This window comes from Passer montanus, unplaced genomic scaffold (genome assembly GCF_014805655.1).
Source record: "Passer montanus isolate IOZ18808 unplaced genomic scaffold, ASM1480565v1 scaffold3, whole genome shotgun sequence".
In the NCBI taxonomy this organism is placed as follows: domain Eukaryota; kingdom Metazoa; phylum Chordata; class Aves; order Passeriformes; family Passeridae; genus Passer; species Passer montanus.
The window spans coordinates 19,754,546-19,826,634 of NW_024367707.1; the positions used below are offsets into that span (position 1 = coordinate 19,754,546).

Sequence of the window (72,089 nt, forward strand, 5' to 3'; positions counted from 1 at the left end):
TATCCTTTTTTTTCCTGAAATATCTCAACAAAAAAACTAGGTAAAACAAGAATAATTTTGGAGGCTATGAGAGAAAATAGTTTTTCATAGCAAGACTTCTGCAGGATGCTAAGGCTTACCTGTTCATTGCAGAACACTCACCCAGCATATTACACTGTCCCTGGAATTTCTCAATCACCCAGAGGCTCAATTTCTTACATATACCTCTATACCACTACTATTGATCTCGTGGGGAACTTGGGGTTTCTAGGACCCCCAAAGATATTCCACCTATTTCCTTAGCAGTGGGCTTGGCACTGTCTCAGCAACCACATGAAAGCCTGCCCTTGGTGTCTATAGCAAGCTTTGCATGACTGCAGCAATTATTTCCCCTTGATGTCTCACTCTGTCATTATTGTAGGTTTTTTAGCACTCCAGATCATGGTGCTTTTTAAATCTTAGCTCACCATCCATAGAAATCAGTATAGCTAGTCTGAAGTCAACAGTTACAGCTAGTATTGAGAGAGAATCCAGACAGTAAATCCAACTTGGTGAAATTAAGAAAGTTCCCTTTCAATATATCTGTATCACTTTTTCTGCAGGACCCCTATGTGCTCTAAGGCCGTGCTTTAACACTGGAATATCCAACATCTCAGGGGAAAGATCAAAGCTACCAAACTGGCTGTATTTCTGTGACAGATAGGGGGATAAATGCAGTCAGCATGGATTTGTATGGCTTTTGTGACAGGAGTGCATTGCCACCAAGGGCAGTTTAGTCAGTGAGTTCAACAGTTGGAGCACACAATCAATTCACTGTATGCCAGCAAAAGAATGTCACTGATAATGGGGAAAACTTGCTTCCAAATGGTCATACCCTATGGTCATTTTGGATATTTTGCTGTTAAGGCTGTAGTACTGATTAAGAGACAGAGAAGAAGAAAATGTGAGACTGGGTGCATTAATGCAGATGTATATGTGAAGCTTATCATGAAAGCATTTGATTCTAGCCCCTACACAGAAGTTACCATACATACAGTCACTTATCACTAATACTAGGTTTCATCAGGCATATCTAAATCAGGAAATAATATGGTAATTTTCACAGTCACCAAGTGGAAAATATTCATGGTGCAGTAGTTTAATATATCTGTATTTTATATTTCTAAGATTGTACCTGATGACATAATAAGAGTTTGAGTTTAAATAACAGCTGAATGACTTCAGAAAGAAAAAAATTGCACTGGTAGAAAGCTTATTCCTTTATAAAAAATCTTTTCCACGTTCATCAGGATTGCCAGCCTGGGGCAAACTTAATTAAAGTCAATGGAGAAAAAAATTGAATACTTAAAAGTGCTATTTGGGGTTCATAGAGCTTGAATGACTCAAAATATGAAATATTCAATTACTAATAATTGTGGGGTTTTGTTTGGTGAGCATTTTGTCACTCACTCCACACTTCACATCCTCCTCCCTTCATTCTCTTCTAGACAGAAGGGTTAAAAGAGAAGAAAATTAGCAGCTCAAGTTCCAGTTCCCAGAGTGAAGAGGTACCCAGATTACACCAACCCATTGCTCTTCATCATCCTGGTCTCTCCCTTTGATTCAGACCCTGTGCTTGCTGCTTTCTTGCTGGCTCCTTTCCTCTCTCCCTGAAACATGTTCTCTTTCCTCTCAGTCTTTTTTTCACATTTTCTGGGTGTGATCACGATTCATGAAGTGATGATCTGACTTTGAACATGTCCTTACATTTAGCAGCTCCCTAGCTTAGGTGCCAGGGAGGGTTTGAATTCCTTACTGACTTGAACACTCCATTTAATAAACTCAAATGCTTTAAATGGAGATTTGAAGGAAATAATACCAGGAGATATTTTTCAGCAGATGCTCAACAGGGCTTGTAAAGTGAAATCTGTTGGGCAAAGGCAATGAAACTTGAAATGGTTTTGTTTACTGGACTGCAGTATTAGAGGAGGTGAGCTCAAATTTAAATATATCCTCTGCCCAAAGTGGCTTCTGATTCCAGGTATTTAGTTTTATATCATGGTGGACAGAGTTCATTGGGATTGATGCTTCAGTAAAAGACAAAATGCTGTGCAAGAGGTCAAGCACTTTCCTCACCTTTGAAATTAAAACCAAATAAAATCAATATTTAGACATATGTGTTAAAATAGGACGTGAAAGAACTGAAGTCAGCCTCACAGACCAATGTTAATTGTTTCCTAATTTCAAATATTCTCCAAGAACTGCAACAAGAAGGACAGCTTGGGCTCAGTTATGAGATATTCAATAATTCCAGATTTACTGGAAGAAACAGGAGTAAAGTTCATTACTGACTCAAAGTGACTGATGAGGACAGGCTATTTGAGTGAATTTTTAAAAAATATTTTACTGTCTCACAATAAAAGAAAATTCTAACCTGGAGAAATGGCAAATTAATTAACATATTCTCCAGTACTTAGTGACACCTCAGTAGAAGGAAACTCTTAAAATGTGAAACCCTTGACATTGCCAGAATAGAAAAATAAAGTACATGTCTCTCAGTGGGTAGCATGGACCTATATTATGTCCTACTGTTGGTTACAGAATTTTCAATATTTTCTTATCCTTTTTCACTCATATGAACTGCAGCTTATAGCAGTGGTAATCATTTCCTGTGTTTGAAAAAGAGATGAAAGCATTCATGGATGAAAGCAAGTTGGATTTAATCTCCTTCTCTCTCATCCAGTGCACTGTACTGATCATTTTCCAAAAAAACAAGACTTAAGCTCATTTTTGTCATGACAAAACTAGTTTCATAATAATCAGATGGCAATTCCTAGTGTACACAATTCTAATATAATTACCAGGAGGAAATGTAGAGGGAGTTGCAGGTTTGAGATAAAGAAAAGCCTGTGAATTTTGTATTAATGTCTCAGACTCTCTTATTTGTGCAAGTAATCAATCTTTCGGGGAGTAGAATAGTAATTCTTTGTGAAAAAATGACAAGAGTCTGAGGAAGAAAGAAGATAATCTGAGTTTCATTCTGTACACAGCAGGTCAGCTGTGATTGACAAAGCTCATCACAAAACTATAGCTCCCGGAATAATCCCAATAGCAGAGTTTCATTTGCAGCCAAAGCAGTGTTAATGACATGTTTAACAGCTGCTTGTTGAAGTTTGGAATCTGCATTAACCTGCAGAGCAGTGAACAGAGAAATGAGGGGAAGTATTGAAATCAAGCCCTCATTATGCCAACAGCCCAGGGTAAGGGGTAGCGAGGGGCTGGTGGAGCAGGCGGGTGGAGAGGCTGGTTCGGAGAGCACGGCTGCAGACAGGGATACTGGAGGAAAGGGCAGCATCCAGTCAATGAACACAAAGGGCTGCACAAGGGAACTGACAGGCTGAGGAAGGGGAGATTTGACAACTGGAATGAACAAAAAGGGAGAGGTGGAAAACAGAGGACTGGCAGAGCAGCTTGTGAAGAGGAGAACCAACGGCACTGTTCCTTGCAGGTTATCACACCCCTCAGCCAGCCCGTTCTCCAGTCTGTAGCTGTTCTCTTTTAACCTGGGGCCTTTGTCTACTCTATAAATGGGACTAATTTCACAGCATTCGGTCTCCTCCTGGTATTGCTTTTAAGATCAGATGATATTCCCTAATGAAGAAACAAAGACAAGACACTGAATGCCTTTCCATGCCACACTGATATCCAGCAATCAGAAATTTAATACTCATCTGACACCAGTCCTCCTACAACAATGTACACCAATGCACATGTTAAGAGCCTGAGTGCACTTGAGCTGCCCATAGACTGCACTGTTCTACACCAACTCTCCCTTTATACTGCTGATACTAACATCAGTTTCACAAAAGCCAAGGGTAAAGGCCTGGAAGTGTCTGATTTCTATGTGCATGCTTCAAAATGTTGGCAGTGCCAGCAGGCATCTTTTGATGGAGATGACAATTAATACAGACATATATACAGTACCTTCATAGGTTAAACAAAATGGCTCACTGTTATTCCTAGTACTGGGTCAGCTATGGGGTTCCATTAAAAGTCATTTGAAGGCCTTCCCTCACACCAATTTTACTGACTTTTCTTGAATGAGGGGCTTCTTAGTCAGTGTTTTTCGCTGGACTGGGTTCCTCTCTGTTGCTTCCTGATGTGAGTGGAACGCATTTAATCCTTTTAAAAATCATTTGATTTAGTCCATAAATTGTAGGTACAAGGCGTTGAACTTTCACCTCCGTCCCAGATTGTCCTAAGCTTCCAAGCATGTAAATTCAAGCACATTACAGCTTGAACGGAAGAGTTTCTTAAGCACCTAGCTTAATGTCTTCCCAAAGGCAGGCACTTGAAAAGATAGGTACATTTTTGGTAAAGTCTAGCTAGGCTACACTCAGCAGACCCCTCAAAGTACCTCTGATCAGCAGGGGCCCTTACCACTAACCCAAGTGACCAATCATGGGGAACTGTAAAAGATTTTTGTCTTTAAGAATATTTGGAGTTCAAAGCCAAGACATCCCAAGGAGAAACAATGGCCATGAAAAAACCAAAAGCAAAATTTAGAAGTGTGCAAGTCTGACACAAGTTTAGAGGTCACACTCGTGGTAAGGTCTATCATTCAAACCACCCACAATTTTCTTACTGTGCCTGCATCTCCAGTGTTTTGTTTTCTATCTCTTTTTTATTTTTATTTCAAATGTCTTTGTCTCAGTGAGGGTCAAAATCTCTGCTCTGGAACAACATTGTCTGGGAAGCAAGCCAAAACACAGTTGATGCTCTCTGAAAAAAAACCAGGAGAAAGCAGAATGACATTGAACTGGCATGGTCCAGAGGCTAAAGCAGGAGTCAGGGACCTGTGTTATATAAATACCTTCACAGTGATTTACCATAGCACCAATGACAATATTTCTTGACATTCTTAGTCAAAAGAGGTTTTGTTTACAAAAAAAAAATTTAAAAAAATTTTAAAAAATTAGGCTTCTGTGGTCATTTTCTCTTGCCTGCTTGGTTTTGTGTGGTGAACATATTTGAAACCATTTTCGTTGGGAGTTTTCTCACAAAAATTTTTGCAACCTTCTAAAATCTTAAGGCACATAGCAACACAAAAGCTGCATTAGAGCAAAACTGAAGGTAGATACATATGTAAGGTAGAAGTAATATATGTCATGTCTGCCACCTAAAATCTTCTACAACCTCAGAAAATGCATGTGGTTTGCCATTCTAGCCTCTTGACCAGAAAAATCTTCATATCCTGTGAAAAATTTCACTTACTCTCTTAGCTGTTCTATGGACTCAGGCATTAAAAATCAGACAAACTTTGGTAGCATTTTCTTATGTTTAAACAACCCTTTTCTGACTCTGAATAATGTCAGATACTTCTTGTGGTTTTTTCCTTATGCATACCTGCTAGCTATTGCATTATCAAAGACTTAGATAGTATTGTTAATTTGTCCCCTAAAACATATGCAATGGATTTACACAGATCCTGATGGTTTTGACAGTAAAATCTACTCCTGGGACAGTCTTCTTAAACCGTGTTCCCAAACAAACCTCAGGGCAAAGACTGAATGATAGTAAGCTGTTGAACATGAAAATACATAACAAACAAAAGGAAATGAGATATATCTGTGGAACAATTTGACAATGTGTTTAAACACTTCTGTTGTGATTTTCAGAGCTACTTTTTAAATAAAATTACTCTGTTAGAGAGATAATTTTTTTCTGAAAGGGCTTAGGAAGCCTTATTATTTTCAGCTCAGCCTTTAATTTTGCAGTGGCCGAGAAGTTTATTACAAAGAATATAAGAAGAGAAGAAAGGTTAGTCTTTGAATATAAATACACAAAATTCAGTTACTAGAACTAACCACTGTTGTCACTTCATTCTCCTTCACAATATCAGAGCTCTGTAACTTCTGTTGAATTTTAGCATAATTTATTAATTTTAATATTTTCCCATAAGATAATCATAATCATTGGGGGGTGTTCCTAGCATTGTGTACTGCTTGTACTCTCCATATCTTACTTTGTCAAGTGCTTTATCTTCTCCCATTTGGCTTCTCTGCAATTACTACATTCTAGTATTACACCGCTAACTGTAAAATAATGAAACTTGTGACTCTCTCCACAGTCCCAACACAGCTTGGCACTGATTGGCCATTGAGTCAAAACAACTCACACCAGAAACCAATGAAACAATCACCTGTTGGTAAAGTCTCCAAACACATTCCAAAGGAGGAAAACACAGGAGAAGCAAATGAGATAAGAATTGTTTTCCTTTTTCTCTGAGGCTTCTCAGCTTCCAGGAGAAAAATCCTGGGCGGAGAGATTTTTCAGAGAATGTGAATGCCACAGACTAAGATACATAGGATAAATACATGTTTTTGTTGGTTTTACTGACCAACGAGCACCCTTACCAAAAACACTTTTGACACTAAAGATGTTAATCTGTGATTGCATTTAGGCTTCATCATGAAGAAGTGTCTCCACAGGCAGTAGGATCGACACCTTGCACAAGAGGGAATTGTCAAAACAGGGATTTCCCTGTAGGAAAATGGGAGTATGCACAAATAGAGAATACACTGATTTTTATTCTGTTTTAGGGTAAAAATATTACAATCATCCTGTGGCTTTTCTAAAGTTGTTTAAGCTGCTTAATTTCAGACCAAGGAAAATAAAAAAAAATAAAATAAAATAAAATAAAATAAAATAAAATAAAATAAAATAAAATAAAATAAAATAAAATAAAATAATATTTAAAAAAAAACCATGAAAAAACAGAAAAGAAACTCAACTTTTGCCTAAATACATGTACATTACACACACATAGACACACACACACACACACTAATTTGGTGTAAGGAAGCGAGAAGATTTTGACACCTTTTATTGGGAGCATATGCTATATTTGCCGTTAGCATTTCAGGACCTTTTTTTATAGCTGGATAAGAATGGGCTGGCAGAAACATAAATGAGAATCCAACTCCATACCTGTCTGAACAAATTTCTTGCACTAATGGGTTGAATTACAGGAGATGATCTTGTTGCCATATGTGCGTTTTGCTGCTCTTAACCATATGGCTTTACTGCTAAGCAAAATATTTCTAGATTTCTATTTTTTTCATACTCAAGCTGGGACAAATGTCAGCTTTTTGAAATTTTTCCCACATTGAGAATCAGGGAAAAATTATATTAAAGCAGTTAAAATATTTCCTTTATGTCTCAGACTTTCAAAAAAGTTTACAGTAAATTTCTCTAGCTTACTAAGCAATCAGTTATTTCATGCTGGAAATAGTGATAGTTTTTATACAGCTAAGTTCAGAACAGACTGATAATTTATCAGGTTTTTTGAAAAGTTTGAGTTTGAATGAATCAATATATTTAGCAAATAAGTGCCATTTCAGTTGAAAACTTTTTTGAGTCATGTCAAATAAACATAATGCATGTTTTATGATTAGAAGGGAAGCCAAAAAGCTTTTCCTTAGTGCAGGAAGTGACTTAGGGAAATGTGAAAGTAGGAGAGGGAAGGTAGCCAGAGGTATATTTTGTATAGGATCAGAGGATTCAAATCAGGCATGGATCAGGACAAAACGAAAAAGCAAATAAAATAAGCTAACAAATTTAGGAATGTCAAAGCAGAAAACACAAAAGAAAAGGAGCTCTGGTAAGGACTGTGACTTTACCTGTGGCTAAGAGAGAAAATATGAAGTCTGTACTTTGTCACTAAGCTACCTATGACTTAAGCAAATTGCTGCCCTTATTTTGGATTTCAGTCATAAAACCATATGGTCATAAGAGAGCATTGAAATGGGCCACATGGGTGGTAATGGCAACTAACTGCATGCCTTGTGTGTCTCTTAGTTTAGTTTCAACCAAAAGGGTCAGCTTCACAGATCCTTAATCTAGCCCATGATTTGAGCCAAACTGGTATAAAGAGCCAGGGACAGATCTGTTTCAGCAGCACACTTATGAGCTGGGAGTGAAATGCTGAAGCACCACATCCTTGTGATAGAGGCAGTCAGAGCATCTCCCCTTTGAAATTACTTCCTAAATGGAGGGAGAAACAACAGAGACCTAGATAGAAGAGTGGCAGCTTTCTTTTAGCATTTTCCCACCAATGTTTATCTCTCAACACAATAAAATATAAGTGATTCTTCATCTTTCCTTTGATCATAGACAAAAAAAAGAGATCAAGACCACTGATTACCTGAAGGGGATGGTGAAAAAATGCAGAAATTATGTCCACCACATTGCAAGGCAGAAATACTGTTTCTCTACCACATTTTGGGGCAGAATGCAGCAAGAACTCCTCCTCTCCAGCAACCATGGCTAGGAAGCATGTTCTCCAGCTATATGACCAAACACTGTGAACAATTTTCCTGGTTCTTTCTATTCCACGTTAAGAAAGAAAACACCTGGGATGCTCATCTTGCCAGAGCTAAAGGGGCAGAGAGAGCCTACTCTCTGTTTTTTTAGGAAGTCTTCCTGATAAGCCCTTAGTCAACTCATAAAGAGAGATCTTATTCTGCTTAAAAATGCAACATGGATCTAAAAGCAGATTAATTCTCTGTATTAGTAAGAGAGAAGATATGGGCAATTATTGCTTATTTCATAAGCATTTTAGGTTTTAAGAAATCAATTAATGCCAAGCTAATGCACGTCTTCCCTGATGTTTTTAAAGGTCACCCACCCTTTTCTTTCAAAGATCAAAAGCATGAACTAATATCATAGTAAATGTTCAAGCCTGCAAAGTGTCCCTCCTCCGTGACATGACTTAGGTGTTTGTTCCTTTCTGTGCTTTGATCTTTTCCCAGTAGCATGCAGGCACTGTAACCTTTAAGTCTGAATTGAACTTGCAAACTCCTAATGACTGAGCAGGTTCAAAACTGAACAGAAGTAGTCTTTTCCATTCATTGCTAGTAGGAATAGAGGAGTCTTTCAGAGTTACATTGTCAGCATGAAAGAAGTTGCCTATGAGTATTTACCTTCAAATTAAAGAGAATTTTCTACAGCTTCTGCTAAAGATGAATTTTACCCAGTTTCATGATGAGGCTGCTCTCACAGAAAGCACAGTTTTAGTCAGCATCGGTCAGGAAAGAGAAATATTAGATGAATCCTTCAATGGCAACAGGAATTTACCCCCTTTTTTGCCTAGCATGACAGTAAATATGCTCATGAAGCATGTTTTAGAAAAAGACCATTGTTGCCCAAAACCATAAGCTAAGAATTTAGGGAAGAATTTAAAAGGAGGCTAGGAGCTGATGCAATTTGGCCATTACTACCTCTGTCAGATTTTGGAGCATTATAATCTCTAGTGAGGCTCTTGTGTCAGTCTGCTGCAATAGCAACAATCTTGTCTCCTTCTACATCAATCGACTCATACTGACCATTTGCTCACTACATTTCCAAATCAAAATTTGTGTTAGATGGAAAAAAACCAAAACATTAATATTAGATGGTTTTTGTAAACAGTTGTATTTTTGTGCAGGTGTGGACTAAGATGTTTTATTCTTCCTTGGGATGAAAAATTACTGAATGATGACAACTCAAATGTCAGTCTGCTCAAGTCATACTTTTAGTATGTGCAAAAGCTTGTTACAAACAGACCAGTGTTTTCTCCTAGAATTTAGAAGTATGATTTTACTTATGATTCCGTGCAAAGACAGTGACTCAATTCCTAGGGGTCTTTTTATTATGTGGGTAGAAGGCTAGGTACTAAATATCCCCCTTTATTATAACATTACAGATTTAGTTATTTAAGAGCAAAACAGTGAGCCACTAAAAAACAGATTTCTCAGAGACTAGAATGAGCAGTAAATCCCTGTTAAATTTAGCTTTATTTTTCACAATTCTACCCATTATTAAAATCTCTTTTCAAGTCTGTGAATTGATTTGAAGCAGAACTCTGTGGATATCCGATATACCCTCTCCAGGGGAATTCAGAGATTGCAGCACATTCTGAAAGAGCAATGAACTTACTGGCCTTTTCCACGATGTCAAAAGAAATTCCTGTCCTAGACAGATAGCAGCCATATCTCAGTAAGAGAAGAGATTGAGAACTGCTGTTTTGTTCTGGGATGGTTAATTTGGGTTTCTTATTCAATTTCCTTTTTAGTGGGGATGAACTGTGCTTCTAGTCAAATTTTACAGACAAAAATTGAAAAAAAGCTTTTTATTCACTGCGTGTATATTTGTGTACTTGAAATCCCCTTCCCATTAAATTTGTATATGCAATGTCAGACAAAAAGGACACTTAGAGTGCAAGAAATTATTTTATCTTGGCACATGATCACATGAGTATGCAGGAAGTGTTTTTAGCATACTTCTTTTTCTTCTTGCTTTGTTTCAATCTACCTTTTTTTTTTTTTTGCATTTTTACTATTAATTTACCTCCAATTTAAGAAATAGTAATTTTTTTTAAATAGTACTCTGCAAAGGGCACCAACATATGCAGAATTTGCCCAGAAACCATTTTACCCAAAGTGGCTGATAACCACAAATTGTTTTTCTGACTTTGAAGTATTATGGAAAAAATAACAGTCCTCTTGTTGCTCAGGCAGCCAGCATGCTGCACTAAAGCTAAAATATTACTTGAGGTTTGGTTATCAGAAAGGAGAAAACTTTGATTCTCAAAGTCAGGAGTAGATGAGTGCACATCATAACAATGTTATGACCATTTAATCGTTTTTCCATAAGAAAAGATTAAAATGCCTTAGTTATGCTAGATTAAATGCTCATTCAATAATTGCAATGGACAGTATGCTTTCAGAGTAGGAGAATTAAATTAAAAGAAAGACAACTACAGAAAATGTACTAGTGGTAGAATTAGACAATGTTTCATCAGTCCCTGATGTCTCTACAGTAATGAACCTGTCAAAAGATAATAATATTTTAGTGAAAGGTGTGATTGGATGAGTCACATTATTTATTAACTGTTACCCTAAAATATCACTTTTGTCTTATTATTAAAGAATGGTTAGAGGGCAGCAGGGATGCCTGACATAAAGCATTAAAACACGGATTATGGCTATAACAGGCCATGAAGTGTATATGCTGTGCTGTAAACTCTGTAGCACAACTGGCTAATATCTGATGCCTCAGAGCATTCGAGGAACTATAAACTGGCAGACTTTGTGCAAGGGCTTTGGATTGGTCTGCTAATTCCGTAGTGTATTTAGCTACCTTCCTGGAGCTACCCTTGTCAAAACATCTTAACAGTCCAGTGGATACAACCTTGGATTCTAAATTTGATTTTCAAGGAATTGCAATGAAACACTTCTTTTTTTTTGTTGGTTTGAGTTTTTTTAATTATGGTGGTAATGGTAGTAGGCAGGAGGGTGTTATGCAGAAAGGAACTACACAGCAGCAGCAAACTCAGCAGAAAGTCACTGGTCAGAGATCACAATAAGCTCTCTGGTATTCCCACATCACATGCATTTTATTGCAAGTCCAGCCTAGGTCATCTACTTGTATAGTAAAGAGGGCATCTCTACAAGTCCGCTATACAAGGTAATGGAGAGGGGAAAATTCCACAGCGGTGTTATGGATGAGAGCAAAAGAGCTATTATGAGATGGGAAGGATGTGGCTCCCATAATGAGGAGGCCATATCTAAACCACAAATAGTACGTACACAGAAAGTTTCACTCAAAACTCTCCTTTCTTTGATTTTGTTAAAGCAACAGGAGTGAAAAATCATGAGTCCAGACTTCTGCAGCAACGCCTGACATTTTTACCAAAAAAAAAAAGGAAGGCAAAACTAATTTTGCATTTTTTTAATCCATATTTCCTTGGCCAAGCTCAGGATCAACAATTACAAAATTCTGCCAAATTATATTGCCCTGTAGCAGTTGCTGGTAGCTCAGAATAGTCTTTCCTGTGGCTGTTAGACCATGCCACACAGATAAAATGCCAGATGTGGCATTGTATAAAGTAGCTTTTAAACAGCAAATGTACAACCTTTAACTAAGTATATGAGCTTGCCTAAAACTTGGCCTCAACTTCATTCTCAAACAAAATCTTCAAACTTCATTCTCAAAACAAAATGTATCTTGCACTTCCAGAAACTGTTCTGAGAGAAGATGAAAAGTTACCAATTATATACCAAGAAAAAGCTAGCCTTGTGGAAAGAGAAAAAGCTATTTAAAGTGAACCCATTCATTGATAAAAATGCAATTACTCCTGTTAGATGCAACTTGATCCAAAGTGCTAAGTGTGGGGTTAAATCCCTCCTGTTCCTTGAAATACAAATCTTTCAATAAAGCAGGGGCAGCAACAAGGTTTTGACTTTTCCCATTACTTACATAAGAACTTCTGTTAAATACATTAATTCAGGGCATAATAATGCAACAATCATGGATAACATCAAACCGGCAAAGTCCTGCAAGTACATCTCAATTTTTATGTTTTGTTAGAAAGGTTACTCATGAACAAACTAAGATGAATGACACACTGGGGCAGATACCAGGAGTGTGCACATCACCTGAGCTTCATCAGCATCACTGAACCTCAGTACACCCTCTTGCAGATGGGGCCTTCAGGGCTCCTAGAGACACACAACACACGTGCACATACACACCCATGTGGAAAGATTAAATCCCACAGAGTGTGTATTTACACACATAATTCTCATGCTTTAATACTGAGCAAATTCCACCAGCTCTTTCAAAATGAATGTTATCAAGACCAAAGCAGATGCTGAGCTGCTGAGAAAACCCAAACACGGGAGCTAAAGCTACATCCTTTTTTGGTTAAATACACAAACGTTTTTCCTGGTTTCCTTTCTGTGAAAAACTGAAATCCTGAAAGTCTTCCTGAGCTGGTTCACACTTTTGAAATTGTAGCTGAATCAGTACCCTGGTACCAGGTTCCTGCCATACTCATAATGATCATGAAGATCTTTCCCATGACAAACCAAGGCTCATTGCTGCTGGAGAAATGATGTCAAATATTTTTTACTGTTTGACACTTTCAAGGATGATTACTGCCAACCTAATATGCAAATGGGAGTATCAGAAATACGCAGATTACACATATTTAAACTCTAATACAGGATTATATGAGAGCACTTACTGTTGCAGTGTTTGCCATTGACACAACTTCATTGAGATAACTTGGCTGTAGCAACCAAGGACAACACACATACCATAAAGCCCAGTTTCACAGGAGGGGAGGAGAATGCACATAAGCAAAGCAAATTTGTGATTTAATGCAAAGCTGAATGAACCGTTGTCCAGAACAAATACACACCACAAAACACAGACAGTCAACATGTCCTGAGACATCCCCAGATACACTACAAATCATTCATGACAGGAATTGGAGGTGTCTGAGATGGTTTGTGCAAGGGCTGTTAAACACCTTATTTGCACCTTTATGGTTAGCAATTAGACATTGTAAATACCTATCTAATACCCCCATACATACCTCTACACAATGACAAGAATGCTCTTGTCCCAAAGAAGGCATGGACCACACAGTATCCTTTGGAAACACAAGCTTCAATGGAACAGAAGATAGCCTACTGTTCAGGTTTCTAGAAAAGCAGTTTAAAAAAAAAAGGCAGAGGAAAGATTTGTTTTCAGCTCACAATAGAAGCACTATTTGTAAAATGGCAAAGCAAGAGTTAATCTAATTCCCTAAAGCTCCTTATAAAATGACAGCTCTTAAAAGGGTTGTACCTACACTTATAGCTAACTATGCAAGTTGGCAAGGAAGTGGAGAATCAGGCCCACTTGACTCTAATCCTACTGAGTAAAATATGTATTTGTACATTAATCAGAGTGTGCACAGAAATACCTATATAACAATACATAAGGAAATGAACGGATTAAAGCACAGAAAACTCCAGATGCTGGAAAAGATTTTGCGTTCTTATTTTTAGCAGTCAGCATCAGCAAGATTGTTTTTCAAAGGAAAGAGAGAAACTGGCTTCACAAAGACACTTGCATTTCAGGTCAGCGGTACTTAGGCAGTATTTCTGTTCCCAGATGGCTTCCTGAGTATATTTATAAGATGCAGAAAAAAAAGAACCTGCAAATTTTTCCGCACTCACTGCATTTTAATCTGGACAAGGGATTAAAGGGAGGTGCTTCCCATTGCTTGCATAACAGTCACTAACACACTTCAAATGCCCATGACTGTCTGAACAATTTCCATTCCAAAAGGACAGAAGATACTTGGCCCTTGAAGCCCTGCTACAGGAACCACAGAAAACCAAAGGATGCACATCAGTACCAAGGATCAGACGCAAGTTATTGCCACTCTCTGTTATTTACTCCTGAAATTCTTTGCACAAGCAACAACAATGTACAATGATCTGATAAACAGTACTGCTTTTTTTTGTCTTTCAAGGTCAGTTCCAAGAAACCCTTGCTAGAATCAGCTAATTAATTTCTGGCCTCTTTAACTACAGGGTATTTGAAGCCACATGTTATGAATCATTTTCAGTTGAGATATTAAAATCAGATTACAACAGAAAAGCCTTGTAAATATTTGCCTTCAAATGAGGCTAAGAATAAATATATATTCAGTAATTCATCCATATTTAGCAGATATTAAAGAGACAAAGCATAGCTTTAAATTCACTTATCATTTTATACAAAGAGGGGAAATATGAAACTTGGCTTGATTAGCTTGTTTCTTCCTATGCTTTGTAATACCTTATTAAAATTTGAACTTTGAAATTGATATTATCAGTCAAATAATGTCAGCAGAAATATTTAATCTGTGGTTAGAGCTTTATTAATAGAACTTTTATTTGAAGGGTTTTATGTCCAAAGAGGAAAAAAATAATAAAAAGAAAGCCTGAAATGGACTTGGATGGTTGATTTGACTACACTGATCTCATTTTGAAACCCTACATAACATGCTGCTAAAGAAAAATCTCTAAATCTAGCTTCCCACATACACACACTTTAGACTTCCAAGACTACAGAGTCCTCACTCAGTGACCTGTTCCTTTTTGACTGGCAGGTATTCAGGTCTTCATGCGACACAGGGTACAACAGGCAAAAAAAGACTGTTGAGCTCACTGGAAAGGACTCATAAAAGACATTTTCTCTCTTTCTCCCTCCTGATAATATTTTAACCGTTAAAGAATGTCTATACAGTATAGAAGAGAAATAGGGAAATGATTGCTTCTTGTCTGGTTTTGACAAATGAGTAGTATTAACTTATAAAATAAATTTTTAGACCTCTGATAGACCAAACCCCAAAATTAAATATAATTATTCTGACAAAAATGAGAATGACATTGCAGAGCCTCCAAGGGTGACATTACAAATAAAAATCACTTCAGAATTTTGCTTATAGAGGAGCCACATTTATGGAAATCTGAGTGACTGTCATTCATAGTATTCCATTTTGTGCTATAGCAATGACATTGGAAATAGATTTCAGTTTCTCTGTAAAGTATCTTTTTATCTCCACTGACACATGCACCAAATACTGCAGAACGTAACCTATAAAGAAATATATATGAGAAATAGAATCATTGAGTCTTGCTCAGTGTTATTGTTTTTCCAGCAAATATTCCAGTTGTCAGCCCTGTCAGTTATAAATTTGCAAGGATGGGATTTATCTTGAAAATAGAGGAAAGAGAAAGAGACAGAGAGGAAGGAAGGAAGGAAGGAAGGAAGGAAGGAAGGAAGGAAGGAAGGAAGGAAGGAAGGAAGGAAGGAAGGAAGGAAGGAAATGGCAGGGAATAAAATGTTGATTTCATAGGAAGCCTGATTTCTAAAGTGTTGAATAATCTTAAACTTATAATTTGAAAAATGTAATGCCTCTATTCATCACTTTGTTACCACCAGAGTCTTCCTTATGTAAGAACAAAATAGAAGAATTCTGCATGTAGTCAAAAAGATCCCCACTAACATACCAGACTTTCTTTTTGTCACACATACATAGGTCCAGATATTTTATTCATACAAAAACTACAGGTCATAGCTCTTAGGAACAAAGAGGGAAAAGATAATGCTCACCACTTCATCATGCTTTTATCAAGTTGAGTACAAAGTCTAAAACCTAGAGGCACTTGCAAAGAGCTGAGCATCCTTCCTCAAAACTAAAGACCAAACAAAAGGCATTTCAGGTCTCTACCTCCCTGTTGATTTGTGAATGTCTGCCTTTGATAATGCTCCATTATACCAGTAGAGGTTATGGCATTATCCACTGTGAGCAGTTCATGAAGACAGACACTAAAAAGAGGACTTTCATTCTCTATTCAATGTTTTCTTTCATAATGAAATTTATGAATGTGTTAGAAATCACTCTATAGTAGCAGGGTGAAACACATTGTTTCACTCCTGAAAACTTGACTAAAATCACACAGCTACAATTGAATTTCTGTACATAGCAAAGGGCACTAAATAAATTGCTTTCCCAGGACTATGAAAGTAACAGTGAGAATGGGGAAGAAGGGTGCTTATTACAAACATGAAATATTAAAAGAAGTTATATAATCACCAAAGTTTGTAACAGGGACTCTGCTGCTGGTGCTGTTTTACAACCAGTTTGCAGAAAATCTCCACGTCCAATGCTCTTCCTGGCACTGCTCCTTTCACCCCTCAACCTCATCCACTGGTGCTGGGTGCCATCCAAGGCAGGAGGATCACTTGCCATCTGTGGCAACCCTCAGGAGACCTCAATAGATAATTGTAGAAATTCACTTGGATTTTTATTTCAAGCAGCATTAATGCTTAGTCCCTTTTCTAACCTTCCCAAAAAATCTTTATTCAGGTACAGACAAAAAAGAAATATCAGAAACAATAATACAGTTCCTCAACCACTGACCAGAGGCAGAAGTTTTGGGTCCTACTGTGCCTCAATTTACAGAGACAACTTTTCATGCCAAACAAGAAAAATTATAGAAAATTCAGGAGTGAAGGTTTCTGCTTTGTGCTACTTCAGCCCCAGTCTGTTTTCTTTTTGGTTTGGAGATTTTTTTTTCCCTTTTTGGAGCATAACAGATGCTACTCTTTGTAGCTTTTATCCTGCAGAATTTCTTTGTCAAGACAAAGTTAGTGCTCACACTTTCTTAGTAGACCTTAGCCATGTGACATTACTAGTATGCTAATGCAAGCTTTGATATTTTAGTAGTTTTATAACTGAAAAAAATGCTATCAGATTTGAGATTAGTCACAAACAAAAGGGCTGATAGCTGTTACATGGGATCAACTTTCTTTTAAAAGCATATATTGCTAATTAATATAGCAGAAATATTTAGATATTATTTGGTTTATCTTAATATTATCTTAATATTCACAACTTACATTTTATTGTAGGAGAATTTGGAAACAACAGTGACATTAAATGGAAGATTGTCAGAGAGAACCACAGAATTTGTGTCACTGGTCTGCAGAAGTTCTTCTCCAGAAAGTAACAGGAATTTTTCAGAGTCCTGCATCAAATTGGTAGTAATATTAAATGGCAAGTGTTGCATGATTATATCAGCACTTCTTGTATTTTCTCTCCAGCACCCCAGTATACAGAATTAATTCAATATTTCCCTTGGGTTGGAGGCAGAAAATAGCATGAAAAAATGCAAAATAACATGCCACCGATTTTGGAAAGGAATTTATTTATGATGTTTTCCTTAGGACTGAAATCTCCTGAAGAGCCAAAGGGCACGGTTAGTTTAACAGGGTTTGTATGAGACAATGGCTCCAGCCTGCATCCTTTGGGCAAGTCCACAGGACATGGCAACCAGCTGGGATGATCAAGCTAAAATGTGCATAGACATTGCCCCTGAAAAGTAGCTGTGGTCAGAAAAGCCCACTTTCTCGGGCACACAGGGTTGGCTGGGAATCATTTACTGCTGGCAGAGAAGTGTAGCCTCATCACGGACCTGACCTGAGATTTACCTCCCCTCTCCTTCACCGAGCCCATGGCAGGAGCCAAAGCAGACACACAGAGAACATGGTGGGAGCTGGAGATTTGGAAATGTGTAAGGAATAGCAGGGGAAAATGTATTCTGAAGGAGACATGAGGCTGCTCAGGAAGGGAGAGAGGAAGGCAATGGCTCACCAGGCTGAGCCTTCCGTGCTGCAGAAGAGGAGCAGAGGAGGCTGCGTGTGTGCTCTTCCAGGAGGTATGCCAAGCATATGACTGCTGCTGATGGGGAAAGAGTTTCAGCGAACAAGCACATTCTTTGTAATGCAAAGGAGATGTTTCATTACAAACCGGTTGAGGAGTGTTACTCCGGCTCTGCGGGTGCGTGAAACGGAGAGGCGGCATCCTGACCCAGATGGCGTGACCCAGCTGTCGAGGCACCACGGCTGCACGGGCCAGGAAGCTGGTTTTCTGTGCAAAATATTGCACAGACACGGTGTCTAAGCTTTTATATTTAAAACCCTGAATATAAGCGTGTGGCCACTCCCAGAAGGAATGTATCATACAGTTTCCCAGTGTGCAAGAATAGCTACAACCTCAGCGTTTAAAAGAAAATCTAAAACACATTTTAGGCAAAAAAGTAGCAAAATCACTCACTTCAGTACATGGCTAAGACAAAAACACAGACTGGCGGTGTCTTTTTGGCTTATAATACCACCTACATGGCCACAGTGCAAAACTTGCCCTGTTGAAACAGGGCAATGCAGGGTTGGAAATGTTGTTGAAAAATCTTTAAGTCCCCTGAGGGGACTTTTGTTTTTAACCAGTTTAAAATATTTCTATCCAGCATTTCCATTCAGTTCTGCAGTTCCCCCTCTAATGATTGAAATCAATGCGCGGGGCCCAACTTTTTTGCTGCTCTCCTACCATATGAAAATGATGCTGGTGTGTGCTTTGTGCTGGCTTTCCCCATCACCCAGTGGGTGAATTTTGTAGCCTGCCTTGTTAGTGGCACAGCAGGCCGCCAAAAGGAAACCGAGTTGTTTGTACGAGATGAGATGTTGGGCTGCCAACTGTTATAAATCTTGTGCTACTTACAGCTTCAGCTTTTCTTCAAGTCTACTCCACCCCCTGCTGTGGTTTCGACTGTTGGAGCAACATTAGGAGGCACAACTGAAAGCAGTAATATTGGCATTTGTGGGGAAAATAAGAGAAAAAGCGAGGCACAAATGTTTCATTGCGAGAACTATATGCATAAGACCTGTAGCCGCAGACATTCAGGCTCTGTGACAGCGGAAAGGGGATTTGCCCCCTGCAATATTTACCTGTAGCTGTATTCATTGGCACCAGCTTGTTTTGTAAGTGTAACTGCTTGTAACCTTGCACGTGCTTCCCCACTGTCATATCATATTAAATGAGCTATAATTGTAGTCTATTAGAGTGCAATAACCTAAAAGTGATAGTGCATGACAGCACCTGTCAACACGTCATGGAGGATTGTACAGAATGCTGAATTATACCCATTTTATACCACATTAATGAGGCAGCTCATTCTTATCCAGTCATAAATAAACAGGTTTCAATTTCTTTATACACCATGAGAAGCTGGTTAGTTTTATTTTTTTTCCCTTTGCACAGAGAACCAAAGAAGTCACGATAGGGTGATCTATTGCCTTAAAAGGAAGATCGGAGTGTGGTCATTAATGACAATGAGGATATTATTTTTCTCATTATTAATTGTTTTATGAATCCATCTTGGTGTGACTGCTTCTTCCCATTTTTCCTGGAAAAAAATATAGAAACACATAACAAAAAGCAAGGCTTGTCTCTAATAAACTTTTAATATAAAACAAAATTGATTCAGCAGCACCCAAAGGACAGAGTGATACAGGCAGAAACCCGATCCTCTTAAGATCAATGGCTGTTCTGGGGTCTGGTTCTACCTCATAAACTCTTTAAGTCAGGTTTGAACTGGGAATGGGAAGAGAAAAAAGGAAAATGACAGTAGGGAGAAGAAAGACAGAGAATGAGAGGCTTTCAGACAAATCAAAAGAAAAGCAAATGTATCAAAGCACATGTATAGTGCCCATTATTTTCTGTAACCTAACTAGATCACGGTGTCTTCATTTCGGAGAGCTGCTTGGGCTTCAGAGCCATAAATAACTGCCTGTGGTCTTCTGCTGAGCCCACGTGAGGAGAGGTTGGTACAGTCAGTCCCTGTGAGCAAAGCTCTCACCCCCTGACCCAGACAGAGGCCCTGGGCACCCAATATACCAGGTCAGTGATTCTGAGAGGTGGATGTGAGAAGGGGGGTCATGTTAGACAGCTTCCTTCCTTTTCTTGCTCAAAGTTACTCAGCTAATGTAAGATGAAGCGATTCATTCAGGAACTATTAAGTGTATAAATAAAGTATAACGTGCAGAAATAAAGCACACTTAAGAGAGAAACCAATAAAGAGTAGATGGTATATATAAGAGGGAAAATATTTTCAATGTAATGAATACTAAAGGATTGAAAGAAACTGACTACTAAACAAAATGATCACTAAATTCTGATCCTTTGCCAGGCATCTCCCACAGGGTCTGTGTGATGGGTGTCTTTTGGCTCCTGGGAAACAGCTTCTGCTCCTTCTTTGATCTTTGAACTGTTGCAGGAAGAAGAGCAGGCTTGAAAGCACAGCCCACAGGAGGCACGCCAGCTTTTCCTTAGGAAGTGAGAAAGAGAGATCCAGCCTTGGGAGCTGACACCTGGGCAGTCAGCGTGACCAGACAATGATCTCACCCACCCTCAGCTCCACACAGGACTCCCAAAACACCCTCTGTACCTTGGGTAACCCCCAGCTTGCCACAGGAATGATGACTTTGGAGCTACAGGGAAAATCTGTGATGCTTATCTGAATACTCTGACACCACAGGCTATTTTATTCTTTTTTTTTCCTCAGGACTGGTGATGGGTAATTTTGCCAGTAGTGAGTGTTATGGAATGCTTAAGTAAAAATTTCTTAATTTGTCAATATTTATTTACTTTTTTATTTATTACTTAAAAATAAAAACCTAAATTATTTCTTCACTTGAATATTTTCTCTCTAATCTTAGCTTCATAACAGGGAAACAGATTTAGAATTATGTTGTTCAAATCCAACAAAAGTAAGTTTAAAATCCTCATTTGAAAATCAAGCCACCATTTCCTTCAGAACTTGTTTACAACCTATCTTCCAACAAATGCACTGTCCTATGAAAGAAGTGCTGAATGACAGAGGAAGAAATGTTTTTAGGCACTAGGCAAATTAAATCAGGTCAAAATTGTTTCTGAAATTGGCTTGATTTGGATAATAATTTTGACTGAAAAGGACTGTGATTTCAAAAAAAGAAAAATTATTTTCATATTTTCACAATATTTTTCATCACATATTTTCAAAAAATAATTTTTTGTTAAAAAGTTGATTTCTAAACTTCTCTAAATTTAAGATGCACTTAATGAGCATTTCAGTCCCTCCAAATAAATTAACTTTGACTTCAACCCCCAAATAATTTTCCCTAACCTTTTTTTTTTAATTTTTCCGAGAAAGCCAATAAAATTTTATGCTTCAGGTCAGTCCAAAATGAATGGGTTTTTTCTTCAGTTTGACCAGTGAACTGAAAAATCAATTATTCACACAACTCCTCTTTAAAATGGCTTGGAACCGTCTAATTGTGCATGTAGGCAGCTACTTACTGTGTGATCTTATTACTGCTCTCCTAATTCTTGCTCTTTTCCCGCCTAGCTTTGCTGTGTTTTGTTCTGTGCCAGACCATAGACTGTTGCAGTCAGGCATTTTGCCTTCCTGACATCTGGGATCTGTGTGCAGGGCAATTATTCCTGTGCCAGTGGTACACAAGCAGCACAGGGCTACGTCCTTCACGTGTCCATCATTTCTCACTAGCATCTGGATGCCTTCCTTGTCGTTGCAAGTGACATCCCCAGCACACAGGATTCATGGCCTTCTATTTCCTCCTGAAATTAATAATTCTGTTCTACAAATTAAGCATTTAACCTTTCCTATCTTGCCTGTCCACTGCCATTTGAACTGGAAGTGAACTCAAGGAAGGGAACACAACAGAAGCCTTTCAAATGTCCATAGCAGAGGGAGAGTTAAACGTTTGATTTCCAAACTGGAAAGCAGGTGAGAAGCAGCATATGAGGGAGAAGATTGAAGAGTTTGGTTTCTACCTGTTCAACAACATCAGCAAAGCAAGAATAGATTAATGAATGAGTGGTTCTTGCTGTAGATGTAACTACCAGATCATTCAAATATCTTTATCTTTCACCGTCTTTCCTAGTTTTTTTGTTGTTTGCTTTATTAGTTTATTTTTTATTTTCTTTCCTTTTAAAAGAAACATGTAGTAGTGCTTTCTGGTCTCTGTTTAGTCTGAGTTTATTTCAGTGGACTTACACCTCGTTTACAGTGTGGCAGCAAAGGTTTCTTTGCAACCTAAGAACAAAATTTTAACTGAGATGCATTGTAAAAATGCTTGATTCCTCCTCAAAACAAAATGGATATTTCACCTTGACCCAGACAAATGGCAGATGCTGTCAAACACTTACTGTAGCAAGCAGATACAGAGGAGAAAGTAAGGTTTGCCCATACACTGGCCTGAGATGACCATCAGTAATTCATAAATTGTTGTTTTGATTTTGTTTTTTCTTTAATAATTTTTAGTGTCCTTATAAAACACCAGTACATCTCTCTTCACCCCAAACTAAAAATGCAGTTGTAAAAATCTCCCTTCAAACATGACGCACAGTCTGGGAAACATGTTCATCTCTGAAAGGGGACTCACTGGAAGCTCATAAAACAAGAACCTTTCTATTTTTAAAGTGTTTCCCATACATCCTCTGGACATGTAAGTCATAGCTCTCTGCCTCTGTGAACCACTGAAGCCAAGAAAGAATCTCTGCATTAGGCTGCTGTGTGTTTCAGTGCACTGAAAAAACACTGGTGGGGATGACAGTGAGTGATCAGCAGGAAGCTTTCACAGAAATCCTGATGCTAGCCTGTTTTCCAGCAGCAGAGAGCTACTATTTAGATCTTTGGGACTCTAGCTGAGAAGGCAAAAGATGTCAAAAATGGCCAAACAAAAACCAACCAAAGTCTAGACTCCCCAAGAATTTAGTTCAAAAGAAGACTTTACATCTTGGTGTTGCTCATGGCCTCCTGAACAGTCTGGCACAGAGCAGAGAAGGAATGAGCACATGACACCAGGACCCCAAGGGACAGCTCTGGGAGCAGCAACTTACATCGCTCACAGAAAACCACACACCATTTCACATGTAGGGAACACACCATGGAATAAATTGTACCTACTTAATTAACTGCGCTTTGCAGTTCTATATTATTAGCTGCTGAGGGCAACTGGTGCCTTGGCACTGCAGTCAGCGAGGATTGCATACACAGCCTGAACCTGCTAATTGAGCACGAGCAAGTGCACGCAGCTCGGCTGGCTGATGGCCCAGGCTCCACCGCACGGCGAGCAAAGCATCTCGGGGCCTGCTGCCAGACACCCAGCACAATTACGTGTGTTAAAGCAGCAGCACCTCTGTAACCTACACACCAGGAACAACTTGCCAAGCACTTGGTCACTACACGATAGCAAATTCGACATCTGATTTGCAGGCGCTGCACTGGGTACAGAAGAAAGCTTCCTTCTCCTCGGCTGCATTTCTAAATGAATCTTTATCTGACAACCAAGTACCACCCACATTTGCCAGCTGACACCCTGCGTCAGGCTCTGCTCCCAGTTTTGTAAATTCCATGAAGACCCCAGGGACAGTCAAAGTGCAAGAGCAAACAGATCTGGGGGCCTTGTTTTGGAGTTTGGTGGTGGTTTTTGCTACTCTTCCATGCCAGTGGAATTTTAAAAGATGAGTACAAATGATACAGACTTGTGTAATGCTTGAAATCAAATTCTTCAACATCTGAGCTCTCTACAAAAGAAGTTTGCAGTTTAATTAGAATGGCTTACATCCAGCAACTGTATTCCGATTAAACAAAAATTAGATCATAGGGATATTTTCTTTCCTGAAAGTATCTCAAACAGGGAGAGGGGAGAATGTATTTACATTCACACACTGTGAGTTTGTTTTAGAAACATACTGCCAGGGCAGACACTTGTGGCTGGAGGCCAAGGGGAGACCCTGCAGGCTAAGTTAGACGGTGTCCTTGTTGTCCAGTGTGCTAGTGGGAAAAGGAGAGACTGATATTAGGCCTCTGCCCAGAATCCTTTTTTCCATTGTGTCCCAACAGGTGTGAAGTCTGATTGTCATCATAGATGATCTCCTATCTTTTGAACTCCTCTTCTTGTTGAAGGTATCATGGGTAAATCATGTTAGCTTTGATCTGAGCCTTTCCCAACACCCCATAAAACACAGCTTTGCATATCAGGGCATGAACAACAGCAATAAAAGTGGTGCACTTAAGTGTAGGATTTTATGGATCCATCTGCCAAGCATTTCTTCACAAGAGAAGAAAAACACATTATGAGTCTAAGCAGATGCCAGGTCTCACCAAACTGTTCATTGACAGCAAAACATCAAGCCATACCTAAAATTGCCTGACCCGGTTGCTACATGTTGAAGATGAATCTGAAGATATCACTGATGCACTGACTCTGAGGGAGCACTTCAGGGAATGGAGATGGGAGGAGATGATGCTGAGGACATTCAAGTCCTTTCTCTGTTTATCCTTGACCAAACATGGTCCTCACCAGCAGAAGTATCTGAGTTTCTCTGAGGATGCAGAAGAGGGAAAGATGTACACAATATTTATAATCATTTGAGGAGATGTCACATTCATCCTAATCACAGTCCTGATCTCTGAGCATGGCAGAGCAGAAGAATAGGCATTCCTTCTGCATAAAACTGGTAAATAGTGTGCAGGAAAAATAAGGGCACTGTTCAATGATATGGATAAGTAAATATGACCCCACATTAATAGAATTACAGTTATTTTAGCTGGAAGGGACATTTGAAGGTCATCTGCTCTGATTACCTTCTCAAGACTGGTCTTGCTTTGATGTTAGTAAATCAGACCTACCGTAGTGAGGGGGTTCAACTGGTCATAAAGGACAACATGGATTTTAGAGCCCTGGCAGCATCTTCTGACACCCTGAGTCCCCCTGAACACCCAGAAGTTGTCTGAGTCCCTGTGAGGAGCCAGGGAGGGACAAAGGGCTCATGCAGTGTTTGAGCTGCTGCATAGCACCTACTGAGCCTCCCCACTGGGATAAAACTCTTAAGAACTGGGTCTACCTCAGTTTTCCCAGCAAGTGAGGCAATCCAAGCCATACCCAATGCTTACATCACCATGGTGTTCAGAGCATGCCTAAGAGGAAATTTCTGTGAGATGGCAAATTCCCTTCTGCCTCTTCACATAGTCTGTGTTTGCTGTCACAGAAGACATACTGTACATAGGTACTCTGGGGTCAAGATACATGTGAAATATCTCCAGATGAGTGTCCTTCCCATTGTCTCCCATTCATTCTTTTCCTCTCTTCTGTCTTCCCCCATCAGCTTTTGCTCATGTATAGACTCCCAGTATTGCTTGGGAGAGGTGACCATCCGACTTCTACCTTCCCAGGCCTCCAAACACCTTCCCAGCTGCAAACACAAGGGAAGAGCATGGGCAAGCACCTGTCAGAAAGGGCCATGCCCTTAGAGAGAGACATTTTATTTGCACAGACTAAAGCCCCCCCTGCACACCTAGGTGCTAGAAAAACCTGACCACCCAAATGTTTGTGCAAAGGGAATAAAAGGAGCAGGAACGTGATCAGATGGAATCACTAGCTAGCTTTAGCAAACATGGGCTCTAATTAATTTTTTCCTCCCATTGTTTACCCAGCTTTGTATGTAACTGAAAGCTGAACTGGGCTTATCAGTAATTACCAACAGTTCTGGAAACTTTACACATTATTGTGCTGCGTTACTACACAGGGTAGTGATCCATGAAGATGGGTGTCTCTGCATTCATTGCTAAGCAATGCCTTAAAAAAATCAAAATCTCCCCCAACCTTGTATTATGGTTGCTGCAACGAAGTGGGGAAAAAGGAGGGAAGGCAGAGGGTGGCAGCGCGTCTGCTTCAGATCTAATTATGAAAATTTCCGGGACACAGTGGCATGCTACCTCAGCAGCAGTGTCAGAGGATGCTCCACCTGTTGCCAGACTTCTTTCCCAGCCCTGGAATTGCATTTTCCCATTCCATAGTGACACCTGCTGGGAGCAACTGAGCGGAGACTCCCCTGCTGCTCTGCTTGGCAAGGGGCTGAGCAGTGCAAAATGAAGGGTCTACGGCAATCAGGCAGATTGATTCCCCTCCTTTCCCTACAGATTGAGCCAGGCTCTTATCAGAGGGAAAACGGATGTCTGCAGCATGATTAATGCTCAGAAACACCCCACATGAGCAGCCCCTGAGACAAGACACTGGAGCATCATCTGTCGGCCTGCAAGAGAAAGGAGTGAAGAACATCAGAGGGCTGTTTGCATGCAGAGGACCAAATTTAGCCCATGTAGCAAAGAGGTGAAAGCAGAGTTGAGTTTTTCTTCTTTGCAGGAGCTGAAAGGTCATATGAAAGGAAAGGTCATGCTCCACTTGCTCTTTGCTGACAGTCTTTCTGTAAATATTGGGCAATGTAGGAAGAAAAGATCTTGGGCCAAGTACCTTTGGTCTGATTCGATATGGTCATTGTGATGGCAGCCCAAACTGTGGCTTCTCTCTGCTTTCTATTCTTCTTTCCTCCTGAGGATTTCACTGTTCCTGCCCAGCATTTAGATTCCGTCATGCCTGGCATGTGGGCTGCAATGCATGCATGCAATAACCAGGGAAATGGAAAAATCTTGCCCTAACCCTGCACTTTCCTTTCCCCCTCTCGAAGCTGAAGGGAAAAGACAAATCAGGAGGAAAAGTGCCAAAATGTTTTAGAAATAAACGACAGACACCAGAGTCATCACACATTTTCCTAGGAAGGATAGTAATTTCTGTAATGTATTTTTAACCATGAGGAGTGATGGGAGGGAAGCCACTTAAATCTAATGCAAATGAAGGATTTGTCAGTTACGCAGTTCGTATAATGTCATACGTAGAAAATGTTATAAAAGTGGAGGGATTATGGCGAGGAGAGACATTTCTAAAATTGGAGGCCTTCTTTTAGGGCTTTAGCCCCCTCACTCTTTCAGATCACTGGGAACGTTTTCCTCCAAGGAAGGGCAGGAGTCTCTCTCAAAAACTGTGACAGCTCTCTAAGCTACATGTTACTTAAGAAACTTCATTCTCCTCACTGCTACCTCTTCCAGTTTTTGCCAACTGCTGCTTCTCCTTATTTCAGTTCTTCAGTGATCCCCAACCACTTTAAGCACAGCAGGGCAGTTTCCAAATTCTTCCAGACTATTTCCTTCCTCCCTTCAAGGCAATGGCAGCTTCTGTGACCAAAAAACCTTATCTAATATGGAGGCTTTCCGCTGTTTTGGTTTTGATTCCAGATTGGATTAAAGGTGCTAGAAACAGGACCATTTGTCCGGCTGATGCCAAGTGACAGCATCAGTTTATGGGCACATCTGGAATTTCCTCGCAGCAGTGGCTCAATAGGGTTAATTGCACTGACCTCATTTATAAAGCACTTTGAGATCTTATGAATGAATATAAGTGTTTAAAAAAAAAAAAAAAACAAAAAAACAAAAACAAACCAATGCATTATAGTTGTTAATATGTATTACTCTCATGGATATTTAAGCAAGAAATTATTGAAGCACCCATTTACCACAAAAAGTAGAGCAGCACCGCAGCCACAGGAGTCTGGCAGGCTGGAAAGAGCATTTAGCCCAGCATTTGGGGCCGTCCTGACCCACTAATGGCCTTGGTTGTTATTAAGGCTCTCGCCAAGGGTAAAACGTGCTTAAGCGTATTAGCCGCTACTCGGTGAAGGTTGACAGACGTGAGACCCTCAAAATAAACAGGGAGGCCGAGATACCTTTAAATGGCTAACCCGTGAGCTAACAGCAAACGCCGAGCCGCGGGAGCAGAACAGCCGGGCTCTCATTAGCGCTAACGAGCCGCTTTCCCGGGAAGCGGCTCGGGCACAGCTCCTTTCGAGGGGAGATGAAGCCCCCCGGTGGCCGCCGGGCGCCTTGCAGCCCCGCACCGCCCCCAGCCGCTCCCGCACCGCTCCCAGCCGCTCCCGCACCGCTCCGAGTCGCTCCCGCACCGCTCCCGAGCCGCTCCCGCACCGCTCCCGCACCGCTCCCGGGACCCCGCGCCTGGGCCGCGCTGACCCGCGGCCCTGCTGGCCACCCAGGCCTCACCCCGGCCCGGCCGGCCCCCGGCCCACACAGCAGCACGCCCCCGGCCCACGCATCGCCTCGCCGTCTTTCCCGGTCCCCCGAGCGGCCAAGGGAGAGGAAGCGCCTCTCAGCCGCGGGGGTTTCCGTCCTGTCTGCAGCAGGTTGCACAAGGGGATGTGAATGTCACCCATGTTCCCTCTTAGGTAAACAACAAATATAAATCTCAAACAAACACGACGTAGATTCTCCCTTTCACAGAGGAGGAAATTGGCGGGTGTCCCAGTCTCATGAGAGGAAGAGTTTGGTTTTGCAACCATTTGTCGTGACGCGGGAGTAGTTCAGACACTGATACCGTACAAGTGTTCTTTCCAAACTTAAAAGCCACACCTTTGGCGTTCTTCACTGGCAGGATCCAAGTGCACTGAAAAGCTGGTGTGGGCCAAATGTTTTATGTTAAATTGCTCTCTCAAAGCCCTATCTTCTTCTGTTACTGAGAAGTTTTTACACAATTCTTGCATCTACTGGTATTCCTGCACGTAGGCATACGGGTAACAACTGAATAGGCGGTTTGTTTTTGCTGGAATAAGGATCTGACCAAATAACCCAAGCAAATGGCTGATCGTGGAGTTTCAGATACCAAAATGTAGGGTCTTAGCTCCTAAGTGGGGTTTGTACTTTGGACTATCGAGTTCATGATTTTTTTCTTACTCTGACAGCAGAAGCCCTCAGTTAAATTAAAGAGCCCATAGCTGATTCATGCAGAGTCTTCAATGGATGTGCTTGTTTCACTGGAGCATCGGCGGTATGGACAAATTACCAAGAGCAATCTGAGCCACTGAAATATGCATAGAATTTGTTTGGGTTCCTTTCTGCACAGCAAAAATGTCAGACATGCTTTTTTACAGCAACTCATAATTGGAATATAATTGCTTAATATTCCCATCCATCTGAATTACAAGTAACACTTCTTATTGCAGAAAGGTTATCGAAATATTCACTGTGTGAATCACAGGTTAGACTTATAAGAGGGTCTTACACAACAGAACCAACTGTCACCATCCTGTCTTTAAGTATATATGTCACTGCCTTGTGACAGATTTATTCAAGATCATTTGTACAATAAGGTACTCCTAGGTTTTCATTAGAGCTAGAAGAACTAAGCTGATAGGAGTTTGCTTTTTTTTTAAATCAGGCTGGAACTTTTATTTTCTGATAGTAGAAGCCAGCGCCTCCTATGGATTGCATTCTCTATAGATACGGAGAGTAGCTAGAAAAATCTTCCAAGGAAATATGAAATTGTGCACAGCTTTTCTATATTAGTGTATCAATCCAGCTAAAGAGCTACAACTTACACATACCCTGTTCTGTTCTGAATCCCACCAGTCTCATTTCCCTAGGCAAAACTAACACTGGGGAAACCCACAAACTAAGGGTGTACTTGCAACTTCAAAAACATAAAAGGCACTTGGAGCTACAGCGACAGGACCACAGCACTGGTACACTGGGCCTTGTTTCTGTGGGGAAGGCAGAGAGCATAATCCAGGTTATTGTTCCTCCTCTCTCTTTGGCCCTCTCTTTGTCTTGCACACCACAGGCACAGCCACCATCAGAGTACAGTACTTAAGCTAACTTTTCAAAGCTAGTTGTCTGCATGCACTGCTACATAGACATCTCTTGGAGACTGCATTCTGAGCTGTCCCACGTGTGGGTCCTGCAGCAGCTCACAGAGCTCTTCAGGCTCTTCTCAGCACCAGGCATGTGCAGGACTGTTCTGTGCATGGCACAGCACACCAGTGCCTCAAAGGCTGAGGTGCTTCAAGGGGAGCTTAACACTTCCCTCCCTAAAGCCTGCTTCTCAGGGAAGGCTGAAAGGGTGCTCTTTTACTGGATTATGTGATGCCAAAGAACCAAGGTACTTAACACTAGTCCCAGAACATACAGGAATATGCTGTACATATTGCTTTGACTAGCAACTTGTTATTTAAAGTTCAGGGCAAAGATTTAAACCCAGAGAAGGTTTTTTTTTCATAATTGCAGGGGGGAGGGGAGGGGGAGGATGATGACGTACAAATGGGCAGGACGTCAGAAAATAGGAGTAAAAAAAGAATTACATTAAAAAACTTCAGTATCCTAATCAAGACTCACTGGAGCTTCTTTGAAAGCACTATCCCATATTTCCTGAGAGAGGTTAAATGCAAGATGATCACTGCAGCTCCTGAATTTAATACATCTATCAGAATTCACAATGAGCTGGGCATGAGATCAGTCACTTTGTTTTCCATGGAAAATTCTCCTGTTTTACATTAATAGAATAACTAAATTCCCTACTAAATACAGTGTATTTATTGGTTAATTCTTCTTGGGACTAGCTTTTCTTGACTTTGTTCAATGTTTTGAAAAAATTCAAGTTTAGTCTTATGATATTAAGAGCAAGTTTCAAATCTATTCCAAATCTCATCAAGATATCCTCTCCTGCTACAAAATCTCACCCTGGACTGAACACGAAAAGACAAAATTAGTCCTTTTCAAGACAGAATCATCAAAGATCAATGCCCATCAAAGAGCTTTACTTGGAGGAATAAAGAAAGAGGCCAAATTTCAAGATAACACAGACAGTCAGTGAGACTGGAGTGCTTGAAGCTGCTGGAATTTTTTTAAGTCATTCACAAATACTATATCTACCCTTGACAGGTCATTTCATTCTATTTAGCACTTTTTATTCTCTGTGGTTTATAAGCTCTTAAGCAAATGTAAGAGGGAGGAAAAGCTAACGTGTCTGATAATACACTATATCAGGCTGACAACCTAACTGAATTTCCCCTGTGGTGCTAGCAAAATGCTGTTCCAAAAAGTAATAATGCATACAAAAAAAAAAAAAAAAAAAAAGAAAGAGAGAAAAAGGGGGTAAAGGGATCATAGAGATCATGCCGTCACATTTAATTTCAGAGAACAAAACCTGAAGCTGATTTCTCTTTAGATCAGTTGTATACCAGTTGGAACATGGGTGCCTAGCACTGCGACAGAGTAATATGATCTGAGCTTTAAATAGCTGCCAAATAACCATGTGGTGGCTGGCAGCATTAAACGTGTTGCAACGAGAATGATCTGTTTCAAAGTAAAGCCACATAACAGAGGATTAGTCAATCTGATGTGGTATAGAAGAGGAGGGGGGAACGTTTTTCATTATCCTTCTGGGTTTCTTTTTGGTTTAAACATCTTCCAACTCAAAGATGCACCAGTTTAAGCTCTTTCTCTTAACTGGTTTAAAACCTGAACCATCTCCAGGTCATTTCAGATAACATCTCCTAAGGTACCCGGGTGCAGGTGGGGAGTAACAGTGTGACGAATGTGAAGTAACACCACTGAGACTGTTCCCTTGATTTAACCTAGTACAGAGTGGCTGACTCTCAGTGTGAAAGGCACCTTCCCTGCACAGAGCTGCTCTCCACCTCCACCCCCTCTACCCCACTACCATCCCCCCAGCTCCCTAGTTTGTACCAAATGCATTCTTGCCAGATTTTAGGAACAGACAAGGAACAGATCTACAGCAAGTAACATGGGGTGATTTGTACTCCAAGCCCTTTCCTCATCCTCACAGCAAAAATGTCTAGCCTTGCAGCACTCCATGAGGCCCTTCTGGGCTCTTTGGGACACAGGAGAAAATCAGGTGCAGTTTGGAGATGTCTAACAGGAATTGCTGCCAGCCCTCCATTCTTTCTTGTCAAATGGCTCTTCTGACCACTATTGTAAATATGTCTCCTGAGTAGATAAGGCACATAAGGACTGGAAAGACAGACCAGTTTTGGTCTTAAACTGGTAATGTGATTGAGACACACAGAGGGAAAAGCAGTGCTGTAAGTACTTGCGATTCTTCATCCTTTCTGTCACTTTTGATTACAGATGACTGACTTCTGTTTTCAATTTCAGTGTCTCCCCCAGCTTCAGCTGCATCAGTTCAGACTTACTGTAAGTTAACAGCAGAATTTCATGTGAACATACTTTATCTAGCCTTCACTGCCTGGGAATCACACTGCCAAAAGGACAAATAAGAACAGGAGAGCCAGAGGAGAGCCAGCTGCTGCATCAGAAGGTAAATAGCTCATTTAAGATATTCAATATGACTTCTTAAAAGATAATAAGCACAACATACTTCACAGCCAGGATTTTGCAGGCATGAAGACAGCTATAGACACTACCTACAACTGTTTTACTAGCAGTTTACTAGCACACTACAGAGTACAGTCTCAGCGGCAGCTTTATTTCTCCCTGCAGAGAAATAAAGCAGGCTTTTTTTTTTTTTTTTTTGCATTTCCTCAGAGGAGAACACTGTTGTACCTCATTAATGTAAATGCTAATAAACAGCCACAAATTTCATGAAGGTCAGCTCCAGTGAAACCTACAGCAGCTATCCAAATGAGTAAAAAGAATAAATGGGCAAAATCCTTTTCTGACTGGTCTTGTCTGCAGCTGCCTTTGCCACATTGTGTTGGTGTATCCCCCAGGGATCAACAACAGCTGCACAGAGGTCTGGCAGATGGCATCGACAGAGGGACACTTACCTGTCTTTTTCTCCCTCCTATCTCACTTTCTTCTCCTTATTTTCACACTGTCTCCTTTGTGGGCAGTCATAGTCCTTCCCATGTTTGCACTGGACAAATGGATGATTTACAGATTGAAAGCAATCAGAAAATACTTCTTATTTACTCTTCTTCCTCACTCTTCCAAATACATTTGTTAAAATATTAACCTCTTTTCTTCCAATATGATCACAGGCTATTAAGCCAGCTAGGAAATTATTAAGGAAAAAAAACAAAAAAAACCCAACCAAACTCCCAAACTCCTATGGATTTGTGAGGAACACAGTTCTTTGACCAATTTCACAGAATATTTTGATTAGCGTATTTAATCCTCTTTACAATATTTTATTCAGCTCTCATGAAAATCCCTGCATCCCTGCCAAGGATTTTCTAGACAAAAGCATATCTGGAAGAATGCCACAAAGCAAGTTGCCTTAGCTGGCCTGTCTTCCTCAAGTTCTTACAAACCCATTCCCCTGCACATAGCTCTTTAATGAAATCAGAAGAACAAGAGTTAAACTGTGCTTTTAGGCAATAATCATCCAGAAATGCCTCCCCACCACCCTTAACTCCATTCCTTGGTCTGCAGCAACTACTTATTACATATCACGTGCTTACCTACATATATTTTTTGGAGGGAGCAAACAAACCCCACCATTTCAGAAAGAACCTGACTTTCATTCTGCCACTAAGAGGGAATCCAATTAAAGCAAATTGATAGAGCTACGGACTGCTGCCAACATATGAGTCTGCGTGAAAAATTTATGAGGACTCAAGAAATTTCTGCTGGTGTTGGAAAGGCTTCCAGACATTTTCAAGGGAATCCTCAGAAACACCTTGGATCTTGATGGCCATTACATCCACAGTCTGACCCAAAGGGTTGCCTCCAGGAGAGGATGTCTTGCACACAAAAGTGTAACTAATTTTGCTGCATAATGGAGAGAGTTCTGAAGATGCACATGGGCTGAATTAAGGGCACCACAGGAGCCTTTGGCTCAATCCTTGCAGAGTTTATTAGTTGCTGCTGCACACATGGTTGGGTTTGCTGGAAGAGGTCCAGGTCTGAGGCACCTCTCAATTCCTCCAGCCTCCAAAAGCTGCAAGAAAGTGGCTCAAGCATATTGTCCCCTTAAGCTCTTGTGGAGAAGGACTCACCCCTGCAGAGAAGCAAACAGGGTTTGGGATGGGGTACCTAGTCAATAACTCTTGATTATTGAGTTTACCTTCACAATTAGCAGTGAGTGTCCTAGACTATAAAGAGGGCAAAAACCAACAGAATGTATTATTTGAGAAACAGTATGTGATTGTGTAATTAAGGGCAGGAATATAATACCATATGCACAACGAGCAGGGTTAATTTCAGCATTTCCTGACTAACCAACAGCATTATGGTGTAACCCTAATGTTCTCCGGATGGCTATCATTTATGTGGGGTTCATACACATATGCTTATGAATACTTGGTTAAAATTCACCCATCATACTCTCTGACACAGTAATTAAAAACACCATGTTATTTGCCAATAAAAATATTTTTGTGAATTGGTAATTATTCTAAACCTCACAGTCCCAGCTTCCCTACCTCCTACTCTTGTTGTCTTCCTGTTCTATAATGTATAACACTAATCTTGATGAGGGAAAAATAAATAAGTAGCAGGAAAGGCTGGAAAGCTTCCAATCACAAAACCTCCCAAAATGGAATAACATCCAATCTGGCTCACCACATCTTCTCTGTGGGCATTCCTTTCCTGCCTTTTAGCAATGCTTTCAGTATTCATACCAGCTGTGGAATTAAGCATTATGAACAAGAACAAACCGACATGCAGCCTTAACTTTTCCCCATCAGCCCCAAACTATTCTGCATTGAGTTACAAAGTGAAAACCAGCACACTCTCAGATGGATTTAATTTCTATTTGGGCCCAATGCCAGACAAAGTTTCCCCATTGTTAAAACTCAACCCCATCTTTTCCGTACCACGCATATAGTCTCATCTTTACCCCATCTTCCACACAGATGTGCATGCACACACACACAGAACCAGTCACTCCTACAATGCAGTACCAAATCCATCTCCCTGGCAGTCTTAGCTAGGCTCATTGCTTTCCCTAGCAAGACTAGTAGGCAAGTTGGATTTGGTCTATAATGCAAATTTTTAACGTGTGGGAAAATGAAGGCTGCACAAGACACACATTTTCATGTCCTAAATATTGTCTTGATAGTAAATCTTTTTTAATAAAAAATTAATTTTACACAACCATGAAAATATTGTTTAGAGGAGCCAACTCTCTCTGTTCCACTGAAAAATAAAAGGGTTAAAATTTAATTAAAATATTAATGCTATAACTCAAAATGCAATTTTGGCATAACTTCAGATAATGATTCTACTATGGCATTTTGGCTTACAGAATCATGCAACACATGGATTTCAGAATACAAAGTATACAGCTTTCAAATGCATACAGAGAAGAGAAATGGGTAATAGAACAGTTAAGCTTTTACACATTCATGGCAATTGTCTTCTCTCCAGTCCTCTTCCTATGGATGCTGCATGAACAACTGCACTCTATTTTTATAAAGTGCAGACATGTTTGCTGCCATTAAAGCTAAGGCAAGTAGTGGAAAACAGGAGAGGAGGTAGATTGAATTACTGTGTTTGAATGTTTGCCTTCTCCTCTACCTTGTGCCATTCTCTACAAACAGAAGAACAGTGTAAATGCTAAAAGATAAATGTATAAAATGTTGATTCGAGACAATTCATATTCATGATTTACTTGCAGAAAAAAATTTTCTTCTGTTTGTTAGCCTACAAAAATGCTGCTAATAGTACAATGTGAAGAACCACGTGTACTTTCTAAAGAATTAAAAACAACTAGTTGGGACTAAAGGTCGTTTCTTCCTGTACTGAGTTTTGTGTCCCTTACCCTTGAAAAAGTAATAGAAGAACTTCATGAAGGCTGCCTGCACATTTAAGATTGCTATAATAGTAATAATATACAAAATTGTGTTCCAGTATACACATGTCACAAAGTTTCACAAGTATTGCTGTATTCTCTTCAGCAGCGTCTGACTAGTCTGAGTGTAAATAAATGTCACGCCCCACCAACAAGAACAGCATTCCTGCTAATAAAGCAAAAAATACTCCTATAGGAGCCAACATAAATGACCAGCCATAACGTACATAAACAGCAAAGTCTGGGCAATCCATTTTTTTCATGTTTGTGTAGTTTTCCAGATCAGCCATGGCCTGGACCCAGATGACATACATCACGACTACCAGCGAAAACAAGACACCTGGAAAAGAAACACCAGGTTTTAACAACAGTGTGAGACAGATGCTGGGTACATTTACTGTATTACCTAAAAATCCATCAATGATTGAGGTCCTGTCTGCCTGGCACAGTCAGCATTGGCTTCCTCTAACTAGCACTACTTCCATCTTGTTCCTGATTTGAACTGAAAGGCTTGCTCACATGACAAAGGTGATATCTGGTTCTGGTAGGCAGGCTTTGATGACAAAGTTCATGCAGGTATTTACTGGTTTGAATTCAGAGGTCGAGGTGGGAGAAGGAGGAGGAATGGAATGGAACAATCTAGGAAAAAAATGTACTTTTGCTTCCCAAACTCTGGCATTGTTTTTATCAGTCTTAGGATGAGATATAGAAAGGAGTGGGAAATCTTTCTATTTGTATTTGCTTGTTTATTCTTTTGAAAAGGGTTGTGTTTGGAACACAAAACTTCAGAGTATTCTACTCAAATATTTTGCATAAAAATTCATATATATTTAATTAAAAATCATTCATCTTTAGAAAAGAAGCTCTTGGTAGAGGAAAAAAACCACAACAACAATTAATAACTATGAAGCAGGCTATAAGAAATAACCTCAAACTGGATACAACAGTTTCCTGAAATTAATCCACCACATAATTCACAGCCTTTTCCCAACCACTCCTCTGAAAGGCCTTTGAATTGTTTATACATGATAGTAATAGGAGCACATGTCCTTACAAACTTTGATAATCTCCTTGTTACTATACACCAGAAGGAGATATAAGAAGAAAGTGCTTTCCAGAGTATCAGTTGCATTCCTAATATTTCATTTCACTTTAGAGGAATGTGGACACTTGAGAAATGCAAGCCTGCAGAACAGATGCTCCAGAAGAAGATTTGCCGGAGGACTGAGGGCACGAGTCTAAATTTTTTGCATGCTTCAGCCTGTACCCATTTGCTCCCTGAGCTCCAGCTGTCACAGCAAAGTTGCAGCAGTAGGACTAAATACTTGAGAGACACCACCCCATCACATTTTTATCCCAGAATGTTTAGGTGCCTCATTAAAACACAATTGAGTGCACAGTCCTGGTAACATTCACTGCCAAACTTGAGGTTACAGGCTGTAACCTCAGGGTATTTGTGGTCTCTTCTCCATCCTGTTAAATACTTGCAATGCAACCTTGAACAAATGTGACATTTTTGGCAAAAACCACAAGTGCACTTGTAAGCACCCATGGCCAGGCATTTGCTTCCATATCCACATGTCCTGGTAACCTTTGATGGTTACCTTTCCCTATCCCCAACCTGAGATGCTGCCTCACAACCTCCTTCCCCACCCTTTCTGCCCATTTACCAGGGAACAGCTGTTGTCCTCACTCCCTCACTTGATGCAGGCAAGTTAGATGCATCAGCTTAACCTGGTGATCTGATGATCTTCCTGCTACTGCTTTATGGACAAAATATAATATTTTTACAATCATTCTGTCATCCTGACAGGTAAGACCTCATGGCTCAATCCTTATAAACATCATCTTTTGAAGACCAACAAAAAAAGGGATGAGGCATAATCAAAACATTCCCAAAGGATCTGCAGTTTCTAGGAGGCTGAAATAACAGTAGAAAAACTAAATAAAGAAGGAGGCAGACACATTTCATGTCTATGAAATACACTTCCAGGATTACATTTTTTGCTAAGGTTCAAATTCCTAACAAAGTTTGAAAAAACCCAACACTCAACTCTAAGAGGCATAAATTCAATTTTGAAAGTATTTTACCTAAGTAAAACTCAATTTTGATGGAATTTAGTATTGTGCTTGTATTAAACATAAAACCACTGAAACAATCAGAAAGAAGGATTGCCTTAAGGCCAGACAAGAAGAATAAGAAATTAAATTGAAAACTCTTCAAATATAATTCAAATTGAGCAGAAGATTCTTATAACAGAACATCTAATGATACCAGGCAATATGGCCAATACAGGAAAATTAGAACAAAACAGAACTAGTAACTTTTGATTAAAAAAGTAGAAATTCACAGACACATTCATAAATGGAGTTATTAGATATCTAGATTTTGTTCAAGGTTTCAAAATGTGAACAAAAAAAATTAGAGCACTAAGATTTTGAAAGATACATTAATAATCTGGCAAAATCCACAAGGACATTGGAATTTACCTCTTCAACTGGCTGTGCCTATGCATTTTCAGACTAGTCTTCTATTTAATCTCTACATTGGGGAAAACTTAGTCCAAAACAATAATAATTACAAAAAGTTACTATAGCAGCAGGTAAGTATAACCAGGCCTTGCACATGTGGAAAGCCCTCTGGCATCCTGGGTGGAAGCAAAGTTATGTAGAGCAGTTAGTAAAAAATCTGTCATTAAAACAAAACTGCATCAAAGGTGCTTTAATCTAGAAATAGGCACCCCTTGCTTTTCAGGCACTCTGAATCAACACCTTGGTGGTTAAACTAGAATCAACACCACGTAGGTGCAAAATAGCAAGCCAGGGCTGCCAGTGGTAAAGCAACTTCAGGGACTCTATCATCCATCGGGTGTGATTTCACAGCAAGCTGTTACACCTGTGAGTGGCAAACTGTCGGGTATGGAAATTTTCAGAAGAAATGTATGTCAAGCAGAGATAAATGTCCTTCCTTGAAAGGGAAGAAAAAGAAAGGAGGAGTATGTAAACCCTCTTAGTTAATTAAGGCACTAAAGGAGTATTTAAGGGTTCTCATCACCTGCTAATGGAGACTAATTAATAGGTGTATTACTTAGCATGTTCAGTAAATATCTTGAACAATAGACTAAGGCTAAGTAAAAACTGACCATGTCCTGTTACCACCATCAGTATTTCATTCATTAGCACTTCTTTTGTCTAATTTTCACAGAGTTATGACTTCACAGGAGTTAAGCGCTTAGACAGTTTACTGAATGTATATTTATCCTGAGAAATGTGCTCCTGCAGTCTTGCACTGACAATCTATTGTGAATGTTTTGAACTCTCAAAGGCAAGCTCCAAGACAAAATTACTAAGATTGAAAAAAATCCCCACAATTTCTTGAAGCAAATATTTTTATGAACAGTGTGTGCTATGATATATTTCTACTTTTTTGGCATTTAGACCTTTTTCATAGAGTGCAGACGTCCTTTTGCCTTTGCCTTTTAGTGAATGAAAAATAGAACAGCAGTTGCATGAATCAGTAATGATGAGGGAAATTATTCCTAGAACATTAAATATGTCTGAGAGAGATTAAGACAAATAAATACTTCCCTCCTACTCCTTTTTCTTTCTTTTTGTCCATTTTCCTTTTTTTTTATAAACACACATGTTTGAAACACAGCTCTGTGCAGTGTGATAAGACACGGACTTCTCTGAGGTCACTCTTTTCTGTCTTTCACATTCATTCTTTTGAATTTCTTTCAAACAAATACTTGTGCATATTGTAGAGGAGAAAGAATACAGAACCTTTAGAAATGTCTTTGAATTCAAGAAGCAGTTTGCTGGCCTTTAGTACTGATTCTTCCCACGTAGAAATGCCTTTCACTTGTCAATGGTGAATGGCTGTTTATGGCATGAATCTTTTACTATGCAGACACGAAGACAACAGGTGCTGGAAAGAGTGATGTGAGCTTTTTACTTATGCCTGGAAGTTTAGAACTCTTTATCTCACTTGAGGAAAACTTCTCTCTCTCTCTGTGTGTGTGTGTGTGTGTGTGTGTGTGTGTGTGTGTGTGTGTGTGTATTTTTTTATTAAATGCATTTTTCTGTTCTTGTCCTTATTTCAGATTCTACCACATACCTTGGCCTATTGTGATCTTTATTTAAAAATAATGGTTGGCATTCTTTGCTGAAGTACATGCAGAGGTTCCCATACAAAAGTTATGGGAGTAGGTACATGTCTCTGAAAACAGATTTTTGTCCTCATCTAGGATCTCAGACTAAAGTACCATCCTTTTTTGCTCTTTTGGCAGGAAGCAGCAGTCATAATTCTAATCTTGCTTCTTCACCAGGGTGTGATTCTGTAATGCTCTGGTATATTGCTTATTGGCATCAGTACAAAAGGACAGTTTTCACAACCACCAGGTAGAAAGAGGAACAAGGTTATTATGAACTTTATTGAAGGCTGCTCTAAGAGATCATTTTATGGCAGCTCCCTTCTTTTCCTAAAACCTTTGAAGCAACTATAAGGCTTCTTACAGTTTTCAGTACCATAGCTGCTCTTGGACCATCCTCAGATGTTGCAGACATGGAGATGAGCCTGCAAAGGCAGGACTCAAGTCAGAGACTGTGGTATCATTGAACTGATACTCACTTTTCCCTACAGGTCTTGCAGGTGTAGTTTTACCTGTGGACTCAGGTGGTTAATAAGGTTACAAAGTTTTGCTACTCCCAGTTAAGGAAAAATGAGTCAGGAAAAGGATAGCTGGTGTTAATTGTAGTTATAATGGCCAAGGAATGGCAAAAGTTAATATCCTAGGAGGAATACGGAAAGTAAGACCCAGAACACACTTCAATCTGTGCAGAGAACTGATAGGCAAGATCCCAAGAGAGGCTGCCTTGAAGGGCAAAGGCTGCCTTAAAGGGTAAAGGGTCCCGGAAGAATCTGGTGTTGCTCATAGATAATTTCCTTAAAGTACAAGAATGGTCCCTTTATGTATACAAGAATTCAAGCAGGTCTCGCAAAAATTAAAATTAACCTCATACAGAGCTGCATTAGCAAGAACACTGTCATAAGGTTTGAAAATACTATCACCCTTTATTCAACACTTGTGATAGCATATGTGGTAAGCTATGTCCAGTTTGGGGTCCCCATGTGAAACAGAGGTACTGATAAACTGAGGTGATGACCACCAAAATGGTAAGGAGAATGGAGAACAAGTAGAGGCTGAATGAGCTGGGGAATTTTAGTCTAGAGAAGAATGCAGTCTTCATTTTTCTAAATGGAGTTATAAAAAAGATGGGGATAGATTTGCAGAGACCCACAGACTTCACGGAATGAGATGTAATAGTCACAAACTGCATCAAGGGCAGTATCAGGTGAAAACAAGGAAAAAAGAAAACATTTCTCACAATGAAGTTGGTCAAACTGGGACAAGTGCCCAAAGATGCTGCGGAACATCAGTTATTTGAGATTTTAAAAACTTGATTGGATAAGGCTCTGAGCTGCCTGATCTAACTTTGAAGACAACCCTGCTCTAAATGGGATGTCAGACTTGATTCTCACAACAGGTCTTTTTCAAGATAAATTTATTTGTGTCACTGTTTAGGCTTCTTGATTGGGTCCCTCCAAAAGACAGGTCTATCTGCCTCTATCACAGAGGTGAGGTGTCCATCTGAGTGTTTCTTACTGTTGACAACAGAAATTTAAGCAGTTGGTTCATACAAAGCAGCTTCAGATGGCTGAACCGCTGGCAAGAATCTCATTCCCAATATCTTCAGCTACTTCCTGAACCCTAAGATGTCACAGCAGATCATGCTACAAGCTGCACTCTTCAGTTGAGGGAGAGCTTTTATCTGCTGCAAATTTGTAAGTTAAGGCTGCAGAAGGACAAAGATATGTCCAATAACAGGTATCAAAATTATTTAATCTAACTTGCTTTTAAGACAAGTAGGAAAATTACTTTTTCTTCTTCCTAAGAACTTCTTCCTAACTTCCAAAGAACAATCATCTTGTCTAACTTCCTTCTCAGAAGATTATTCTCTACAGTATAACACATACTTGAATTCTGTGGGAAGATATCATCATATGGGCTCTTTCAAAACAATGTTTATAATTCCTTTCTTTTCTTAAAAACAACCTGCTGGTTTCTGTCTTAGAAGAACTCTAACTTCACCAAATCTAAGTCACATTAATCTAAGTCATATTACATATTTTCATTTTCCATTAGGTCTGTGTTTAAGTAGATGCACACCATGTCTGCATCCTGATCACATGTTTGAGAAGTGATAAATATGCACCACTTCTCATCACTCTCCCCTTCCATGCCCTGCTTTGATTTGGCAGGCAGTTAAATGAACTCTCTAATCCTGAAGGAGATAGGCACAGGAAGGGATTAGGACAGCATGGAGACAGTAGAGCACATCACCCTCTTCTGCAACAGATTCTATCTTATCTTGCTCTGTCTTGAGCAAGCTGAATGGGTCCTATTTTCTCCTGCCACCACCACTTTTTTGACAAATTATAGCAGGATTTTGCTACAGACCTTTGCTTTTCAACAACAGTAATGGTAATAGTAAAAATAGCATGGCTTTTTTCTAAAGCCCTGATTGAGAACAGTCCTGAAGTTGAAAAATGCTACATACAGAGAGAGCAAAAAAATCAGGATTTCCCTTGAAGAACATTTGCTCTATAGGGACAAAGGGTGAAAGGGGCAAAGACAGAGACCCAAGGTCACACACTGGGATAATAAAGCTCACTTAACTTCACATACCTAAAGAAATAGTCTCTCTAGATTCTCTTAGCAAAGGAAAGAGGTGTAGGGTTCCTCCATAGCACATTCATCTGATCCAATTAGGCCCCTCTTTCAGTGTGAAATGAATCCCCAGCTGGGGGAACTTCTTACATACCTACCGTTTTTACTGCCATTGAATGTTATTGCCTCTTGCAGGCCTCCTAGGGAAGCCAAGGGAGGCTACCTGAGGCTTGAGGATCTAACTTTCCCCTACCTAAATGAGGGCAGATGAACTGACCCAGAGTGAACTGACACAAGCGTCGCTTTGCACCTCTGCCAGTCAGTTCCACATCTTTCAAGTGCCCTTTTCCTCTCAAACAGCTTCTGCTACTTTCTAGTGACAGCTGAGGTTTTTCATGCATTACAAATGCAGAAAAAGAGCAAAACTCACATGGGTTCTTGCCCTGCAAATTAGTGACAAAAAGCATTGAAATATCTTAGAATCTCCGTCAGCCTATGAATATTTTTTGTATGTCTTTTAGAAGTGTGGAGGAGTAATTCTCAAGAGATATAATGTAAGTATGCAGGATTTTCTTCAACTAAAATATTATAAAATACTTCCTGCACTTCACTGAGAGTCCTTTGGAAGGGAATAATGATCACTAGCTGCATATGAAGAGCTTAGAGGTGGAGCAGATAAGCAAGGTCAGGGGGTCAGTATGAGAAGCAAAAAGAGAGCCCAGGCCTTGTGGTCCTGACACAGGTGGCTCTGCCCCGTAACACAATATGTTCTCACAGGGGTGCCTCTCACCAGGCTTTAAACCAAGGAGAACAGAGATGGAGCACATACTATCATTTACATCCTTTATATCTTACACACCAGTGTGACATCTTCACAGACTTTTCAAGGTTAAGCAAACAGCATGCCAGTGAGCTGTCCGTATCAGCTGAACCCTGGGAGGGTGCATCCTCCACCGTACGTGTGGGTTATGAGGAAGGAGGGAATTGTGTTATTTGTTATCTTTCATTCACAGAGGTTTAGATTTCCTACTTACTCATACATGACAACTACTTTGTTTAGTCCCATCACATCCAAAGCATTTTCCTGTATTGGTCATGTAAATGTGTTCTGTCTCCCAACTTCTTCAGAGTCCACTGTAATCATCTTTTGCATCACTGATAAAGGACAAAACCCTCTCCTTAGCTAAAGCCCTTGACAATCTTATAAGGCAACATCCTTAAATATGCTTTCTTTTTCCTGTCAAAAAAGTAGATTGAAATTGCAATGTAATTCCATTATTTGTCCTGGATGTGGAGGTTTTTTAACCTTAACCCAAAAATAGCTTTTAGAATAGTTCAACTACTAAATAATTGTTCTAAGAATTGTCTCCAAGACAGGCACTCCACAAGGCAAAAGATAGAAGTATATGCTTCCTCTTTCTTTTAACCATGATTGATATAATTTTTGGTTAAGGAAAATGGAAGAAATAACTTGTCCTTTCTACTCTATAATTGACTGAGTAAACAGTATACCCACCAGCAATGATGAAAAAGCCTCCTCCTGCTTTGTATAAAATGTGACTGGCAAAAGGAGCTGCACAGATGATGAGGAAACTAGCCGCCACAACAGTGAGTACTCCCAGGAGCATAAGAACTGTCCAGAAACCTCGATAAACTAGAGAAAAAGAAAGAAAAAAGAAAAAGAATACAGTGCTTTTTAGAACTTATCCAAGTTGGTTAACAAAGATTTTCCTTTCCCCATCTCTTATCACTTGCCTTATTAAAAATTAAACATTAGTTCTATTTTGTATATACATTATATATCATGTGGATCAAAATAGGTTTGATTACCAGTCCTTACCTGCTGATCATGGAAAACAGCATGTAAGTTATTGTGGATGAAATCCATCTGCTGAATATTTAGCAATACCTTTAGCAACCTGACCAAAGCTATAGCAGTGATTCCTTGGGATGAATGATTGGACTGACAGGATACAATTATTTTACCAAAATTGTGTGGAAGAAGCAGAGAGCAGCAGCATCTTGACATTCCTAGTGCCCAGACTGTATCACTAATAACAATCTGTAAGTTCTTTACAATTTACGGCTGGATAATGCTCCTTATATATAGCCACATTCAGCAGAAAGAAACTTCAGCTAGGAACAGGGAGAAATTTAAAAAATGTAAACTTTATTTCTGAAAAACAGCTAAGTGTCTTAAACCAGTCTATTTCTGCTCTAAATCTCTTTGTATTTTATTAAATTTAAAATGTGATGTTTCAGAAGCCTGTTAGGCAGTGCCAAGCAGTGCTGAATTAATGGATGCAGCTGGTGATAAATGAGCTGAGAGTTTTGTGACATACTCTGGCCAAAAGAGTCTTTCTAACAATTAGTTTTTAGCTGGTTAATTGCACATCCATTTAACAAAGTCATCATTTTACAAATGCTACAAGAGTGACATAAATTTCTCCCATGAATTTAAAAATTGGTACATTAACACAACCCATTAGTAAAATTATGAGTTGTAAAGATCTCCATCGTCAGATCTGAAAATCTTGAAGCACTGACAATTCAGTCAGTGAAAAACATTTCCACCCAACTGAGGGAAAGCATATAAGCCAGCTGGCAAGTCAGGAAAAGTGTATCACAAAAGAAACTGCCACTTATCATCTGACAGCACCTACTTACTGTTATGGAAAAACACAACCAAGCAACTATTATACTGGTTCATATCCTGAAAGATTCAAATTCATACAGCTTGTTAGAGACAGCTATTCAGTAATAATTCAGGTTTGCTCTCATCTGAAATCTGAAGGTGCACTAGGCATTAGCAGCTTGTGTTTCCCACTAATGTATTCCAAAAGTATACGGTTTTTAACTTGACCAGCTTAACACAAGTTAAAGAATACATCATCAGCCTTGTAAATGTATTAGCTAGATCATGCTCGCCACATTACATTAGCCACACCCTTTAAATAACCCTTTTTAATCCAGGCAAACATTCAGAGACATAATTTTCTGCCACACTGATCAGCAGATTTGGGCATAAAAAAGGATGAATGTGTCTGAAAATACCTGGCAGAAAGTTAAAATTGTGGTTTGGTTCATATCCAAGTCTCCGCTTCACATAAACAAAAAATTATTGGAGTAGTAGGGAAGAAATAAGGCTATGGCTCAGCAAAGCTGTTAAATGTGTGTGTTGCTTTAAGTACTATACCTCTTATGGGATTTTGGCACTTGTTTAAAGTTAAACACATAGTTAAATGATTCACTTCATGCAAATGGACAGTGAATGGAGAACCTAGAAAGGTAAATCTCTCAAGTCCTTCAGTCTTGGGTTTCTGAAGCAATTTCATATTATTTTACTCATGGGGCTACTTTGATAAGCTTCATTGCAGTCTCCAAGTCCATGGGACATTACTTCCTCGTTTAAAGCCTAATACCACTAAATCAATCTATAACCACCCAACTCTTTTACATGGGTGGCCCAAGGTACTTCAAAGTCATACTACATAATAGGACACATTGGCCAAAATGAAGCTTGAAAAAGCTTTCTTGTATATTATTATGGTCAGTCACTTAAGTCATGGAGCAGTGTTTCTATTTTCTCAATGAAGGGGGACACAAGATTCTCCAACATTACAAAACCAACATCCATTTTCATTATCTACTCTTCATACAGGAAGTTTTGAAGTCTGTTTTGTGAGATTTCATGAGAAAAGCTTGATTTGATGCTCAAATAGTCTTAGAAACACAGAGCACAAAAGAAGTACAAATGTAAGTGATGAAAATTTGTTTCAACCTCTCTGTAACTATACAAGACTACAAGACTACACTATTTTATGCATTATGTGGGAAATACTGATTTCACCTAGCTATCCCCTGAAAGAAGCATCTATTCTATTTCTCCAAAACAGTTATTTACCCTAAAGAATCACGGATAAAGTCTGATTATGCCAATACTTGTTCATTAAGCCAATTCAGTCATTAAACATGAATTAAAAAATAAGGTGTAGTTGATAGGTACAAAGTCTGCTCACAAATCTGTGACTTTTCAAGCAAAATATTACCCTCTCTAATCTGCAAGGCAGAAAGTAATTTGGTTCATTTGTGGCACAGGTTTGAGGAAACACCCTATGAGCACTTAGACTTTTACCTTTGTAAGGGAATTAAAAAGCCATCATTTTCCTGCAAAAATGGCTTCACTTATTTTATAATCTGATCATTTTTGCTTAGATCACATTCCCCATCATCTCTGCCTAGATGGGCAAGATCAGTTTCTAAAGGGCTAGACATTCAAAATAACAACTCAGGCCTACTGCTGTCATTTAGCTTAACTGCCATCTATAGATGAACACAAAAGAGCTGGTTGAAATTAAATCTTCCTAAGAATGAAATTATTCTTCAAGTCAAAGACTTTGCTGCTTTGAGGTTGAGACACACAATGATAGATAAAATGCAACAGAGGATTCTGCTTTGAATTACTCTTCTTTACATCCCATGAAAAGGGCTGACATTGTGATCCAAACAGTCTGTTTCAAGAAATAATGGTTCAGTGAGCCCATACAAAGTGTATCTATACACAGTTTTCACAGAAGTTTGCACAATTTCAAGTCTCACTGAGGTATTTCATAGGCTAGCCCATGTTCTGGTCCAGATGACAAGGAGTACCCTTGTCTCTTCCAGATACTTCACACACACACATATGTTAGAGTTACCCACCTAAAATACCTGCATTATTCCAAGTGGTTCCTACAACAGAAGAAATAAAGTGCAAGCACTATTGCAGAGTGCAAAGTAAACATATCTGCAGTGTTTAAAATCTTGGATACCATTTCTCTGTATTGCAAGAGTGCTAAACAGAAGGTTTTGTAACTCATCTTGGTAAGCAACCCCTTTGTTGAGTATGACATTTGCCTAGGAAATGACAGGCAGGCCTAAAAATAAAAAAGACTGAGCGGAAAACAGGAGTACACATGACTGCACTGTCGGGCCTGTATAGGAACATTATATTCCTCAAAAATTACATGACCTGTAGTTTTTCCTTGCTACTGGTTTTTCTCTCTAAAGATCCTAATTTAGGTCCCTCCAGAGACTTTTGCATTATTTGAAAAATAGAATTATCTGGGTTTTTGCAGTCCCAAAATTTGGAGAAATGGGTGAAAACTACCAAAAGCCTTCTTTTCTAGTATAGTGGATCCCAGCATTGATTACAAACTGAAGTTACAGATTCATATTTTAAGATGCTACTGATACATGACATGGAAGAGAAGCAATAATACATTTGAAAAGTTACAGAGCTGTCTCACCTACAACACACACTTGTGTAGCACTCATGGACACCTCTGAAGCTCCACAACAGTTAGCCAGGAACAGCCTAGCTAATGTCACAAAGCACCCTTCTACTATTGGAGATGTTAACATCAGCATCGTGAAAGCATATCAAGCATTTCACTGCCCTGGCTGATTCAGTGTTTTCAAAACACAGCCATCAGTCCATACAAGTACTGTGGTCTACCATAAAAACCCCAGCTACTTAATCTTAATTTTAATATCAATATGAATTATTAAGCACTATGAGGATGTGTTAGTACACATCCACACTTGAAGCATGTGTTAGTACAATGCCAGATAAAAATTTCCAGGGGTAGGCAAAATGACTTGGAAAAGTTTCCTTGAACTATCATGGACAAGCTAACATCCAAAAGGGAACATTTCCTGTGATCTGACAGTGGATTGTATTTTAGAATGTGTAGTTTTTTACCTCTCTATTTAATGTAAGAGATGTTGAAATGCTTTTAACAAGAGTTTTGCCATACACAGTGCCAATGCAGTGAAAGGTGAAGTGCCTGAACTGCTCTCAACCAGGAGTATCTTCTCTGCAGATAAACTGCTGTAAATGAAATAACCTATCTCAGCAGCAGCACAGGAGACACATATGGCAAAACCTTGCAAGACTTTTCTCAGCTTCATTCAGCACCCTTTACTATCCCTTAGTAATAATTTTTTTAAAAAAAAACTTCAGCGGTAAAAAAAAATACAGTATTCACAAGATGGATATGCTGCTTTTAAAAATGCTTCTTACTTTATAGCTGCTTGGGGCACTACAGAGATCACACTTATAAATGTACTGTATTACAATCTCTCATGGGTAATTATATGACTGTTACATAAGAGCATTTTTTTTTCACCTAGAAATAGATTACTGCTAACATTTGATTTGTACAACTTTTATTTTCATATTTCATGGCTGATATTTTCCAGATTACTTTAGGTTAATTTCAAGCCATTAACAAACCAGCCAAGAAATGTGATCTCCCCATTTTAGATTTAACAGTTGCTGAATCAGATTTTTGCTTCAGTTCTATAAACATTGTGTATTATCCATTAGACATTACTTCAAATCCTGGCAATGTGCCCAGTACTGGGCAAAATAAGATACTAATAGTCAGGAAAAAAAATACTGGCACCTACAAATCAGAGTGTTAAAATTATGTGCCAGTGCTGCCCCATTAAAATGCTTCTATTTCTGCTTCAAACGGTGTTGGGGTGATTTACAACAGTTAGGGCACTATTGTTTATTTCCAAATTAAGTTGAAAAAAATCCCCTCAAAAATAAAAATGAAGAATTAGTGACTAAGTGTTAGATTTTTCACTTCTTTTTCTTACAAATAATCTCACTATGGCCAATGGTACTATTTCCATGAATAAGAAATTTGCACATTTTTCAAAAACAGCCCTAGTATTGTCCTGTAGTAAAAGAACTTTAGGAAAGTGTGATAGCCCTTGAACACCAGTGTTAAGTAACCTAATGACTTTTGAGTGATGCAAAAGATGATTACAGTGGACTCTGAAGAAGTTGGGAGACAGAACACATTTTCATGACCAATACAGGAAAATGCTTTGGATGTGATGGGACTAAACAAAGTAGTTGTCATGTATGAGTAAGTAGGAAATCTAAACCTCTGTGAATGAAAGATAACAAATAACACAATTCCCTCCTTCCTCATAACCCACACGTACGGTTTTCTTTTTCATGTCTGCATGATATTATGCATGAATCTAGCTAGCAGTGAATTAACATTAAAAACACTATATTATTATGTTTTCAGAATAGCCTGATGGGGCAACTAATCTGTTTATGATTATGTCTATTTTGAAATATATAGTTGCTGCTGTGGTATTTCTATTGCACAGGCTAATTTAATGTTTTTATTCCTAAGTTGTAGTTTACTGCACTTGTATATGTGAATCATCATAAAAATGAATCTGCTAGCAACACAATGAGGTGCTAAGTCAACTTAAGAGCTGCACACTATAAAAGTTGTCACTCTAAACCTCTGTACCATCATAGAAAGTCACTAGAGTCAGGCTTCCCCTGAGTTCATTTAGAACCTGTTTCAGGTTAAGATAAATGACATGGCCTACAAATTTCTTAAAGTACATTAACCATAAATGATGGATCACACAGCTTTTGATGATACCTTACACTACAGCTAGGGGAAGTCCTCCCCACTCTGTTATTATTTAACAAAACCAACAAATGCACAGAAACATTATAACCATGATTAAAAGATATAGCAAACTGCAATTTCAAAGCAGTGCTATCTAACCCTGTGAAGCTGGTCATGCATCTAACAGTAATGATTAAAAAATATCTGATACATTAAAGCATGCATTCAAACCTCCAATATAAGCACCCCATAAGCTTTTCTGTCTTTACATTTCCATCTAAGGCTGTAGTCCGCTTGACACCAAGAAATCATAGTCTAGGTTTCTACAAAAGAATGAACCCAGCCTTTGGTCTAAAGCTTTGGAAGGCAGACTGAAACACTAAAGTTTCCTGTCCTCAGTGCTTTAAGATTTTTAGGAACTATAACACAAACACAAACCAAACATACAAAAAAGACGTAAGCTAACTGAGAGGATCGGTGAGCCTGTTTTGAATTCTGGCCCAGAAAAGCTCTGAGCCACATTTCTGCTAAAGCCAAAGGAGTTACATCAACAGAGAATTTGGTCCAGACAATGCCCTTAAAAAGCATCAGAGATTTCATGTTCCTCAGGCAATTTATCTTTGTCTGAGCTCTTCTAGCTAGATGGTGACACAGCACTCCAACAAACCACACTTGTGTCTCCACACAAAGGACCGCACAAGGGGCTAAAGTTAAATTCAAATTCCTCTGATAAGATCCAAAAGTTTCTTAAGTCAAATTGTCTGTAAAAGAGCCACATGCCTTTACTTGTTCAGCAAGTAAAGTTGAACAGAAAAGTTAGAGATTTTTAGAAAATGTGTTGTATACATGTTTAATTTTTCTAATGAAGTTTAAAGCTCTTTATTCAGCTGTTTCTTTTTCTATGAAAGAGCAAATTCTTGTTATCTTGTTATATTTTGTTAAAATAGAACTTGATTGACTCACTAAAAATACAGTGATAAACCTGGGGAGAAGATTTGGGCTTTTTATCATCCCCAAAAGAGAGTATGTCAAGAAAGCTATGAGCCATGGAAATGGTAGTATTTTATCAAGAAACAGTAGCAGAACCAAAAAAAGGGATCAATAACCTCAGTTTTTTGGTAGTACCCTTTTATTCTATGCTTTGCTGATCCAAAGTATTAGATGCAGACAACTGGATATACAAATAATAAATGAAATCTTGTTCTTCCTCAAACCAAACTGGAGACTTTTGCCATTGGCTTTATAGAGAACCACTTCCTGCACCAGGAATCAGGAGGAAGAGGATAACCTTCTAGCATTTCTTAATTTAGCAACTGCAGTTGAAGCAACGTTTTTAAAACCTGCTTGCGAAATATCATGGGCAGGATTGTCAAACTAGACTAAAGGAGAAACAAGTTTTGAACTAACAGAAGAGATGATGACATAACCTTCTTCATGAAAAGTTGTGAAAGACTCTTGAACAATCATAACTGTTCTAATAAATAACTCAGCTTGGATGCTGAAAATGAAATGTAGGCATAAAACCCCCCAAATGTCTTCAGTTTTAATGAGCTCAAAAGCAATCCAACTGTATCTATTTATATAGCAGGAATGGCTCTGAATATACTCTACCTGGACCAGCATCTATAGTACAGTTCTGCCTACTTTTAATCTCCTAATATGAAATATAGATAGGAAAATTATATTTGAGCAGTGGTTCTTTTGGCAAATATTAACTAAAATTAATTAAACTTTTGATGATATTCCTTCTCCTTTTCTTTTCCTTTGTTTGTCCACTTCTGTGTAATCATACAATATAATTTGAGGAACCTTTGTGAATGTGTGAGTGAACAGTGGAATACAAACTCCGTCTAGGCTATTAGGAGCTGATGACTCTGTCACTTTCAAATGGAAAGATAAACTGTTCTAGATGTGCTGTGAAGTTACAGATTAGATCTCTGAATGGTGAGGTCTGAATTCTTCCTGGACAAACAGTTCATAATTTCTAAAGATTAACAGAACCATTATAATTCTAGTTTATTTTCTTTTTCATGTCTGCAGCATAAAAATTGGATTCTAAAGACACTTCAAGGTTAGCAAAAGGATAATTACAGCTTCAGGACTGGAAGGGATCACTTAAGTCCCTTAGTCAGCAAGCTCAGAGACACAGAGCATGCACACATCACAGGTTGTTTAAAAAGTCATGTGAAATAGATATCAGAAGTTATTCACTTCAAATATGTTTCTGTAAAGCTTTTGATATGAATAAGTGTTCCTGATATTTTTAAGTCAGTCCTAAGTGTTGTAAAGACAGAGCTTTCTAGGCACTATTCAAACATTTTCTATTAATGTTTATCTTTCACATGTATATAAATATATACTTACATGTATGTCTGTTGCAGTACAAGAGTTTCTCAGTGAAGTATATCTGAGTCAGTTAAATAAACTCAGACAGCATCAAGCTCTGCTCCTCCTTCCACATAAAGTAAAAATGCAGTAGATTTCCATATGTGTTTATTTATTTAACAAAAACAAAACCCCTCCCAAAAAACAAACAAAAAAAAACCCAAACAAAAACAAAACCAAAACAAACAAAAAATTCTAACCAAAACCAGTTTTATTGAAATACGTGACAAAAAGTACTTGTTTAATGCATTCAACCCAAGGAAGATCATTACTATGTTGGAGAAAAAAAGCACTAAAAAGGAAACATCTCTGTTTTTTATTGTTGGGTGGTTTTTTTTTTCAGAAATTACCTCCATTCTGCCATCATTCTTAAAGCCAAGCATTATTTATGTGCTTTGTTAAACAGTGGCTTAAATATGCATGTTGTTAAATTATGAGAAGTATGAAATACCAAAATTCTGTTAATTAAACTGTGTGGAGCGATAAGGCTGTTTTATTTTGAAGCATCCAAATTGTTTTCTTGAAACTATGGGCATTGTATTCTTTTGCAGCAAACAATACTTACTGATTGCAGAGTCATAGGAGGTGGAGTTGTGTTCATCTCGGAGAAGAGGAAATGGGGACAGGTAAGCGTGTGTGCAATTCTTAGAAGGTGACTGGTTGGCTAAAAGTGAAAGAAAGCTAAAGATTAATATTTTCCTGCCTTAACAACATTGTGTGTCTGTTCTTCAAATGGGCACAGTGAGCTTCATAGGTCAAGATTTCAGGTCCTTTCCTAGGCAACAGCTTACAGTGAATTTGGTTTGGTAAGAGATACAAGCCTTGTTATCCAAACAAGAATATTCCTTAAAGAGCAATATAGATTTGTACTCTGGGACAGTAAACGAGCCCTGCTGAAAGCACACTGCAATTTATGTGATGCATATGTATGCCTTTGCATGCATATGTACCTTTCTCATTTGAGGGTTAATTATATTCTTGTCATTATTACATGTACAGAAAAAAAAAGAAAAAAAACAAACAAACAAACAAAATCCAGGCAATTACTTTTTCTTTTGTAAAAGAACAATGAAAATATCAAGCATCTTCAAAGAGCTCACAATGGTCACAAGTAAGAGTCTAGTCTATGGAATGAATATCCTCCAGAAAAGGATAATTTCACCCTTTTTAGTAAATACTTCAAAAATTATCAACTTCTTCCTAACAAAAGGCAAAAGCTGACTATAACTTAAACCCCATCTAAGTTTCAGCTTCCTGACAACATAATTTTCCAGATAAATAACAAGGGGAAATTAACTACAGTGAATATTACAAGTTCCACCCAAGACAAAGCAATATATTTAGCAAAATATGGGCTGTTGAAGTCAAATTTGTATGATGGCACCTGCTTTTCACAAGGATTATGGAAATTTTGAAATAAGGTGAGGGAGCTCCCTCCTCAGAGGGAGTGCCAAAGACTGGAGAAGAAATTTTGCTTGAGTTCTAAATGGGAGATTTTGGTTGTAAAACACTATCTGATCTCGTCATTCTATCTATCTTAGAATCCTGGATGTAGTGAAAGAAAGCAACGGGTCATCTGTGGATGTAATAAAGAAACTTTTCTGGAGATGGTGTGTCCTACACCATTTTCACTGTGGAGTTGCCCATTGCCTTCTTAATCCACTTGTCATCAGTTAAGAACAGAGAAACTCCCCAAGCAAAAATTCATGGACCAGGCTAACCACTAAGCTCTTTTTTTCCTACTTAAGAGAAATAAACCAACTGTTTAACAGTAAGTGGTGAAAGATTTTGTAGGTAAGAATGGACTCAGGTTTACAGGGCATCCATAACAATCACAGTGTAATATGATAGCTAAACTTGTATCATTTTGTCCTAGGGTTTCCTATAGATTACAAAAGTGTGTGTCAAGAATTTATTTTAAGGTAGCTGAAGAACCTGATCCCCAAAGAAGCCATATGAAATCTACTGATCCATAAGACAGAAGGAAAAACAAAAAACACACAAAACCCCAACAGTTATGAGAACAATTATGAGATCTTTACTGCAGATAAAGTAAAAGGAAAAAAATACTTACTATACCAAAACTTCCACATGCTGCCATTATTATCTCCTACATTTCCACTAAACCAGCACCTCCAGAAGAAACCTTCATGATGGAAAGTGGCCTTCTCTCCCTACAAAGGAAGGAAAAAAAGAAAAAGAAAGCCATTATCATACAATATTTGAATGGCTGAAAGTATTAAATTCAATTAGATGTTGATGTAAAAAACACTACCATCATAATGACACACAACCTGTCTGAATTTAGATCAGCTAGAACATTTATAAACACTCATTCTTCTTTTGAAAGAATATCATATTGCAAACACAGTATCACAAAATAAAGATTCATTTTAGGGTGATTATAAGAGGTTTTGAGGCAGGCTTGTAAGCCTCCAGAAGGTCAAAATGAATATATTCAAAAGTATATACAGAAGTAAATTCTTAGAAAATAAACAAAACTAGTATATTCAAAAATTCATAAAATAAATGCATCCCAAAAATCTCCATATGTAATTCTCATTATAAATAAAAAGTTCATACTAACCCCAGCACCTTCGGGTGCTTCTGAACAAGTTCCTATTTCTGTAGCAAGAAGCCAATAATCTGTTCCAAATGCCACCAAAAAAAGCAAAACCCCCAAAGCTGCAAAGAAGCCTCCAAAAAATATCCCCACACTCAGTTTCATTATTGAAGTTATTAGAAAAAAAAAATCAAAAAACAAAAAACACCTTAATTACTTAAAAGGTTAGCAGTAAAATAAATTTAAAACAAATTATTGGGAAAGAAACTAAAAAACTGTATGAAGAAAACAGCTCATATCTGAAGAAGTTTCTCTTCACTTGACTTTCTGCCTGTGCCCTTCTTCCCAATGCCCTGTGAGTCAATTTGTGTCTCCAAATTTGTGTTCCATGTGGCTGACTCAAGTCTGACAGATGAAAAGGGCCTTCTATTTTAGGACACTGATGGCAGAGCTTTGCTCTGTTTCGCTGCCTGGGCGAGGCCAGTCAGAAATAGCTGACCTTCCCCTAACTAATCAGGGATTGACTTGAAATATTATTGCAGCTGGTGCATCAACACCAGTGGAGATGGAGTTGCAATGGCTCTGTCCATCTACGTGAGCAGCGTTACAGAGCACGCAGGAGTAGCAAGGACTTCCAAAGTTCAGGCCTGCTGGTGAATGTTTCCTTAGCGCCTAGCAGGAAAGGAAACACCAGCACAGAAGTTATTATAAGTCATGTTATGAAAAGAAGACTGAGGATTTTTTATAGAATTTTAAAATAAGGTAGCCAAAATGAAGAGATGCCTCTGAAAAATTCTATATCATAAAAATACAGTTATCTTTAAAAATTTACGTCCTTTGTTTAAAGTAATAACTTTAGCAACACTAAACAAAAAATACCTAAACGCTTTATTTATTCATTTAACATTCAAACATTTAACATTAAACATTTAAATTACAAATACTCACTGTAAAAGGAAAAGGTTTTTTCAACAACTTCATTTCATGCCAAGCAGACCTTCCCAATCATCTCTCATGGATTAAAGAAAGGTGTAGAGTTTATAACATGCACCAGATCCTACAGTCCTTACCCAATAAAATTTTATTGGAATTATTTATCACCAGAATAGAATTTTCCGTTGATACTGCATACTGGGAAGTGCTGGGCTCAAGAGAAGAATTAAGCCAGTTTACTCCAGAAAATATTTGTCACAACATTTTATGGCAATAGACTTAGGACTTCAGAGGGACTCCTACTTTCAATATGCCAGTATTGGTTTGGACAGTGCATCAGCATGCTTGAGGGCAGCAAGGAAAACGCTGTTTCTACCACGTCCCTTCACTTCTACACAGATGAACCGGTGTTGTGTCCTCAGTGGTTTTATACCACTACACAGTCTGCCCAACATCATATTCACATTTGTTATTTATCATATTTTATTCAAACCTGATACTATACTAATTTCATACACAAGCACATCTAATATTCTGTGGCCTTTTTGCACTTCAGAGTTCCAGTGTATGCAGAGCAGCAAATGAATATTCAAACAGACGCTTTTTGTCATATTTGCTTTTCCTGACAGCCACTGATGCAGTTCATTTTGATACAGCAGAAGAGAGGTGTTTGGAAACCTAATTTTGGAAAGTGATGTTTTATTGTTCATTATTAAAGAAAACAAAAAAAAAAATCAAGAAAAGGAAGAACACATACAATGTGCTATAAAATAAAATAGACTACTTGTAATTTGGAATAATACTTCAACTTTTGGTCAGCCCTGAAGTGGTCAGGCAGGTGGATTAGATAATTTGTGTAGGTCCCCTCCAGCAAATATTCTATTCTGTTCTGTTCAATTCTATTCTAATGTCTCTGGGAAAACAAACAAACAAAAACAAAAACAAACAAAAAAAAAAAAAACCACAAAAAAAAAAAAAAAACCTACCCCAAAACATCAACAAAAAAAAAAAAGAAAAAAAAAAGTAGGATTCAGTTCAGCACTAACATGCCAAAATTTAGACAATTTCATATAAGCTAAATGTCTTTCCACCATAATCAATAGCGATTGCACTCAGTGGAGCCAGAGAACAGTTCATCACAACCTAGATCAGACTCACAGGGCTCTGCTCAGTCACTAGGACAGACACCTAGCTCTAGCCAGTTTCAGAGTATCCCACTGGCTCTCAATTGCCATGCCAGAAGGGCGTATTTCCCTCTCTGTTTTGAAATACCTGCTAGCCCCACAAGGAATCTTACATGCCCCTCTCCCCTGGGCTGACACTAGGACCCAACATGATGGTGACTGAATCATGTCTGGAAAGAGCGACATGGTGGCCTTACTGTCATCTCCGGTGCTCCAGGATGTCTAAGACATCTGCATTGGGCAGGCAGGTACCACAAGGGTCTTAGAGGAGGCCGACACCTTTCCTGAGTGTCAGCTACAGGCCAGTTTCACACCACCTATGCCACCCAGGCCACCTTTGAAGCCAGGCTCCATGAGCTTGTCAGACCATCCTGGAGGCACTGCTGTGTGTTTTAGATAGACCTCGATCAACTCTAACTGCAGCAAAAATCCATATTTCACATGGAGATGTCTGAATGCAAAGGTCTTAATCTGCAACTGAATCCTACTCAGCGAACTGGAATTCCCAACCATTTTGCTGGTGTATGGATGTCCTTAGGAAGCATTGGCCCAAAGTTCAAGAATTTCATAGGTTGAAATTCAAAGACATAGATAGTCACAGCATAAACAAAATCCATTTTATGAAGTTCTTTGTGATATCTGTTAAAAATTAATTCTAATGCACTCTTCAACACTATGCCACTTAGCTCATCCTAAGTAATGCGATGTCGTATAACATCACAACAGTGAACTTTTCCAGCATTAGATCAGAAGAAAAAAGAGAACTCCAGACCCCTGTCTCTACCACCTAACCACAATTAATAAAACAAACAACCAAAAAATATCAAATGGCAAGTTCCAGTCTTGTTGCACCTACCTGCTCTCAGGACAGAAATATGTCAGTGACTCTGTGAGCCTGTTTCTGCATGAAAGTAACTTATTTGTTATTATGAAGTGAGTAGCTTCACTGAAATCAGTTTGCATGGAAAGTTTCACTGAATTCAAATGACAGCTGAATTACTGCCTGTGCAGTGCAAGTATTTATTTTTAATATACAGTACATGCACTCTGGTCTCAGTTTAGCATGTTCATTCTGAGAGGATCTAATTTAATTATTCTCTTTTATATTTATGGCACATTCTCTGGCAGTGTTATCTTCCAAATACTCTAACATCACCAGTATTATGCCCGTCTATGTCAAGAATGAAGCAGAAGCCATGTTAAGACTTGTTATGTCAGCTTAAAAATTCATGTTATCCACCACTTGAATACTCAAAGAAAGTCTCAGGGCCTTTTTCTTTAATTAAATTAAATTCTGAAGGTTCCTCAATAGAAGAGAGAAAGATTCAAGTGAGAGAAAACAGGGCCAAGCTTATCAAGGCAAAAAATTATTATTTTGAATCTTAAACAAAGTCATTCCCCAACTCCTTTCAAAACTACTAAATTTCTGCCGAAATATTGTCACTTTAAACCAAAATTACTGAGCCAAATTTACCCCTACTATAATGACAATTAAGTAACTAAATCAGCTTTAATATTCAATCAATTTGGCTAATTAAGCCAAACATTCATGGATTTTGTTGACTCGTAGTGTGAAGATTGAAGGACCCACATAATGGATGGATTCCAGTCTCATTTAACAAAGCTGTATAAGATTTTGATTTTATTTCTGTTTATTCACCAGACAGGGCTAAACTAAGTCCTGAATCTGCATATTTTATTTATGCATATAATAGCTGCAGCTTCAACATAGTATCTGAGCCCCTCCTTGTATTTAAAAATAGAAAAGAAAAATAAATTTTAAAAAACAATAGCAGGCTGTTTCTTTTTTTTCCATTTCTATCTGAAGGGGGGAAAAAAAGACATTTATGGGAAGGGGATGTTGTTTATTTGCTTGTTTATGTTTGTGTGTGATTGAGTAAGTGTCGGGTGCGTATGTTTGCAATTGGCAGGCAGCTCCTTATCTGTGCTGGCAGATATGCCCATGATCTAAAAACAGCCTTTTAGAACTGGCTGCATGTCTTACTATATACCAAGAAACAATTTCAGCAACTGCTTGAGTCTCAGAGCGGAGTTCTTCTGAGACCTCAATGCTCATCTACTGTTCTGAACAGTAACGGGAGCATCTCACCCACTGATTCTGATCCTCATCCTGTCCATGTTCCCCAGCTGGGCAGATGTTACCTACTGCACTGACACAATCACTTGTCAGTAGAGTACTAGGCAGACAAACAGCCAGACATCTCACACAGCACACCCTGCACACACTGTCCATTAAACGTGTGGTTGAAGTTCATCTTTAAGCTGGTCACTTCAGGTTTCCTCTACAGTCATACATCACTTTTACAGCACAGTCCATCTGACTTTTTTTTGGATGACCACCTCAATGTGCAAGCAACCGTGACCTAAAAGTACAATTGCTTTGGTTGGTTGTTGGTTTGTTCACTGACCAAGAGGGGGCATGGAATAACTAGTTTAAGATATGACACAACCACAGAGTGAATAAGGTTGGAAGGGACGTCTAGAGGTCATCTTGTCTAACATCCCTGCTCAAGCAGGACCACCTAGAAATGATTGCCCAGGACCATGTCCAGGAAGCTTTTGATTATCTCCGAGGCTGGATACTCCGGAACCTCCTTGTGTGACCAAACTCCTGCCAGTGTTTGGTCACCTTCACAATAAAAAGTGTTTCCTGATGTTCAAAGCGACCCTCTGGTGTTTCAGCTTGTCCCCACTGTCTCTGGTCCTGTCAGTGGACATCACTGTAAAGAGCCTGGCTCCATCTATATAAAATTCCCTCTGAGTCTTCTCTTCTCTGGGCAGAATAGTCCCAGTTTTCTCGGTTTTTCCTCAAAGGGGAGGACACTCCAGTCCCTTCATCACCTCAGTTGTCCAACATTTGACTCCCTCCAGAGTGTTCATGTATCTCTTGCACTGCAAAGCCAGAACTGGACACAGCACTCCAAGTGTGGCTTTACCAGTCCTGAGTAGAAAGGAAGGAAGACCTCCTTCAACGTGCTGGCAATGCTTTGCCTAATGAGGACCAGGATACCATCTACCTTTTTTGCAGTGAGGATACATGGCTGGGTCATGTAAAACCTCAGTGGAGATTGTAGAAATGTGCTGAAGTTCCCCACAAAAGGAGGAAATCAAGCCATTCTGAACACAGGTAAAACTGAGTCATTCATTCTGCATGAGCTATAATAAGTTTACAGAGATGACAGTAAGAACAAAAGGGACATAAGCAGGTCATATGTCAGCAAAAACTTCAACAGGAATTCTAATAGACCATCAAGAAAAATCTTCTTTATGAGGCATTATTTTACACATCTCTGTGTATCCAGGACCCACTGTTAGCCACCTGCAGGAACACATGACAGACTTGCATCACCCTGATGAAAGCTCCAGGGTGTACATCCCATTTGGACCTTGCCTTATACCCTCTCTGTGTTCAGGACTTTGACACTATAAAGCATCACAGATTTATTCGGCCGCAGAAAGGAAGACAAAACTTTAGTATGACTGAGTGGATCACTCTGTTTCATACATCCCATTCTATATCCTATTCCTATCCCATTCTATTCTTATCTTGTATTAAATATACATTAGATAAAATAGGTAAAAAAAGACAGCAAAGCATAATTTCTTTTTTAATTATGTCATAACACTGATTCAAGATGTGATGAATCCATGTCCCTGCAAATTGGGCAAGATAACTAGAATTATCAGAAGTACAAGAATGTGCTTTTGTTTAACACATCACCATCGTGAGTGCTCTGAATTTTTCATACAATTATAGGAAAGCCAGGCCAATGCCATTAATGTTTCCCACAATACTTTAAGGTCATGACACATCACATGTGCAATTTTCAGAGAAATTAATGTTTTCTAATTCTAGGAGGTATTCTAGGAAGTTTCCTATGAAAGTAGTTATGCATAAATAGTCAGAAGTTAAAAGCTGGAGTCTTCTGCACCATTCTTGTTGCTGCTTCACATGGGTCCTTCCACAGCAGGATGCTATTATGAATCTCACTCTGAGGCTGTAACACTTTCCATTTACTGCACAGACACTTTCTGGTATATATATTTTTGGATTTATTCAGGAAGCCTGAGGAAATATCCATTAGGTCTTTCTGCACCCTTCCAGCTTCTACAGAGATACTGATCATAAAATAAATAATTAAATAAATAAAATCATAGAGTTGGTGAGGGATTGGGAGGGTCCAGAATGGAGAATGGGGAATGATGTGTGTGAGGTAAGAATACTTTAATACACCAGAAAAGAGACTGGGGTCAACAGGAGTCCTCCTGGCCACCTTCTGCTCCAGAGAATGATCAATAGTATTCAAACCATTCTCAATGTATTTATTTTATCTGTTAAATTAATTGAAAGAAACACAAAAAGCCATGTGGCCTTAGTTATGCTGCCATGAAAAACTCCAGAAGGGAAGAAGCAAACCCAATGCCTGAAATAATTCCTTCCTTTAACAAGCTGTTTTATAAATGCTTTCTAAGTCTCTTTGACACACCAACATGATTCATTTACAGCTTTGAGGGTGGCATCAATTAAAAGCTTTCTTTCCATATTCCTTCAATTTGCAGATCTTTTCAGACAGATTACACTTTAAATGTCTTTAAGATTAACAGCAGATTCCAAACTCAAGTTCATTTAAAAGTACCTCTTAAAATGTTCTAGACCACTGGATTGTAAGTTTTTCTACTTCGCTCAATTTGTATATGAAAAGTTTAAATGATTGTCGAAGTTACCATAATGATCTGAAGCGGTAAACCAGAATGAAATAAGTCATTTTTAGATTCACCAAATTTGGTGACAAATTGCACATTTGGGGGTCTTGACCTTACCTATTTGTAATGCAGAAATTCAAGGATATATTCCATTTTCTGGAATAAATCAGTGTAGTTGTTTCAGACCTGTTTCACAGAAGTATTTTACAAACTTTATTTAAGAATTTATAAGGTTTAAAATTTTGTCCACTATTGAAGTAATGTGAGGATCTTTTTTAAAAGAATTTTATTAGATTCCAGATGACTTCCATCAGTGCTTTCACTATGTCAAGGCTTGGAGCACACACAACCACAGAGCTGGCTGAGGAAGGGCAGCTGCAGACTGCCTCAACCCCTTGCTTGGCAGGTGACACCAAGTATTTACAGTAGATGTTTTCACTAAAAGGCTGAAGATTCCTCACCCCTTCCCCTCATGAGCAAACTGAATCTCAGACATTCTTCCACAGACTAGTTCTCCTCCCATTCATCATTTGAGGCAAGAATAGCCCAACAAGGCTGTGGATAATCTGATCTCTGGCAGCCCAATGCTAAAAGAAATGTTCCTTCTGCCATAAAAATCTCTCTCTCCACTTCTTTTTTTTTTTTTTAACCCTCTCTATTTATGCAAAATTGATCTTCCATTAGGACAGCAGAGCTAGACACAATGTTGCATTAGTATACAAACTGAAAAACTGATACAAATGTAATAAAGCTTTTCTGCTTTTTTACTTCTGGTTCCTCTATTTCCTGTCAAAAAGATGACCGCTTTTTTGGGGGACAACAAAATAACAATAAAAAACTTACAGTTGCTGGCTGAGTACTATGACTACCAAGTTCATCTCATAATCACTGTCACAACAGAGAGGTGTAGCTCCTCATGCTTTGTTTCTAGCATGATGCACCTCACGCTTACATTACTTACACATAATGAAAAGAGAGTACTTTGATTGTGTAGTGACAGTAGTCTGCATATTCTTCCCGGTTCTAGCATTATCCATAAAATCAATGATTTTCATTCAATTGCTACTACCAGGTCACAGGAAAAAAAGATAGAAATAAGATGATCATCTAGGCATTTCTGAGCACATGTGCTGCTGGCCACTTCTGAGTATCTGCTGTGTACTTGATTTTAAGAATCATCCAGTAAAAGTCAAACACCTTAAAGTAATGTAAGTTTACTATATTGATAATATCATTTTAATCACCCAACTATGTAATTCTGCTCCCAGATATAGTAGACTATGTCTGTTTTCCTTAGAACTCTGATAAATGGCCTTCATTGCATTTCATTCCTTTAATTGCTAGACAATTCCCTTATCAGTCCTAAAACCACTTCATTTGACAACATTTATCTTAAGATTTCTTTATTTGGGAGCCTTTATCTTAAATTTTGTAATTGTAATTATAGAACATGAGTGGGAACCTTGAGGCAGCTGACATCATCTGCCTTCAGTTCAAAACTAACAGGGATATTTGTCAATTACTATATATTAATGCCTTTTTCTTATATATTATGTAAATGATGTAAAAATGTAAGATGCCCAATTCTTTAACAATATGATTAAGCTCGCCAGAAAAAAAAAGCAGTAAGAGATCTATTAAAGGAAGAGACATCTATACGTTCTCTAAATGCTTTGGGTTTTTTCCATGAACAGTTTGCATTGATGTAATAAAGTTTGGTTATTCTCTGCTTTACAAGTCATTGTGCATGGAGATAGCCTGAAACAATATACAAAACCTAACCATTTTCATTGCCAGGGAATTCAATAGTCTTGCCTGCAATCCTTTGTCCCCACCGTATTTGATCATTCTGATCTTCAGAACCTGAGAAAAATACAGAATAGCTAACTGGTTTCAGAGACTAACACAAAACCTTAAAAATTTCAGTTGGGCTCAGTGTTTGTATAGAAGTCAACATCCCCTAGACCCCAGGAAAAGTACCCAAACCCTTGCAACATCATTTAATCATCCACCTCTTTAATACTTTCTTCTAATAAATTTTCAGGCACTTTCCATTTCCTCTATCAGTTAAAATGAGCAAGGATAGAATTAGCGCAATATTGGGCAGACAATGTAGCAGCAATTCCCAGGATGCTCTAATATTTCAGCACCTTGTCACCATTTTGTCGATTTCAGAGAAATTGTGTGCAACTGATCTCCGTAACTGTTGTATCCAGAATTTTAAAAACCTCACTGAGAGAATTTGTTATTCAAAGGGGCCTCAAAGAGATAAATTAATAGGATATATTGGTTAACTCAACACGAAAACATCACAGCTACCGGGATATTACACAACTGAGTTATTCTTGTCTGGACTCTGACAACATCTTTGTCCCTATGCAGATACTAAGTTAAGTTTTGCCTTGGTGTCTTATAAATAAGCTGCATATATAGAAATATGTCTTTCTTTACAGTTTTAGTATTTGGAGGATTTTTTAGCTTAATTTTTAATAACCATGGGGAAACCACATTCCCCTCTCCTTTTCTCTTTTGTGACCTAAATCTGTAAAAGATCCTCAACCCTGTGATATTTATTTCTTCTGGAAATATGAAGATAAAATTGAAGTTATGCTATTGTCAGTTATTGAATGATCTTCCTCAAGCTTTATAAGTAATGCTAACTTTTAAAGTGTAAGAGTCATCAACATTTTACAAAAGTTTCTTCTTACTGATAACAAAAAAAAAAGTTAAAGCATCTCCTATTCCCTTATGCATTTTTAAAATAATTTAAAACAGCAGTTTTATTGATCCGTGGCCAAGCAACTATATAAAAGAGCGAACCACTGACTACAACATAAAGATGGGTGGTCACATTTTGTATATGACAATTATTTCCACCAGTGCTTCTGAGAGATTTATGAAAGTTTCACTGGTTTGGATGCAAATGCATTATAACATACTAGTAATCAACAATTCCAGCTATCCCCGACTTTTAACAAAAACATAGCACAGCAGTGAACGTGCTAAGCAGAAAGAGGGGTGCCCTTCTTCCTTGCCTCAGTACCACCATCGTAAGCCACGTAACAAGGCAGGAAAACACTTTGCTGCCAGAAACACTTGGTGCAGGCTCTGGGCTGAGCCCCAGAGATGGCCGAGGAACAGAGCAGCGCTGGGACACGGCCGCTTTCCATACGGACAGGTAGGATCGGAGATGCGAGGGCCAAAAAGCCATCTTTCTACAGCAACCACAAGAACTGTGCAGGGGATCCATGACCGTGCTCCTACGGCATATTTGTTTCCAAAGCCCCTCGGCTCCACCTGGCTTTTCTTGCCTTCCCCAGGGCCTCAGGCGCCGAGGGGACGTGTTGCAAAACTTTTCCCGTCCAAACACGCAAGAGGTAGGAAGGGCAAAGTCCTACAGACGTGTGTGTGGGAGGGTGAGGCAGGGATCCCCACGGCTCCCGAGGCCGGCAGGGAGCCTTATTCTGCCTCATCTCCGCCGGAAAAAGAGGACACACTAAGGACACGGTGCCGAACGCAACAACACCGAGACCCTTCCCCGCCGCCTCTCCGTTTCCGCCGCGCCGCGGGCACTGCGCAGGCCCGGCGCCGCCGCCCGCATGGACGAGGAGGAGGAGGATGAGGGTGGCGGCGGCCGGGCGGCCACGGCGGGCCCGGCCGGCTCTGCCCGCTTCGTGCGGTGCCTCTACGCCGTGGGATTCCTGGTAAGCGGCGGCCTGGGGCCCGCCCCGCGCGGCCTGCGGCGGGCGGCCGCGCCCGGGCACGGGAATGGGCCCCTTTGCAGGCCGTGGCTGCCGGGGTGTGGGGAGCATCGCTGCAGCCGGGGCTTGTAGCGCTGGTGGGGTGCAGCGGCTGGGCTGTGTTACCCGTGCAAACAGCCACGCGGTTCGACACACAGGTCGGACTGTGAATGCCATGGAATAGCGCAGCACCCGAAAAGCTGAGTCTTGCCTTGGTGCTTATAAGACAGCTGCTTCCTGTTTCCTTGAAATACCCGTGGTTTCTGTACATAAAACAAAAAACAAAAAAAAAAAAAAAAACAAAACAAAAAAAAAACCTAAAAATATGTTTCTCTTAAAAAAATCAAAAAAAAAGTAAAGAAAATGTTCTCTTGTTGAAAGAACAGGCTTGTTAAAAGGTTCATGTTCTGTAGTGATTCCTGAGCCTCAGGAAAGTGCCACTTAATTAATTTGAGATAAAAGTGACGATTTGGAAAATGAATACAGAATGAGTACGAGTTTGCACTGTGAAATGGCAGGATAACTGTCTTGCCTACTTTTAGGTTGGGCAGTAGAAACGACCCAGTTGGTTTATGTCCTGGAGCAAATATCACAGGGAACTTTGCTCCTTTTTACTGACTTTTAAACGCTGTGGTTCTCCAGCCCTTAAATAACTTATTGACACTGAGCTGGAGCACACAAGAAAATCAACCAAGTGAGTGTCCTTTTAGAGGATGTGGTGATGCAAGCTTCCTGTAGCCAGAGAAATAAATACACCGTATCTGTCACTCCACAGAAGGAGTTACTCAGAGGAATGAGTCATAACTACCCATCAAAGGACAGTGGTTGATGGGTCTTGCTCTACCTGCATGCCTGTGACAGTCCAGTACTGCCAGGGTATAGTCTGAGACTTGTACTTCTTAATGTCTCCATTGATGACTTGGACGAGGTCACTGAACCTTTCTTCAGGTTCACAGATGACACCTAAGATTGTGTTACTGAAGATGTTTGTAAGTGGTGTGCTCTGTTTGTTCATGCTAATGTATTTAATGATTCTAACTTTGTAAGCCTCAATTTTAGCCATCAAAAAATAATTAATGACAGACTGTGAGAATTTGCTTAGTGACACATGTTGTTACAGTTCATCAGTCCTTGAGGTAGTCTAGTTCAGTTCAAGCAGTCAGTGATGAAAGGTGATTGTGCTCCAATAGATCTCCTAGGGACACTGGATGCTGTGCCAGATTGTAGTAGTACTGAAAGAACTACTGGGTCAAAGTGGTGAGCTTAACAAAAAGTAATAAAGCAAAAGGAACAAGTGGGAGATCCTTGTACTTCTCAGGATGGGCTGTGTCCTTTACCCTCTTCTTACAAAATGTTTTACAATTATGCTTTGCCTTTATTTTTTTTTTTCAATTTTCTGTCTTGTCACATTTCTTAAGCTGTACACAAAGGCAGTCTGTTAGTAGGTTTAGATCTAATGTAGCTTCTTCTCCACTGTAGTTGGGTGAAAGCACCGGTTTTCAAAATATGTTTTTTGCACAAATAAAAAGTATGTTTAGTTGATTGAAATTAGACCACTTTGGATTTAAAGCACTGATACAAAGTACTTTTCTTGTTTAACAGGTAAAGTTTAATATATTTAAAGGAATATTTAATGTTTAAATGTATATCTTCAGAAGGATTGCATCTAGAGTGGAGGAAGAGAATTGATGTTTTCATAGGTTTAACTCCTCTGTGAGGCAATCCTTTATCTTTCAGTTTATGTGTTTTGTAATATGAAAAATTTTCTTTTAACCTTGTGTTGATATGGAGATAATTTACTTTTTTTTAAAAAATATTTTTCTAACGTTGACTGTTATTAAGCCAGGTTGCTATTGTCTTTGTGAAAGTTACCAAAACTTTTCCTGCCTTTGTTTCAGGATTTATTTGGTGTGAGCATGGTGGTTCCTTTAATGAATCTTCATATCAAATCTCTAGGAGCAAGTCATACAGTTGCTGGAATCATAGGTGAGTTGCAGTACTTGATTTATGAAAGAGTAAGATAAAGCCTGGATTTTGCCTTAGTGCAAATAGGACATTGGAACACAATTCTTCCTTATTAATAGCATAGTAAAATATAAAGACAATTTCCACATGAAGCTGTAAAGGCAGCCATACTGTGTTAGACTCAGAGACCTGTTCAAACTCGTGCACTGACAGTAGCCAAAAGCACATGCTTGGGAAAGAGCACAATTGGAAAGAACAAGGAAGTCTTGCAGTAGCATTTGTATGGCTATTTTCCAGCATCCAAGAATTCACAGCTTAGCAATTTAGAGAGCCAGAGGTGTTGCTTATAGTTTTATTTTTATTTACACTTTGCAAATGGAATTTTTGCAGCTGGTTCTCTAAAGCTTTCTAATGTCCATGACTGTTCCCAGTTTGATTAAAATCCTTACAGCTGTCTTGGCAAAATATTTATTCACTTTTAGGAGTGTTTACAAATAAATTCTGAAGATTTGGAATTTTATCTTAAAGTGTTTAGTGTTAAGGTAAGTTCTGTGTCTTTAAAGTGCCTTTTATGGTACTGTTTATGGTTTGGAGTGATACAATATTTTCTTTATTCCCAGACATGGGAGCTGTTATTCAATTTTATTATTTTGCTTCTCTATTTAACACTTTGTATGAAATAATTCTGCTTCTACACTGAGTTGACAATATTATTTTAAGCAGCAACTAGTCAGAAATATGTTTTCATTTCGACAGCCTGCTTTAATTTTTAACATTAGGAAAAAAACATGGGTTTGAGGTGTATTCTTACAAATGAAAGAATCTAGCAGATGTTTCTCTATGCTTCTCTTTGCTCCTTCTCTTCTGTCACTAAATGCTGCTGCACTCCTAGCCACCAAAATGAGAAAGTAGGATCTGCATTTTCTTCAGGGTTTCTGTGATGCCTTGCAGTAGAATGAAGCACCAAGTGGAAAGTCCTTTCCAACAGAGAAATTCTCTCCTTATTCTGAGAAAGCAGTTATAAATGCCAAGATCTGTTTTGTTTAATATACCATACAAAGCAACATAATTTTGCCTTATATAGTTTTACAACTTCTCAGCACTTTTTTCTTTTTTATTTTGTCATTCCCTGAAACTATTTCCATCCTTATTCTGAGAAAGCAGTTATAAATGCCAAGATCTGTTTTGTGTAATATACCATACAAAGCAACATCATTTTGCCTTATATAGTTTTACAACTTCCAGCACTGTTTTCTTTTTTATTTTGTCCTTTATTAAATACTAATCTGCACCCTTGGTTTGTCCTGCTCCCTCTTCCCATTCTTCTAATAAACTATTCCCATGATTTCCCATTTTTTCATAATTTAAAATTTTGTGCAGTTTTCATTAAAAAAAAAGCTGAATTTTTAACACTGGTATTTTGTTTGTTTTAGGATCTCTCTATGGTGTAATGCAGCTATTTTCCAGCACATTTGTGGTGAGTTCTAACTCTGCATTCCAGAGCATATTGGTATTTCTATGGATTGTAGAGGGGGAAAGGGTGGGGTTAATAATAGCATTTTGTGACATTTTGAAAATATATAAAGTGTTCATGCCAGCATTTTGATTGGAGGAACCAATTTTCAGTTTGCATGAGAAATGGCAGTTTTGTTTATGGGAATTGCCAGGTTTTTCAGGCCCAAACAGAATACAGTTTTCAGACAAAAACTAGAATATAGATTTGGGCTCAGATACATTACTGAGCAGGTCACAGTTACACAGGGTTATCTCCTCTAGTGTTGGTGCTAGTAGAGCTGTTTCTTTCAGTGCAGTAGCCTCTCCAGAAAGCAGTCTCATGAGTCAGCTTTTCACAGCCTGTGATCTGGTTTGCTTTCCCTGCTTAATGAGCACTACCTTGTAACTCACTGTATGGTCTAAATTAATTGTTTCATCTTTGCTATTAGTTTGGTTTTGTTTTCTATTAGCTATTGATTTTTTATATCCTAATATTACCCTGGTAATAGTTTTGTAGTTATGAAGAGAACAGATAATGAGAATGTCTCAGAACTGTTTCAGGGTTTGTTATGCAGGACACCCAGGATAATTTCCTGCTGTAATTCTGTGGCATGTTCTTGGAAGTGCGAAACCATTGTCTGCTTTCTTAAAAAACTATTTCCTTTTGGAAATCAAGCTGATTTAGCATGAGAAATGCAAGTTTTCTGTTTTGCCTCTGCAAACTACTTCTTACCTGTCTGTGCTCAGATGACAAACTCTTTATAGCCAAGATCATTGCTTTTAAGATTTTCAACAAGTCTAATACATAGCAGCCTGAGTGATGCAAGCAAATATTTGTGGTTGATTATGGTAAGATTTCAGAAGGCTTCTACTGGTAATATTTTGTAGTATTTGTTGCAGGACTGTCTGTTTAAAAGGGTGATTTTTTTTATTAAAATATTCTGTATACACAACATCAAATGAAATCATAATTTTGGCAGGTAGCCTGCCAGCAGGGCAGAGCTCTCCTTGTGGCTTCCAAATTTTGCACTTAGGAATGTTGTGCAATAAGCTTATTAGGCTTTCATTGACTGTCCTTTGATGTCTTGTCTCAGTTTAATGTAGAAGTACTGATTTATCACTGCACATAGCTTAGTGTTATAAAAAACTAATCTTTCTTTCCTGCTTTGTGAAAGGGCTGCTGGAGTGATATAGTAGGAAGACGGTATTCCCTGCTTGCTTGTATTCTTCTCAGTGCACTAGGTTACTTCCTTCTTGGAAATTCCACCACAGTGTTCCTGTTTGCTATTTCTAGAGTCCCTGTAGGTGAGTAAACACTTGGTATTTTGCAGTTTAAATTCCCTGTAGTCTCAGGTTGAGAATTACTATGGGAGAAATGGTATATGGATAGCCACATAGCATCATCACCCAGTAGCACCAACTGAACCTAAGTATTGGAAAAGTCTCTACAAATCAAGAATTCTCATTATTTTTTTTCCCTGAAAATTATTTGAAATGTTGAGGCCTAACCCACCAGGCATCTAAACCCTACAAAGCTGCTTACTCCAGCACTGAAGAACTTGTGATTAATGGAATTTTAAAAATATAAATCATACAAATTTGGACCATTGTTACTTGAGATAGATTCTGTCTTTTTTTTCGTCTGAGAGATACATGTTGATTGATTTGTTACTATTTTGTTGCAGGTATTTTCAAGCACACACTTTCCATCTCTAAGGCCCTGCTGTCTGACCTGGTCTCGGAGAGGGATCGCCCTTTAGTGATGGGGCGCTTCAATGCAGCCTCCAGCGTGGGCTTCATTCTGGGACCTGTTGTTGGTGGCTACCTTGCAGAGTTCAATGGTGGCTTTTACCAAACATCCTTCATCTGTGCCTCTATCTTCCTGCTGAATGGTGGTAAGTTGTATGTCACATTTTGCATCTTGGGTCCCTTCATTCCTCATTTTGTCCTTTTAAGCCATCTGTAATACCTTGAATTCACAGTGTGTTTATCACCTATAGCATAATCATTTTGTATGCCAATACTAGTGTTTGAGTTTGAACTTGTGTGTAAGGGTGGGAATTTTGAAACAGTTATCCTCCAGGTGCTTCTCCTTTTTTCTGTCTATGTCTCCTTTACATTCAGACACAAATGGGAGTTTTTGATGTGCCCAACATGATGAAGATGAAGACTAGAAATCATAATTTTGGCTTTAGCCATTAGATTTGTTTGTATTGTGTGAGTGTGGCATTTCAGTGCTTTCTTTTCTTGTTTTCACTGCATTTAAAATTTAACCAGTACTATGAATAACACTAAACTTAATATTTGCAAATTTTTTAAGGACAAGTATTGTTGAAGTATTTTTTTAAATTGTTACAATGAAACTAATATCTTCCATGTAAAGTTGATGCAATTGAATGAAATCAACTAATTTCTTCATCTACATAGGTCTTGTCTGGATGTTACCCTGGAATGAAGAAAACACTAACAATAGGAACCATTACCAAGACAAAGAAACAAACAGTTTCTCAGCAAAATCAAATCATGACCATCACTTGAAATCAGCAACTACTACAGCTGTGACAAACAGTAGTTTATTCCAGTCTCCATGGATCCAAGTTGCAACAGTGCTGAAGAAAATTAAAGGGATTGCGTGCTCTAATTTGTGGGATGTATTTTTAGTGCGGTTCCTGATGTCTGTTGCTATACTGCTGTACTATAGTAATTTTACTCTGGCCTTGGAGGAGAGATTTGGGGTGAAACCCTTGTTTGCTGGATACCTAATGAGCTACAGCAGTGCACTTGGAGTCCTGGCAGGTTGTCTGCTCGGACCAATAACAAGACTCTACAGGCACGACACTTACAGACTTCTGTTGCACTCCAGCACTTTTACCTGCACGCTGATCCTCCTGTATGCATCAGCACCGAGCATATGGATGGTCATTTTGTCCTCTACGTTCTTGGCCTTCTCCACTACTATAGGCCGTACCTGTATCATTGATCTGGAACTGACTGTTGGTGGGAACGAGGCCAGCGGGACACTCCTAGGTGTTGGACAGTCAGTGACATCAGTGGGACGTATTATTGCCCCACTCCTTTCTGGAATTGCTCAGGAGTTCAGTCCTTGTGGCCCTCCAAGTCTAGCCGTGGGACTAGCATTAGTTGCTATTGTGATAATGAATGCAAACAAACAAAAATACCGTAGTCATGGAAGTGTGAAGTTAAAAAATCAGTAGACACAATTTTGGATTGCACATATGTATCTTCACCTGCCAGGCTTGTACAGTAATTACATGATTTTTAAGGAGAGCACATTATGTTCCCATGGAAGCAAG

General features: G+C 38.9%; 2 protein-coding genes and 1 long non-coding RNA gene across 4 annotated transcripts in view; 2 read left to right on the forward strand and 1 right to left on the reverse strand.

Annotated features, from left to right (window-relative positions):
- Nucleotides 1-17,374: 17,374 nt before the first annotated feature.
- Nucleotides 17,375-35,756, forward strand: LOC120504546. Its single transcript, XR_005628049.1, has 2 exons — nt 17,375-20,062; nt 20,439-35,756. It is a non-coding gene; the product is annotated as an uncharacterized LOC120504546 (long non-coding RNA).
- Nucleotides 34,862-55,127, reverse strand: TMEM182 (transmembrane protein 182). Of its 2 annotated transcripts, XM_039714118.1 has the most exons (5): nt 54,759-55,121; nt 54,246-54,345; nt 52,737-52,835; nt 43,870-44,007; nt 34,862-35,962 (listed from the first exon to the last, which is right to left on the reverse strand). In XM_039714118.1, exons 1-5 carry the CDS (start codon nt 54,897-54,899, stop codon nt 35,739-35,741), a joined length of 702 nt encoding a protein of 233 aa, XP_039570052.1. In that variant the 5' UTR covers nt 54,900-55,121; the 3' UTR covers nt 34,862-35,738. The 2 variants fall into 2 exon arrangements, with proteins under 2 accessions (XP_039570052.1, XP_039570053.1); XM_039714119.1 differs by lacking the exon at nt 43,870-44,007 and having other exon boundaries at nt 54,759-55,127.
- A 9,524-nt stretch (nt 55,128-64,651) lies between these two features.
- MFSD9 (major facilitator superfamily domain containing 9) overlaps nt 64,652-72,089 on the forward strand; it is a 9,429-nt gene continuing 1,991 nt past the window's right edge. The window contains 7 exon segments of the mRNA XM_039714516.1: nt 64,652-64,994; nt 64,996-65,280; nt 67,215-67,302; nt 68,715-68,758; nt 69,951-70,080; nt 70,461-70,670; nt 71,203-72,089. The exon segment at nt 71,203-72,089 is cut by the window's right edge and continues 1,991 nt beyond it. Of these exon segments, the coding sequence (XP_039570450.1) occupies nt 64,767-64,994; nt 64,996-65,280; nt 67,215-67,302; nt 68,715-68,758; nt 69,951-70,080; nt 70,461-70,670; nt 71,203-71,990 (1,773 nt within the window). The 5' untranslated portion in view covers nt 64,652-64,766 and the 3' untranslated portion in view covers nt 71,991-72,089.

Bases quoted from the DNA above. Each gene is read 5' to 3' on its own strand.
- TMEM182 (XM_039714118.1), bottom strand. From the start codon at position 54,899: ATGAAACTGAGTGTGGGGATATTTTTTGGAGGCTTCTTTGCAGCTTTG. The intron at 54,346-54,758 runs GTTAGTATGAAC...CTTCCTTTGTAG, and splicing joins AAGCACCCGAAGGTGCTGGG to GGAGAGAAGGCCACTTTCCA. The intron at 35,963-43,869 runs GTGGGTATACTG...TTTCTTTTCCAG, and splicing joins AGGCTTTTTCATCATTGCTG to GTGTCTTGTTTTCGCTGGTA.